General features: G+C 48.9%; 1 protein-coding gene and 16 non-coding genes across 17 annotated transcripts; 7 read left to right on the forward strand and 10 right to left on the reverse strand.

The window, feature by feature from the left end:
• The first annotated feature begins 3,228 nt into the window (after positions 1-3,228).
• Positions 3,229-4,854, forward strand: LOC119113462 (leucine-rich repeat-containing protein 15). Its single transcript, XM_037237773.1, has 2 exons — positions 3,229-4,392; positions 4,454-4,854. The coding sequence occupies exons 1-2, from the start codon at positions 3,249-3,251 to the stop codon at positions 4,852-4,854; spliced, it is 1,545 nt and encodes a 514-aa protein (XP_037093668.1). The 5' UTR covers positions 3,229-3,248.
• Positions 4,855-11,632: 6,778 nt separating this feature from the next.
• On the reverse strand, positions 11,633-11,706 carry TRNAT-AGU (transfer RNA threonine (anticodon AGU)). The gene has a single exon. It is a non-coding gene; the product is annotated as a tRNA-Thr (tRNA).
• A 3,835-nt stretch (positions 11,707-15,541) lies between these two features.
• TRNAT-AGU (transfer RNA threonine (anticodon AGU)) lies at positions 15,542-15,615 on the reverse strand. Its single transcript has one exon. It is a non-coding gene; the product is annotated as a tRNA-Thr (tRNA).
• A 5,188-nt stretch (positions 15,616-20,803) lies between these two features.
• On the reverse strand, positions 20,804-20,877 carry TRNAT-AGU (transfer RNA threonine (anticodon AGU)). The gene has a single exon. It is a non-coding gene; the product is annotated as a tRNA-Thr (tRNA).
• A 12,008-nt stretch (positions 20,878-32,885) lies between these two features.
• Positions 32,886-32,959, forward strand: TRNAT-AGU (transfer RNA threonine (anticodon AGU)). The gene has a single exon. It is a non-coding gene; the product is annotated as a tRNA-Thr (tRNA).
• Positions 32,960-33,170: 211 nt separating this feature from the next.
• Positions 33,171-33,244, reverse strand: TRNAT-AGU (transfer RNA threonine (anticodon AGU)). Its single transcript has one exon. It is a non-coding gene; the product is annotated as a tRNA-Thr (tRNA).
• A 2,318-nt stretch (positions 33,245-35,562) lies between these two features.
• Positions 35,563-35,636, forward strand: TRNAT-AGU (transfer RNA threonine (anticodon AGU)). Its single transcript has one exon. It is a non-coding gene; the product is annotated as a tRNA-Thr (tRNA).
• A 175-nt stretch (positions 35,637-35,811) lies between these two features.
• Positions 35,812-35,885, reverse strand: TRNAT-AGU (transfer RNA threonine (anticodon AGU)). Its single transcript has one exon. It is a non-coding gene; the product is annotated as a tRNA-Thr (tRNA).
• A 2,091-nt stretch (positions 35,886-37,976) lies between these two features.
• TRNAT-AGU (transfer RNA threonine (anticodon AGU)) lies at positions 37,977-38,050 on the reverse strand. Its single transcript has one exon. It is a non-coding gene; the product is annotated as a tRNA-Thr (tRNA).
• A 1,844-nt stretch (positions 38,051-39,894) lies between these two features.
• On the forward strand, positions 39,895-39,968 carry TRNAT-AGU (transfer RNA threonine (anticodon AGU)). The gene has a single exon. It is a non-coding gene; the product is annotated as a tRNA-Thr (tRNA).
• A 215-nt stretch (positions 39,969-40,183) lies between these two features.
• Positions 40,184-40,257, reverse strand: TRNAT-AGU (transfer RNA threonine (anticodon AGU)). The gene has a single exon. It is a non-coding gene; the product is annotated as a tRNA-Thr (tRNA).
• Positions 40,258-41,933: 1,676 nt separating this feature from the next.
• TRNAT-AGU (transfer RNA threonine (anticodon AGU)) lies at positions 41,934-42,007 on the forward strand. The gene has a single exon. It is a non-coding gene; the product is annotated as a tRNA-Thr (tRNA).
• A 215-nt stretch (positions 42,008-42,222) lies between these two features.
• TRNAT-AGU (transfer RNA threonine (anticodon AGU)) lies at positions 42,223-42,296 on the reverse strand. The gene has a single exon. It is a non-coding gene; the product is annotated as a tRNA-Thr (tRNA).
• Positions 42,297-44,328: 2,032 nt separating this feature from the next.
• Positions 44,329-44,402, reverse strand: TRNAT-AGU (transfer RNA threonine (anticodon AGU)). Its single transcript has one exon. It is a non-coding gene; the product is annotated as a tRNA-Thr (tRNA).
• A 2,730-nt stretch (positions 44,403-47,132) lies between these two features.
• Positions 47,133-47,206, forward strand: TRNAT-AGU (transfer RNA threonine (anticodon AGU)). Its single transcript has one exon. It is a non-coding gene; the product is annotated as a tRNA-Thr (tRNA).
• A 215-nt stretch (positions 47,207-47,421) lies between these two features.
• TRNAT-AGU (transfer RNA threonine (anticodon AGU)) lies at positions 47,422-47,495 on the reverse strand. The gene has a single exon. It is a non-coding gene; the product is annotated as a tRNA-Thr (tRNA).
• An 8,811-nt stretch (positions 47,496-56,306) lies between these two features.
• Positions 56,307-56,380, forward strand: TRNAT-AGU (transfer RNA threonine (anticodon AGU)). The gene has a single exon. It is a non-coding gene; the product is annotated as a tRNA-Thr (tRNA).
• The last annotated feature ends 14,523 nt before the right edge of the window (positions 56,381-70,903 follow it).

The following is a 70,903-nucleotide window of genomic DNA, read 5'->3' on the forward strand; positions in this document are numbered from 1 at the left end:
GGGGCGTGTCGTCCACGCTGGCCCGGCGCCCGTGATCTGGCGCTTCCAGCCGATAACGCTCGCTCGCCGGCGGCGGCGCGACCGTTACAAACGGAGCCGTCAGACGGCCGTGACGTCACGCCCCGTCGTCTGGCGCTGATGACGTCACAGCTGGCCGTAACGACGGACACCTGTTGGCCCTCCGTCGAGCCGGCAGGAAATTGCCACGGGAGGCGGCGTCAGCTGCTTGGACGACGCAGTCAGCTGTTTGAGGGCGTCGTCGGCTGGTTAGTGATGATCAGGTATGGTGAATGCGGTGCCTAGGATTTGGTAGTGCCGGTCCGGAAGATGATCAAGACGGCGAGTCTCATGTGCCGACATGATGATATAAAGGATCATGTCAATGATGACATAAATGAGACTCATGTGAGTCTCATTTAGATGAGATAAATGAGACTCATGTGGGTCTCATTTATGAAATTGAGGAAAGCTGCCGATAGCTTACAAGTTTCGGCTAACACAACACCTGAATGCCTGCACAACACCAGCTGTTTTAGATAAGCACCGCCATAGCCCTCAAATGCTTGCACTGCAATATGAGTGTAAACATTTGCCATCAGGAATCCCTCATCCTCTTTTGATGCACATTGCAATTATGCTGATCACTGGTCGTGGTCAGTGCAAGGCCTGGCCTAGGACACAAAACTGTACTGGTATGAGTGGAACATGAAAACAGTACTAAATCCACAACACCAAAACAGCACCAAACAGTGGCGTTACAACCATCACTGGGCGTCTCCCAGTCAAAGAAATGCTGATTAGAAGACAGAAGTATTGGCCTTATTCCTCGGAAAACCAGGAGAATGAAGATATAGGGAGAACTTCTGCTATTGTCTCGATAAAAGCATGTTGCTGAAATACCAACCTAACTACATCTCCATTCTCCTGGTTTTTTCGAGGAATAAGGCTAATGCCACTGTCTCATGTATGTGAACAATGTTCCTCGCTAATGCACTGAACAACTCACATAAACGTTGATTATTGTTGTGTCCTGACCAACTAAAACGGCAACAAAGTGGGCGGGACTGCGGTAGCGGTGGGCGTACGGTGACGTCACTGATGTCCGACAAAGCCAAGCCCCCCGATTTCTCGCCACAGCTGGAAAAACAGAGCGGACGTTGAGGTATGCGGCATTATTACCCAGACAAATGGTGGGTCCGAGTCTCAGCCTACCGCATCGCTCTTCCAAGCACCTTGCAGGTTCGATGGACCGAAATAGCCGGACCTAATCCAGGCTTGAGCACCATCATCTGCGAGGCTGGCGGGCGGCATACCGATCACTGGCTGCCTCTCGCACCATGAATGGGCAACTCTGCTACATCACAAGGCAGCGGGGAGGTCGGGTGCAGCAGCATTCTTAATGCGCAGCGTACCGAATTGTTCTGAAGGTGGACTGTAGTGACCTGATATCGGAACTGTATGATGAACTGGTGTTTCACCTATATAGCGAGCTGGCAGGGTAAGTCACGAGCTAGGTGACGCTGAGATGCAATCATAGGACGGACCCTATGGTATGACGTTGGTCACCTGGCACTTTTTAGTGGTCATTTTTGGAAAACCTACTCAAGGTAAATTCATACTAAGTTGAAAAACTTTAACTGATCCATTTTGTAGACGCATAAAAAGTATGACGATTTCTGTAAGAAACGGATCTTGAAATGCTGCGCCTATGTCACTTGACCTTGTCAACTGACGTTTTGTTTACGCCTAAGGCAGCTGGCCTTTCTTTGACAACTATTTTGGAAATGTCACCTACATAGAGCAGTGTTAATTTGAAACAAGCGACATTTGTAGAATTCATGTATATAGAATGAGCATAAATGCGATCTTCGTAAGAAATGAATCCGAACTTGTGGCAGCTACGCGAGTTAATTCTGACAGTTGAGGTTTTGTCTACATTTTGGCCACAGCCGCGTCCGGACATCTCCGGCATGGGCAAACAAAGATCAGCTGATCCAGACTTGTCTTGATCTAAGTTGCTGGCACCACCTTGCGACCTAGCTTGCTTTCTATTATAATGTTTCATTTAAGACGGGTTCACCAGTTTCGAGTGTGACGAGGTTGCGGATTAGCGAATAGGCACAGGAGAGAGTAGTCGTTATTGGGGTTTTGCGACGTGCTCAGCTGCTGAGGCTATATAGCGTTGCCTGCCTGTCACCTTGGCAGGAAGGGAGAGCTCTGTGGGGAATCGAACCCCATACCCTAGCAGGAAGGGCGAGCTCTGTGGGAAATCGAGCCCCATACCCTAGCATGAAGGGGAGCTCCGTGGGGAATCGAGCCCCATATCCTAGCAGGAAGGGCGAGCTCCGTGGGGAATCGAGCCCCATACTCTAGCAGGAAAGGCGAGTTCCGACGCGAAGCGAACCCCATACCTTTGGTTTCCCAAACGTACGAATGGCAACAGAGAGGAAAGACGTTTCTTACATGGAGCTGAACTAACGGTGCCTTTTCTGTCCTGGTGCTCATTAATATCATCGATGCCAAATATTAAGCTGTGGAGCAGGGTCAAGACGGTAAAATTGTGAAAAATTAGCACGGCACGAAAACAAACAATTAAGTGCTTTAAAAGACGTAATACACCAGCCGAGATAAACACACGCTTGCGTTAGACATCACACGTCGACACTCAAGACACGCCCATTTTTAATGCGACATTTTAAACCACGTACTCCTGTGGCTACCGTACCGAAACTCATTCTTATAATACAACATTCATTTGCTTTGAAGGAACGTGATGACATGAAACGTGCACTTGAGCCGCACTCGGCTAATTAGCCGAGTATGGCTTGCATAACCGTGTTCACGCTGCCGCTCGAATGCTTATTTACTTCGCTTTGGTCCAATGGCAAAAAACAAGAAAGCAGCAAGAGTGAAGTCGTCACACGAATCGGATTCGGGGCGCCGATGCGTTCATCTGGTTCACCACAAGATCCCAGCGTCCCTTGGAAAACCGTCTCCCATGCTTTGCGCGCCTCCGCGCCGTTGGGTCGCCGAGCTGATGAGCAGCTAATACCATGATCGGTGTCGTTGGTAGTGATGACTTGGTTTAAAACCTTGTCTGTGATGTAGGGGGGGGGGGGGGGGGATTGTGGTCTCTGGTGTGTGGTCGTGTGTGGTCTCTGATGAGGTGCTATGCTGATGCGACCTGATGGGTGACCTCCCAATGACCCCCTGCTCCGTTGCAGGTCTGACGGCGCGGCGGTGAGGTCATGACACCGCGGCCGCCGCCGGCCGTGACCTCCGTGACCCTGGTGACCCTGGTCGGCCTGGCGAGCCTGCTCGACCTCGGGTCAGCCCGTTGCCCGGGCCAGTGCCGCTGCGACCGCAAGATCTCCGACTGCAGCCACGCGCGCCTCGACACCGTGCCCATCATCCTCAATCCGCGCATTCACATCCTTCGACTTCAGGGCAACAACATCGGTAGCATCGAGGACACGCTCGGCTTCTACGCGCACCTGCTTGAGCTGGACCTGTCCAACAACAGCCTCGACTCGCTGCTGGAGCAGCAGTTTGTGCGACAGGGCGACCTGCAGCGACTGAACCTGAGGAAAAATCGCGTCACTGGCCTGATGCGCTCCACGTTCGAAGGACTTGACAGGCTCACAGAGCTGGACCTCAGCGACAACATGCTTACCACGCTGGAGGCAGGCGTCTTCAAGTGGATGGAACGTCTGAAGCACCTCAACCTAGCGAGGAACAGGATACGAATGATATCCCGCGACGCTTTTGAAAACGTTTACGAGCTGCTTACTCTGGAGCTTGGGGAGAATGACATCAGCCACGTGCCGTCAGATGCCTTCCGTCATCTGGGGACCCTCCGCGTTCTGCGCATTGGTCACAACAGTCTCCAAGAAGTGCCTTTCCATGCTTTCTTTATGCTCCAATCGTTGCGCAACTTGACGCTTGCCCATAACCGTATTTACCGGATACACCCCGAGGCGTTCGCGGATCTCCTCGAGCTGCGTCGTCTGGATATCGGCTTCAACGAGCTGGACAAGTTCCCAGCCACGTCCCTGGCTCTCCCAGGTCTGGAGGTGCTGCACGCCGGGGGAAATCGCTTCTCCTCGCTACACGTGCATCATATGGACAGTCTGCATCGGCTGCGCGTTCTCCGAGTCTGTCACAGCCAGGAGCTGTCCTCAGTGACGGGACATATCTTCAGCAACAACCTCCTCCTGGAGGAGGTCCACCTGTGCGAGAACCCGCAGCTGACGTGGTTTCCCCCGGCGGTGGTAAACACGCTGCCTAACCTCAAAGTGCTTAATCTCGGCGGCAACAGCCTGGGCACGCTGGAGAACATGACGTCGCTGCTCCAGCGCGTCGAGGCCTTCAACGTGAGCGGGCAATCCCCTAGTGTGCAACTGTTCGGCGCAGTGGCTGTGGGACCTTCCCGCCCACCTGCCAAACACCTCAGTGCTCTCCCCGATCCGCTGTGTGGACTCGGGCCGCCTTCTGACTGAGCTCAGCGAAGCCGACCTCGGCTGCGGCACGTGGCTCGCACCACTGCTCGTCGCCGTCGCCGCGTTCGTGCTCGTCTTCTGCGCCATATTTGTCGCCCTGCTGCTGCTGCGCAGGCGGCGGCGGCGCGATCGCCAGCTCACGTGCATCCGGGACGTGCGGAGCTACTCGAACCAGTGGGAGGACATGCTGAGCGACGCCGACGACGTCAAGGGCAGCCGCGTGTTCGGCGATGAGGTGAAGGCGAGCCGGATGTTCACGCAGGTGGATCCGGACTACGGCTCGCTGTCCAGGCTCGAGCACTTCACTTTCCAAAGTCCCGAGCACCAGAAGAAGATTCCCGTGACGGTCGTGTGAGGCTTTGTCGGGCATGGGAGGCGGGCCCCACTCTCATCTTGCTTCCTCCGCCTGGACAGTGACGAAGAGTCCTGCCGGTTTTCTATGGAGAGTTTAGACGCCTGGTGCTCGGGCAAGCGCTGTCTCGAGGCGGCGTGTCCCGCTTCGCTCCGTCCGAGCGCGCGCTTCGCCGTCTCCACGCCGCGAGGAGACCGTCCGCTTGTTCCTTTGAGCAATAGACATCGACTGCGCCGGCATCGTCACGGCGGCATGCGCTTTACATGCAACGACCCTGGCATAACGAACCGTGACCAGAATAGCGGCGCCCATTGCTGGAATAAATATCTCGGGCAGTTCGTGGAACACGTTGGGGGCTACCCTAGACATCAAAACGGTTATCACGTCATGTGCCATGAGTGGCATGGAGCGAAACACGTTTCGCCTCGGGCGGCTGACATCAAAACGGTGGTCTCGTGCAAAAGAAGCACATGTGCTCGGCATGAGTCGTGAAGAGACATGCCCTACTTCACAGGCTACTGGCAAGCGCTCTGATGTCCATGCTTTATCGTTTTCTGGTGGGCGTTGTGACCATTGGTGCACTAGGCATTTCGAAATGCGTAGCGGCATGTGAGATAGCATGTACAGAAGTCACGATAAGATTTTCACGGATCTGCGCAAAAATCATGGAAAGGTTATCAGAGGAAGCCAAACAAACAACGTAGGGCTTAAACAAAGTTCCAAGACCTGAAACTTCCTCCTGCGAACCTGGCTTAGCGTTATTATATCTCAAGGCGCCGGATAGGTTATGCATCCCTCTGGATAACTGGGACGAGGGATTTTATCAGCAAAAGTTATCAGACGAACCCAGATGTTGCGCCTTACGTCATGCATACCGCGACCTGGTTATTTTCTAGATCACTTTCTGGAGAGCTCTCTTCTTGAGAGACCTGCTTTCAGTAAAAACAACCAGATATCGCCAATGGTGCACCATGATTCCTGATGCTCCGATCTTCACAGGCGCACAAGCCTGATCGGCATTTTGACAGAAATGGCGAGCGCGCATCCACTAGCCTCGAACAATAAGCTTTTCCGAGCAAAAATAGCGTTTGGGCTCAGGTAAGTCTGTGCGTGCAATGGCGCGTAAGTGAGAGAAAACTATTTTCCTACACGAGGTTTCGCGACCGTTTGCTGGTCTGGGTGGCCATCTTTACAATGCTATTTATATACACGATATCTTTGGTAACTTACCATAGCAAAGAGATGGCACATGATAACACGATTAGGTTCATGATAATCCCATGTCTTACCTTTACCGAAAATATACAGCTGCTGCTGTTGCCGTCCTCGGTGCTGCCACACTCGCCCTGCCGGTGCAGTCCTTCCTTTAACGCGATACCTGGCGCCGCTACTGTCATGAGCCCAGGGAGCCTGCAGCCGGACCCGGGAGCCGGTGGGAAGGCCCGGCCCACTCGAGTTCATCACACATCGGCCAACTTGGCCACGCGTGATCAGAGCGGCCGGGAGCCCATTCGCCGCCCGGCTGACCTCTCGTTAGCCGCCGACCCAAATATAGCCGGCGGACAGGGGCGTGGGACCAGGAGGCAGCCGGCGAGCAGGGGCGAAGGACCAGGAGGTAGCCGTCCCCCCCCCCCAAATACAGCCGGCGAGCAGGGACGTAGGACCAGGAGGCAACTGGTAGGCGTTCGCTCCCCCCCCCCCCCCCCCCCCCCCACACCACCCAAATACAGCCGGCGAGCAGGGACGCAGGACCGGGAGACAGCCTCCCCTCAATACAGCCGGCGAGCAGGGGCGTAGGACCGGGATTCAGTCGCCCCCTCCCCTTCCGCCCGCTGCGCCGGGGCCGTTAACCCCGCTTAAGTATGGCAGCGGTTACAGCGGCGATGGTGCAGAGACGGCTGCCCAGGCCTGCTGCTTCTCTCGGACGGTGTCTCTGGCAGTGTCGCTGCCTCCGCCTACAGGCCTCCGCTATCCCGCCCCGGAGGCGGAGACGTGGAATGCTATAAAGGACGACGACGCATGTTTGAAAACTTGAACTCCCTGCTTCATAGGCAAGCGCTTCAACCAAATAAGTCATGATATTACGGTAGTAATGGCCTTATTCCTCGGAGAAAAAAAAACCAGCAAAATGCAGAAATAGATTGGTTGATATTTCGGCAACACGCCTTTATCGAAACAGTAGCAGAGGAGCTATTATTACCGCCTGCTATTGTTTCGATACCTACATGTGTCTTCTGCTTTTGTTTCGATAAAGGCATGTTGCTGAAATATCAACCAATCTACTTCTTCATTATCCTGGTTTGTCTCCGAGCAATAAGGCTGCTACTAATGCCTTATCTGTGTGAATAACGTTCCTCACGAATGCACTGAACAACTTAAATAAGTCAGGAAGCCGCCATATCACACTTGCCATGTGATTTCGCCGAACATGTGGCGGCGCTTTATCTACCGGAGCGACGCCGCAAACTCAGGTGACGCGGGCAGGAAGCAGCCTTGATTTAGTCCTCACCGGGAAGTTCGGCGCCAATTTCCGTGTCGCAACTTCAATGCTGAAATGTCACCCTGCAAGTCTTGCCGGTAAGTGGCTGTGGGCCCCCATAGCTCATCAAAATTCAAAAGCGTCGCCGACTGCCTGTCAGAGGGTCATGGCGGTGACGAAGCGTGGAACTATTAGCGAATCAGCGGAGATCTTTTAGGGGTTTGAAAGGTGGCTGTTACGTGTTATACCTCGTGTTAAAGCGACCGTGTCAGTTATTGATGTCTCTCAAAAAGTGCAAATATGCCGATACACTTGTGGCACAGATGTGACAATTTGTGGATCTGTAATCCGGGGGCTAATATAATTCGTGCAGTGTTTTACTGGGGACCGCTGGTAACCCTGAATGTCAATGAGGACAGACTCATCAACATGCGTCCATGCATCCAAACGAATCGTCTGAACTAGGCGTGGAACAAGCAGATGGACTTCATTTTCGAAATCGTCGCTTAAAGCTACAACGAGAAAAATAGCAACAATTGTATGGTGGATGATGTTTGCTTGTCTGTATAATGACATACACAGACACGCGACTCTTTTCGTTCCCAATGCTTTCCTGGACAAAACAGAACCCTGGATCCTGGTTCGCGTTGGCTCCTGTCACAAAATAAACCCTCTGTGCTGTGTTCTGCTGGATCTTTCAACAAACCAAATTCCTGGATCTTCGTCCTCACTGGTTCTATCGGAAAATCAAAACCATGGACCCTGGTTCCCACTGGCCCCTTCACAAATTCCAAGCACTGGACCCTGGTACCCTCTGGTTCTTCAGCAGACCGTGGGTCTGGTTAATGGTTCCTAGTTCCCATTGGTACTTTCGAAAACACTAGACCTTGCAAGCTAGTTGTCACTGATTTTTAAAAAATAAATACAGGAACCTGACTCAAGTTTCCCAGTCACAAAGCCATGTGAGTCGCACAGGAAAACCAAAATAGTTTTGCTTTCACGTGTATTAGATAAAATACATCACAGGCAACCTGAACAAAATGCATGTTATGATACCACCAATGCAATTAACAAAGCCCAGCTGCTAGCTATAGACCATTTGCCTGCAGGTTACATGTAAACGCCTGATAGTTGAAACTACTATACAGGATAACCCCCAAATCTGCTCTCACACCACGGAAAAGTCACCCACCACAGGCAACTAAAACAATCAGCATACCCTGAAACCACCACTGGAACGAACAAATCTTAACTGCTAGTTGAAGATTATTGCCTGCAGCTTAGCAGTGAATGCCTGACAGCTGAATCTACCACACGCAAATCAGGTAACTAACAATTGCTAACAATTAACTTTCACATTGCAATGAAAGTCACACACCACAGGCAAGTCAAACAGCATGTCCTAATACCACCATTATAACCAATACAGCTTTACAATAAATTGAAAACCATTGTCTACAACTTAGAAGTGAATTCCTGACAACTGAAACTACCACCTGAATAATCCACATATTTGTAGTAAAACAGTTAGGACGCGCCCGAGTGGCCGGTTGAATACCATTCTCTCGAGTGGGGGAGGGGGGCAATTTGACTCACTCCGGAGAGCTCAAAAACTAAGAGAGCTGAAGACACCAAATTCAGGGAGTGTGTTGGCCTGCACGCGAACTCACCTGCGTCAAAATTTGGGGTGTCTAAGTGATGCCTTTACCTGTTCTAAGCAAAAGATCACTGGAGCTCATTTAGGGTCAGCGACCTTGCTTGAACCTTCGCAGGTCATGGCAACCAAAATTATTCAAGACTGCTTTAAGTTTTGTAGTTGAATAAGCGTTAAGAATTTGCACTATGCGGTGTGTTCCTGAAGGCAAAATTTTGACCGGGATGAATTCATGACAGTGACCTATGCTGGCCTTTAGAAGCCCATTGCAAAAGTAGAATGCGGTGCTTGTTATCAACAAACTCAAAATGAGCACCAGAAACTATCCCATACAACAAGCTCTACGTAAAAAATCGGGTTAGTTTTGAGCTTGGTATGACTTTCATAGCTGACCCTTGGTCAATGAAATTTGTTCATGCAGTTGCTGTCTTGCCTAAGGAGCTATCTCAGAGCTGTATGCCCTCGTTTAACACTCCGTTGTTGCATCAGATCGAGCGATTTCCTAGAAATTGTCCTTGCTGAACCCATGGCCCGACTTTGACCTGTCGTAGGGTAGTGACCGCACAATCTACATCTATTTTGTTCGAATAGAAACGTGCCGCTATTTAATTGTATATAGCTACATAAAACTTGATGCGGCTACGCCGCGTTGTTCGGAGACCATTATGGAAAAACCTTCGGGGTCAGATCTATCCCCGCTCCCACCCGACCGCTTGTCAATGCTGTCCAACCAGCAGGGCTCCCTAAAATGCCACAAAAGTTGCAGCTGCCAGAGTGGCAGTACTTTTTTCTTTGAAAAAACTTCGTATCTTCCTCGACGGAGGTGTGGCAAATGAGAGGGCCAGAAGGGGCTGAGAATCCCGACGTTTGAAAAATTGATAATAGCTCTATATAATCTGTCCAATCCATGCTTAATGAGCATGGCTTGGACAGATTAGGACAGGCTCAAGATAGATTAGGACAGATTAAAACAGGCTCAAGAAGAGCATGAGCATTCCTTATGTCTTTCTTGAGCCTGTCATGCTTGCGAATTTCCGTGAACTGGCGTCCTTCTTTTTGATTTCGAAACAAGATGCGGTCAGAACCCACGGTCGGATAACATATGAGATGGCTGAGATACAGATCAGAAATCCAACACTGGCACAACCAGAGTGTTACGGCTAGTGTGGTCTGGTAAGATGATACCCGGTCTTCCATCCAATGTCTACGAACCTACGCAGCCTCGGAATACTGTAAAACAATGGTAAGCTCATTTCCATTACAGGTCATCATGCTTGATTTTTGCAGATGAATTCTGGTACTTACAGTTTCCATGAATATAGTTATCTATTTACTAGTTATCTTCAACAACCAGGTTGTTAGAAAATCGCCAGGTGATTAGGTTCCTCCAGCGGAGTCTGGTTTTTCACGGTTTGATGCTACCTAATTTCTCTTACCTTTGCGAAAACGAATACAAAGAAACGAATGGTGGAATAAATCAGTTTAAGCTGGGCGTAAGCTTCAAGGTTGTACCTCCGTTATTTGTTTGCGCCATGTCACGTGCTCTCTGGTCTTGTTGCCAATATGTTGTCATCATAGCTTACGGTCACCTCTATTTGGGTTTGCCGAGGGCTTATTGGGTTAGAAAGGAGCTTCTATGCCAGTGAGCTGCAAGAAAGGACTTGCTGACAGGCACGATGTAAGGCAAAGAAATAGTAAACTCAGTGAATCTAGGGTTATTTTGGCGAAGCAGCAATTTTCTATTTCTGCGGACATTTCGCAAACCAGGCTCGCATGACTACAGGCATGCAGAAAAAATGAGATAGTCAAATTCACATAACTGCATTCTCCATATTACAATATGCACAGTGAAGCAGATGTTTGTAACATTTCATTGTGGCAGGGTTGCATCAAATCACTGAAATTTGGGAAACCTTTTGAAATTGTGTATGTACATTTGTTTCAATTCATTTGTATTAAATGAAGGAACACCAGGGTGTAGGTTTACATTGCAGAGTCATTTCAGCCCTTCAAAATCTAAGAGAAAAATGTGGAGGTAAGTTTAGCTTTTTTCCCTGCTCAGCCTCCCAAACTATTTTGCAAGATTGTGCACAGAGAGCACCTTAATGCACTTCGAAAATCAAGGCTGACATTAGTTTAAGGTAATATTCTGGTTCTTGCTGCTTACATTTGCATCACTCCCGACTAGAGACAAATTCTTTCTAAATCTCAGCTTAATCCTGAGCTGTATATTAGTTCTTGCTTTCTTTATTTTCTTCATTTTAATTTTATATCATCTTTTAGCATAACATTAGGCTGGATCTTGGTTCTCGTGGGTTCTTTCGGGATAATTCCAGGGTGAATATTGGTTCTTGATGGTTCTCATGTCTTACTACCAGACAGAATCTTGGTTCTTGTTGCATCTTTCGGTTTATTGTCAGGTTGAATCTTTGACTCTTGCTGGACCTTTCTGCATAATATGAGGCTAGATCCTGGTTCCTGCGGGATCTTCCGACCTGATATGAGGCTGCAACTCCGTGCCTGCTGGACCTCTCGGCCTAATACCAGACTAGTTCCTGGCTTCTTTTTGGTTCCGGAACCAGAAGCCAGGAACCGGTTCTCGGAAGACATCTTGGAAACCTGGCGCATCTCTGCAGTGGTAATGAAAAAGGCACCACCGAGATTCGAACTCGGGATCTCCTGTTTACTAGACAGGCGCTTTAACCAACTAAGCCATGGCGCCGACGAGATAACTTTTGACACGTGACTGAGAAGAAAATCGTGTCTGTGACTCACAACCTGTTTTATACGTACAGCTGTTTTCCCTTATCTGTCGGCATGGCCACAAGTAGGTCCTGCCAGGCAGTATCCAGCACTTCAATCCGGCTTTCAATCCGGCGGCACTTCAATCCAGCACTTCAAAGCGGGTTATCAGTGTCATTTTATTCAGAACCTCGCTTGTGCTATGCTTGTCGTCGGGCTTAGTCAGTTATAATAAAAGCACCAAGACTACACAATTTCTGTAGTAGCAAGATGCTATTGAAAACTGATGTCAGTTTGCAACTACACAGGAAAAGGAATAGGGTGGGATATTAATTGCATCTGTGAGCAAAACGCGCCAGACATCGCACACTACTACCGCATCTCAGTACGCCAAATGACAGTCCTAAAATTACCCGCCTCAAGTGATTTTGCACCGACCATGAGGAAACAGATGTTGGACATCTCAAAGCGCCGGAATCCCTCTTCAGATCACTACACTGTACACGAGAAAAATCGTCACACAAGCCCACGAAGCTGCAGGCAGTCTTAATCCAACAATGCCACTAAAACTGAGCGTTTTCCTCCTTTCTACCTCACAGAAGACGAAGGCGCCACAATAGTCAAAATGTCAATACTATAACCATTTCTTGAATCTGGCGTACAAATTCAGGCTCGTCCATGGTGTCATGGACGAGCCTGAGTTTTTCGTGTGTCTTTCTTGTGTCCTTTAGTGTCTGCACCATTCAACAGTCCGCAATAAATACCGCATTAAATTTTATGCACCGAGCTGCTTATGAAGCAATGTATGAAAATACCCAAGAATGCCGTTCGTGCCACTTACGTGGCCTCATTTAGGTTAAGGAATGACACGAAAAAGTGAGAGATTGTTAAACGTAACACCATGTTACGACGAACACTAACACGTAGAAGAGCAGGACTGTGTGCTTATGGACGCAGCTGTTTATAAAGCCTGCCAACTGCAACTTCCCGACCTATATGAAGGTTTTGATTGGTGCCGTACATTCATCGAAAATTCATGACACAAACCTGTGTGGGGATATGAGAAGAGATGGGAGAATAAATCAGGACCCAAATCGTCATGAGACATGTATGCTGAAGAAACTACAATGGCTGTAAAAGTGAAAAGTAACATACGTAACAGCACTTGTTTTGTGATCGTGAATTCCACATTTCGTAAATGGGAAATACGCAGACAAAGATAAACACTACCTTACCACTCTACGGATATCCACAAAGGTTGTGCTTGTGATACGCCAGCATTTGCGGGCTAGATTAGCTCATGGACGATGCTAGGTGATGTAAGTAACACAGGTTCCCAGTCATTTCATTAAAGAGAGTGTTCTGCATTTCTATGATTTTGTTAGCTGAAATAGCCAAGTGAAAGATCATTGTGCGCAGTTCACAGCTCTATCCTTCTTATGACCTGAAACTTTTTAGTTTCTGAGCTACATGCCAGCAAAAATACGTAGACTTTTTCGGGCAGACTATTTCAAGGTCTTTCAGGCGTGCATAACTTCATAGAATCGTCGTCTAAATTGTGTCACTCCTTGGTCACGCAATATTCAAGACCGAAAAGAATATGATCGCCGAATTATACATGTCTGGCGGTCTTTAGCGCGATTTCCAGATTCAACGGCCTTCAATTGACTCTCAGTCAATATTGTGCAAACTTTGCAATATTATGCTCTCTGCTGCATTTTGCCAGAAGTCATAGGTTCTTCATAGTTATTGCAGAAATAAGACCTGTAACCGAATAATTCAGAATAACGCAGTACCAGGCATGCGAATACAAGTAAGTACTTTACACTAACCAATGAATATGCAAGAACACCATGAAGAAAGGGCCAAAACACCATCATTTAACGCAACAATATTTGATTCAGCACACATCTAGACCGGAGCGGGTCGCCTCTCGGAAGATTGAAGAGGTAGAAGTGAGTGCCGCCGTACAAAGTTTAATAACGTGATCAAGCGATGATGTTTTAGGCGCATGCTTACGAAAACAAGAAAGTTGTTGTCTAGAGCTGTTTTCCCACTTAAAAGCATACCAATGGTTATGGCAGAGCTTATTTCATCATATCCGATGCTTGCTTCGATATCTGTAAACGTGAAACCTTTCTTTTAGGACTTAAGCCCTGTAGGTTCTGAGCTAGACACCTGCGATTTCATGTGGACTTTTTCAACGCTAACCAGGAATGCATGCCGACAGGGAAACGTCACTCACATGCTACCACTTCATTGGCCACACGGCCATGAAGGCGAAGACAGATATAATCGTTCATTTTCTCGTGTCTGGCGTACGTGAGCACAATTGTTGTAACCAACGGAGTTTGTTTGGTTCGCAAGCAGTGTTATGCATTCACTGTAAGTTTCAAACATGAATCACGCTTTGTGCCATCTTAGGAAGTTAGTCGGTAGTATTACTCATAACGGCAATAACACTTGCAATGGAATAAGTTAAGTGCAGCGCCATGACCGAGGATGTGAATGTAACAAGACATTATGAAATCACAGAAGAATATGCAAGGACACCAGAAGAAAAGGCCATAGCACGCATGCACGACATTCGGTTTATGAAAATGTCATACTCATTACGACGACACCTCTCGGAAAGTTGAAGCAGTGCATGTGAGTCAGCCCGCCTGCTAGGGTGGCAATTTGACACGACCAGTTTTGCTGCCTCTCTGATGTCACATGAACGTTCCATGACGCGCGTAAGCGATGATGTATTGATGAACATATTTACTTTGAAAAGTGATCGTTTTGTGTAGAGCATGCATACCAATCTCAAAATTGATATAAATTGATATACTTAAAAGGAATGTTTTACATTTGACAACGTTGAAGCAAGCATCAGATATGATGGAACAAGCTTACTTGTAACTATCGGTGTGACATTTCAGTACAAAAGACTGCTCTAGACATTTTCTGCTCAGTAAATATGTTTTCAATGCGTCTTAATTTAATGACATAATCGTAACTTGCACGACATTGATTGGGAGCCAACTGACGGCCCTTATATCTGGAAACCGCGCTCATGAACGCCAGATATGTACGCCTCGACAATCATACCTTCCTAGGCCTTGATCGCCGCGTCGCTTATGGAATCCCAGGATTTGAATGACGCTATTATGACGCCATGAATGCCAAGGTATCTTTCCAATGTTTTCCCGGATACACCTTTCCCCACCTTCGCCGGCGTGTAGCTCAGAAACCAGACGGGCTCAGGTCTTAAGAAGGGGAGGATTGTAAACAGCACCAAAAGATGTTAAATATGTCTCCTTTAGTTTAAAACCGCAAATAAATATAAAAACACTCCCTTTAAAAGCACGCCAATGTACAAATCGTATTGTATAATGTATTATAATAAATAAAGTATATCTTGTTAAGTATTCCAATGAACAAAGTATACCCAGTGAGTTTATTTCATGATGTCTGATGCTTGCATCGATATCTGCACATATATGGAACACATAATTTCAGTGCTAGCCAATTTTTTAAAATTCCTACCCTGCATGATCCCACAAAGTTTGTCCAACTGCCCGAACAAAAGTCCTCGGTTTCTTGCCGGATTAAATGTGTTTGGGGGGAGAGGGGGGGGGGAGGGAGGGCAAGCCGTGCCAAGCAGTGGGGTATCTGGGCGGGACGCAAAAGACGGATCTCGTTGAAACTAGAACTGACGTAACACAATCATTGCATTTTGGAAATCAACATCCAAGACCACAGTGGGCATGCACATAATGCATGTGTGATGGATGCTTGTAGCGTGTTGGTGCTCAGACATTACTGAAAAGAGGCACCACCGAGATTCGAACTCGGGATCTCCTGTTTACTAGACAGGCGCTTTAACCAACTAAGCCATGGCGCCGACATATGATTCACGGGCACGTGACCGGGAAGAAAATCACTTTTTGAAGTGGTGACCCTGTTTTGACATTTTCACATAATCATTTGAGCTTGTCTGCCAGTATCTGCATTTTTTTTGCCACACACCTGCCTCCTGCCAGTCCGTTTGGGCCGGTAGAGACTGGCTGAATTAAATTGGTCTTTTTTGAAGAACGTTGTACCTCTTCTCCGGGGATTACCGTTAACAAGGCCAGTAGGGCCAGACGTGTTAATAAACTATACATCCATGATGGAAACCATACGTTCTAGAAGAACATGTATTGCATATTCGAAACAAATACCCAAAACTACAGCTAGGTGACCACGTCAGTGGTGTTGATTGCTCTTTTGTGTTACCGGAAAACGTTGAAGATAGACAACACCGAGATCCGAACTCGGGACCTTCTGCTTTCTTGACAGAGTCTTCAACTACGTTGACCATGGCGCCCGCGGAGATTTCCCTAGCACGTTATCAGGATGATGTAGCTAGCGGGGCTGTTTCGACAAACTTCAAGGTTTGCCGGCATCTGCTTTTTGGTTACATACATGGTCCCTACTGGCCAATTGTAAGGAGAGAAATTCAAATTTAGGCGTTTCGTTTTTGCGCCAATCCACTCATCATTTGTTCATTTAAAGTTCAGTGCGCAACATCCAGAGTATGACTAGAAATACACCAGATGTGCAATGCAGGCTAAATTTTTAGTTTAAACTACACATGTGGCGGCCGGTAACTGAAGGTAGCGAACTGAAACGAGGCGCAAGTGCCACACTAGAGAACGTGTCTTAAATGTGAATTAATCATAGATCATATACATGTGCTACAACCCCTGACTTCGAACGCAAAACACTTCGGCTATGGACCCAGCATGCTACCGATGAAGCTACTGAGACCATTGGTCATGTCTCGAAAGTCGAAAATTCGCGGCGTACTATGTATATCCGCTTTGACCCGATGTGCTGTAGGAGTTCAGCTTCTGGAGAAAAAATGGTCATTTCCTCGGCCTTCAAGACAACCTGAATAATCTTCCGCTTGATGCCGGGCACATCGAAATTGAAGAGATAGAATCCATCGAACTTCCAGGCCGCAGTGTGAATTTAGATAGAACCCCGGTCGGTCAGATCAACCGACGGGACAAAATGGTCGGCTATCGGAGTAGCCTTGTGCTGCATAGCGAAGCGACTGTGCGCTTATCTCTCACCTTGCTTGCCAATACACATTTAAGGAGCGGCCAGGTATAACAGCGCGACAAGCTAAGTAACCACAATCTCCACGGCCGAGGCTCCTGATCCAAACCGGACGGCGCATCATCGCGGCTTCACCCGATGAGAACTGCCCAGTCGATGCGCTGTTGGGCCTAGCGATCTACCAAATCTGGGCCCTAACCAGTGCTAGTTTTATGAAGCGAACAAAAAATAACATACCGTTGGTTTGCTTCGCCTTTGTCCGGCCAATACCGGATAAGGGTTGCTTAAGGCCGGAAACAAATCTGGTCTGCCGTCCCTGCCGTGTCGCGGCGCGACCTTGGCCGCGCGGTGGAATGCGACCTACCGCCCCGGGCGCTGACCACCGTCCCGTGGCGGGCCGTACGGGACGCGTGATAGGTGCTTGTATACTAGCCCAGTGTGAGCTGACTTATGAGTGGTTGTTCATCCGAACTGAATGTAATGACGTGCCTGCCTGGGATAGCAGGGGCGGTGCGCCTCTGGACTCGGTCCAATACAGATCGCCGCATCGCTACACGTCTCTGTCTGACCGAGCTGAGCTGAACCGCTGGACGAAGACATGACAATAGCTGGCAATTCATATTCAATGCTGCGCATCAAACGACAACAATATTTATATTTTGCTTAGAGGCTTAAGCCACGCAACTGCCGACTGTACAATGTGTTGTCCTTAAAGCAGAGGCAGGAGATGCACCCCAGCGGGTTCACTGTCTCCGCTGTCGGCTTCAGCATTCCGAGTTCCCCGTGGATGATGCTGGCACCGAACTCGAAGCCATGCATTCGCCTTGCCAGTGTGCTGCTTGAGGGCAGGGGACATTCTTGACATGCTGGACGAATGCATGGGCTTTCCAGCTGATGGAGCGTAGTGCGGCAGCCTCGGCGACAAGATCCAGTCCTTCCACCGACCCTTGATCAGTGATGCTGGCTGCTAAGTTGAGTCACTGAGCTCCTGCTGGCTAGAGATGCCCTAGGTCTGAACGTGCTGCAGGTTACGAGTTTTCCACAGGAGATGGAACACGCGCAGTGGATGAGCGATCCCCGGCGCCAGTAAAGACGGTTAGTGCCAGCTAGACGGTTAGTGTCAGTTAAACGGTTAGTGCCAGTTAGACAGTTAGTGCCAGTTAAACAGTTAGCGCCAGTTAGACGGCTAGTGCGAGTTAGACAGTTAGTGCCAGTTAGACAGTGAGTGCCAGTTAGACAGTGAGTGCCAGTTAGACACTTAGCACCAGTTAGACGGTTAGTGCCAGTTAGACGGTTAGTGCCAGTTAGACAGTTAGTGCCAGTGAGACGGCTGGTGCCGGGCCCGCATCTGCACCATTCGCCTCTTCAGTCGCCGAATGTCGGGTGGACGTGCTCGCGCCTCGGTGATAAAATGCCTGTTGGTGAGAGAAGCTCCCACGGTGGAAAACGTATGGCGTGAGCTGCCGATATTTAGTTACCCTGACGTGCTGCTCTTAGAAGCCCAAGCAGTGCGAAGCGTTTTCGGCACGCATATTTATTTAATATCCAGTTTGTGCACGATAGTCCTACCCAGGCCTCCTTCCCTTGAGTACTTTCCCGGCCCACATTATTTATCTTATGACTGTAGATAGTTCTTGACAGAAAATCAAACATTACTGGAAACATTTGAATTATTATATCGATAATGATGGGAACAAAGCACTTATGTATGCAATGCAGTGCATTGAGAAGATGATATGCACCGATATTGGTGGTGGTATAAATGAAGCTATCAGTAATACTGAGGGCCCGATTCAATGATTTGGGGACATTCCCAACGCGTAGTGTTAAAGTGGAACTTACGGAAATCTGAAACGTACGCGTCTGACTGAAAATCCATAATACCTAGTAAAATGACACAGATTGGGGATAGGTGTTCAAACATCGTTATGTGTAATTTTGAATTGGGCTACCATAGCACCAACCAGTCGTGTGGTGTTGAAATGCAAGCTGCTGAAATGCATTGCTTGTGGAGCGTGAAAAGGGGAATTCAATCCGAGTGAAACTTCCCGGAAATCTACGTGTCCTGCTGAATTGACAAGCACTGAGGCTGGGCTGAGCTTGAAGACATATCGTGATTAATCTAGCCTGCAGGGTGTTGTGCTAACAAAAACATTGGCACCATAGTTGGATCATGAATTGCCATGTCATTTTTTTGCCGTTGATTCCTCCCATGCATTAGCCGTAGCCGTGGCCGCAGTGTTGAATATTCTCAAAAAGTGGAGGCCAGTGCCACCTAGTCCCCCTCCCCATAACCCTACGTCATGATGGCAGTCCAGACTAGTCAAGTTTAAGTGGCCATCAAGTACTGTCATGATAATTATATGACCTTGAGTACAAGCTAACTTTTCCAGTGATTGCCACAGTTCGTAGAAGTAATCTATCTCATAGTATTTAACTTAGAGAAATGACAAAAATACATGTTTTCAAACGTTAATGACACGTTATTTCAAACATACAAACCGCCCGTCAACTATGAGCGGTAGCAGGGGCGCCTGCCTAGACTTCGGGAACATTTAACATTAACTCTTTGACAGTGCATGGAAAGGGGCGAAGAAAGAAAGAAAGAACTCGCCAGCCCGCCGCATTCCACCCCCACCCCATTCTACACAGATGTTCCGTCGCTACTGCTCCTTTCCGAGGCAAAGATTGCACTATATCTACAACACACTGCATGATGCAAAAAAAGAAAAAATACAAGATCCTTCAGCGCGAAAAATGATTGCCGATTTCAAGGAGGAATGGCAAAAAATAACATGTTCTGCGTGCTGAAATTTTTCACTGCACAGCAGATATAACCCAGTCCAAAGTTCGCTGCTTTTTGCGGGTCAGAAATTGGCGGGTTGGTGGGCTGAAAAGTTGCATCTCTAGTACGGACCTCATACCACTTTCAAAACTCAAAGCCATGTGCAGTGCACTGGACCATCCAGACTGGACAATTAGTGAATCATTTCTTATAAGAAGTCGGCGACCGGAACTAAAGAAACAGGGCTCATCATGGCCGATTATGCGAATGCGATAAGTGACTTTATGCGTGATGCGTGCAAGCTTGAAACCCGTTTCATGTATAAGTGATGCCTGATGCGTGATGCACGATGCCTGCCTAATTGAAAACGTTTGCACGTCTAAGCGGTGTGTGATGCGTGATGCTTGTGTGCTTGAAATCACTTGCATGTATGAGTGGTGCATGATGCGTGTTACATAGTTACATGAATTCGTTTGGGGTATACGTATTCTCCACGCATTTTAATCCTTAGTTGGGTAGATACTGTATCGTATCGATCGTTGCCCATTGCTCCTTATTAAACCCCGTGAATTTTGGTCACTTGTAGAAACCGTGGCTTGCTGTCAAAAAAAAGAAAAAAAGTGGTCGGCAGGCAATTTTGAATTATGAATTTCCCACTCATATCCGTTTGGATAATGACATTTACCAAAAATATCAATGCATATACCTCTCATATCTCTTGATTTCTCTGGGAACAATAAGGCTAAAAGTACTGTCTTATCTATAAGTTTTTAAAGATAATGAAAATGCCCTCGATGACGTCATTCAGGTTAATGGTGCGAAGACGCGTAGAGGCATTGGACCGACTAAGCCATGGCGCCGCTGGCCGTTCCTCAAAAACGTCACCGAGAAAAAAATCGCCTATGCAAATGGCAACTTGTTTTGACATTGTTGGATGTTCGCTAGTACCTGCCATTCTTCTCATCACATACATGGTCCCTACCAGCATCAGGCAAACATCGCAAGATTTCAATCGATAAGGCTTTCATCAGTAAGTCTTTCAATCCCGTCGCAGAAACCAGATTTCCTATAAGAAAATAAATTTAATTATCGGATCTATCGGATATAATCGGAATAAAAACCCAAACCACATCGAACACACCACAGGGCACACCAAGAAAGTGTCGATTGCTTATATGAGTACCCAGATAGAAGCGAAAAAAGGCACCACCGAGATTCGAACTCGGGATCTCCTGTTTACTAGACAGGCGCTTTAACCAACTAAGCCATGGCGCCGACGATCTCCATTTTAAACGCTGCTGAGAAGAAAACCGCTGATGCAATTGCCGCTCGAACTGGTTTTGGTATGTCGCCACCACCCGCTGGCCACAGGAATACGTGAAGACAGGCTACTAACGCCATGGGTGTCTGTACCGCAGAGCAGGAGTGCTATGCGGCACAGTATAACCACGTCAGCCGAGCTTCGCGGCCGTGTGTTCAAGCAGTTTGAGATGTGGTATGCAACCTTTTATGGTCATTGTATGTACTTGTTTATGTCCTTTTTACGTATCATGTGCGATGCAAGGGTGCCCCTTATGTATCTTACACGATGTTTGCAATACCATACTTGGCAAATAACCTTTGTGAGATATAAGAGCTTCGAGCACGTCAAAGGGAAGCGATGTACAAGAATGGGGCCAAAACCAAAATAATCCATCTAAACGTCGTCCAATGACTGAATTCTTCCCTATTCGAAGAGTATTTTGGTATTGGGAAACATTGATCACTTGAATGTTCAGGGTGCTGGAAGGCTGTGTTTACAAAGCCAGGTACAATATAGCAGCGACATATTTGGTGGCCTAGTGACGCACACGCTCAACTTCCACCAATGCCCTCCTTGCGAAATGGCTTACCCGGCCGCTGCGCTAGCCATGAATGTTCTATTCTACCGGCGTTATTCATACCCATAAACGCCGAAGTGCAATCAGACCACCCACCTTGAGGCACACTAAAAGCCTGCTTTTTATGTCGTCACTGCTCAGGCAGCCTTTTCGTTTTACCACGCTGGTTGCCATGACAACTTTGACTGAGATCGTAAAATCCCCACGCAAAGTCACGAAGGCTGCCAGGAATATGTCAGTAAATTACCTGCCATGCGCTTAAATCACCCAGTCCAGAAATAAGGTCTGGGGCTTCAAAGAAAGAAAATGTGTAGTGCTGTGCCGAACCGTTGTTTTCGTGATTTTGACGAAACACTAAAACAATTTATTATGCATGTTGCAAGTGACGCAGTGACACCGCCAAGTGTTGTTAACAGAAAATTGGTCATGAGATGTCACCATACCATGTTTTGAGACGCGTCCCAAGGATGTCACGCTGTTCTCACAAACAAACATATTTCCGTGGGTGTACGTACATCGTGCACATGCGGGACATGTACCTGGGCTTGCGATATCGTTTTCAAGCGCACATGTAGTTCACTTGGCTGGCGTCGATGCTGATTTGACACGTCTGAAGACGCTTACATAACTCACTCTTGTGATGCTCATTTCATACAACTTGTGCAACGGTCAATGCAAGCGTTTCGCCATCTGACTTCGCTGGTTGCTGGGTAACACTGAGCTGATAGAAGCGAGTCTAACCTTGTATTCAACGGGTGGTCAGAACTTCCGTCATTGCCTCCTGTCAGATTGCGAACAGCTGAGTGCGTGACATACGTCCTAATGACGGCCAGGCAGGATTGCACAACATATTTCGTAAGTTGTTCAGTGCATTAGCGAGGAACCTTATTCGCGTAGATAAGACAGTGTTGTTAGTCTCATTCCCCGGAGAAAAACCAAGAGAATGGAGACGCAGTTGGTTTAAACCCAACTGCACCTCCACTCTCCTGGTTTTTGTCCGAGGAATAAGGCTAATACTACTCTGTTATCTAAGCAAACAATTTCGTCTAAAACCGTGCACAACATAAGCCTTTAAAGCCGGATCGACCCTTTTTTGGCCGTAGGGCAGCTGGCTTTTGTACATCGATCAGGTCAAAGGCAATCCACGCGTTCTGGCGCATAGATGTCCTTTGGTTAACAGTCACATCCCTGGCCATTAGTCACGGAGGCGGACGAACGGGCGAAGTCCTGAGTCATTTGTCATCATGGCTGCCCTGATTTGCGTAGATTTTCCTTCAAAGAACTTAGGCAGTTTTCCCGACTGACCTGCACGTGGCGCGGCCCACCCCCAGCGCTCCACTCGACCGCAACCCGCCCTGGTGCCCGGTGTTTCCGCTGAACTGCGCGGCATCCCCCTCGGCGCCTGTTCACGGCGCTAATTGTGATTTACCGGCCTGCACGCACCGCGACACATTTACGACACGTCCGAATCATAACCGGACGGCCCGCGTACCCCACTTGGCGCTGAGTTACGACACGGCCCGCCGCGGACACAACACAGCTCCATCGGAGCCGCGCGCAGGCGACAAATAATCCGCGCCCAGGCGGCGGAGTGCTGCCATTGCCACGGGCTGCCATATGGCACGGCGCCAGGACGGTTTGAACTGTGCGACTTTAATGGCGGCGCATGAGAAACGGCCCTGTTTGCCGGCTGCTTGTGGATTTGCGTGAAAAATGGCCAGAATAAATTCAGCGAATGCAAAATCCTGCCCTTTAGAAAGTCATGAGTCGGTCTAGAACTGCTCAGTTAAACCTGGCTAAGTAGATGTTTGGCCTGTCGTGGACTCAGCGAAACGGAAATGCAGAAATGTTGGTGGGAGCGTAAAGGTACGAATGTCGGAAATAAGTTCGTGGCCTAGCCTGTTGGTAGAGCAAAAGGCTGCTCCTGGGACAGGAAGATAACACAAATCAGTAATCTATCGACGAGCACGATTTGACGTTTTAACTGTTACGGTTGATCCACTTTAACTGCGCGCTATCTGACGTCCTGACGCAATAACGCGCGTACCATTTTGGGGTCACGCTCATTCCAGCGAGCTTCATCTGGCGTCTTGTATCATTCGCTGATCGTGCTTGTGCTGCCCGCACGGGGCCGGCGTGATTAAATTATCGATTGGTGGCCGTCGCTGCCGGGCTGCCTTGGATCACGTCCGGACGGACCGCGCCTGCCGATCGGCCGCCATCGACCCGATGGCCGGGCCGGTTTGATTTGCGGCCGCGTTTGACGTTGAGTGGATAAACCGTAGCGCTGAAGCCGTCTCAACAGACATGCAAGGGCTGAAGCGTTGATCTGAAGGGCGGTGGGGCTCTTGAACGGGACGGCGCCGGCTAAAGCGTGGCTGCACACACTGAGGTGGCTTATCCGCCGTTACAGTTGTCCAATATGAAAGTGTCTCCGTTACGTTTATTCTATCTATCCATATCTATCTATGTATCTCCGTATCTATCTCCGTATCTATCTATCTCCGTATCTATCTCCGCATCTATCTATCTTCGTATCTATCGCCGTCTATCATCGCCTGTTTACTATGTGTGACGCACGTACCCAAGTAACATTAGGGGTATGTTTGTGACTAAGTTTACTGTTATGCACACTAAATAATGCCTTATGTGGTGCTAGAGCTTTGTGAAGCTTTTGTCTTATGCCGTCATAGGAGCAACGCCTTCATGAAATAACTTTTTACATTTCAACATTTGTGACAGATAAATGACGATCGACAGATGAACATTTAGGGAATGAACCTCATTATCTCCAGTTTAAAATGATCATGCAACCAAAACGATACCAATGGCTTCCAAATGTCACGCACCAGTTATTGCAAAATCGCCCAAGAATGGTGCGTGGCTTGGAGCAAAATATTCAAACGGATACAACGCGCCTGCTATACGACGCGTGCACGCCATGCCACGTGCACGCATGTCAAGCGTGCACGTGCCATACTGAACATGTCTTGCCCATATTTCGAAGCTGATGGATCATAGATGGTGTGTTTCCACATCTTTGACCTCTGCTCTGGTCGCAATTTACGCAACCGACAATTGCTCGCGCCGCAGCCAGGGCTGACGCCGAGTGGAAGCGCTGTAATAGTAACGATTGACATGTCCACTACGGCGAGTGAAAATTGCACGAAAAACGTGAGCCAGAGTATGCCCGCAAACAGGAATGCGGGGATATAGGGATGCGGGATATAGGGCCGCGGATGATGGGAAGGGATATGGAATGGGGAATGGAATGGGGAGGGGAATGGGATGTAAATGATACAACTCGGAGCGCGGTGCTCAAAGGATTGACGCCGCACTTCACGGGCTGCATCAAGGCCGAGGGCAGGCAGGGATCGATGCACGAGTCGAGCAGGTGAGACAAAAAGAACTCCCAACAGATACGCAAAATACCCGATGTTGGTGCGGATCTTCACTGTTCTACGAACTTGGCTGCACTGTTCTTAGCCACTAAACAAAAATCTAATTGATGAATACCTTTGTTACTTCCCTTTTCTCAGAACGTCTAGGATAAAGCTTTATAATGCATTTAAAGCCGCACGATTGGAAAGGACAAATCCATAAGATAAACCTGCACCATCTGATTATTATCACCAGCGAAGCGTCCAGTTATGACGGAAGCGAGATCCAGTCGTTTTTTGTAGCCTTTCGGTGCACGTGATCGGCCAGCACTACTGGGCTGGAATCGCTACGATTCTTTAAGCATGGAGACGCGACCATGTGTATGCGTAAACACCTGAAAAGCATTTACAGAACTGAAATATATCGTAGCGCAAGGAATCGTTTGAACCGCAGTAAAAACAGTCGAATTTTCGTGACACTAGTCGTTCTCAGCTGCGGGGTCCAGTGTTTTTCCTCCTCTGTTTGTCTTGGCCCTAATATATGTATGTATCAACGGGGTCCATGTCGTAGAGATGATCTCAGTATTTTCACTCTTGAGACCACCCTGAGCTGGATAATGCAACAGCGACACTCCCAACGATAATATGGCACCGACGCTTCAAACGCCGCTTTTCAGCCCTCATCTTCGCCCATTCGTGACTGCGGCCAGTGACAGCACAGCCAGGACCTTTCGCGGCAAAAGATTTTCGCGGCATTTCCCACGTCTTCTGAATAACCTGCTGTTGCGGACTGTTTGTGGACACAGCAGCCGTCGCGCGATGCGGACTGTGGGGGTGGCACACGGATGTGAATGCGGACAACCCGATGTGGACTGTGTGGACATCTGCATTTGTGGCACACGCTAGCCGCTGTGTTCCGCGTTCGGCGACTTCGGCGATTTCGCCGCGTGTCGGTGGACGCCGCTCCCACGTCAGCACCCATCTCGCCGATTTCGACGATGCGCGGGCCGCAGACCCATGACCAAATTTGCAATGCAAATCGCGCCGAAAACGCGCCGGCGCGGGCGGCGCGTGGCGCGCTGGTCGCGACAAATGTGCCGCACCGGACGATATGAATACATTTGCATGTGAATGGTACAGCGTACGCGCCTCCGCGGTGGGGAAATGTTCTCCTGAATTGAACTATTCAGGGCGAAGGCGATTGTTATTAGAATGGATGTGAGGGCGATTGAGCCTCGAGGGATAGCGCTAGAAATACAAACGTGCGTGGTGAGACCGTGTGTTTAACCTTTTATCTGGATTGATGTTAGTGACCTGGCGGCTTTCAGGGCAGTGGGAGTCAAGTGGGAGCTGATCAAACTTCTTGGGCGCCGTGGGGGAGGGGGGGCGGGAGTATGTGTCCCTCTCTACCGTCGGATAGGGGGGGGGGGGGGTACATTCCCCGCTACCCTAGCAAGCTTCTTGCGGAAAGCTATATTTTTCACACAGATTCTTATCAAATGGCACATATTCCCAATTTTTACCATCATGAAGTTATCAGAAATCGGAAAGATTGCATCGCTACAAAGCCAGTACAATGCTACTGGGACTCTAAAGGACCCCTCGGCGATATTTCCCCTATGCTGGGAGAGCACGTTAAATGCCACCCGTGCCTGAGGCTCAAAACCAGATTAAGCAAAAGGGAAACGTGAAAAATAACGTTAAATTGTAGTGGACGTTGTGCTTTGCAATATCCTTGAAACCTGAGGTATGGTTGTTATTTTCATACGCTTTTATTGATCATTTCTCACGTCAAAGACCATCTAACGCTTCCAACACTTCTATCGTGATGTTTTTGCAGAAGTTTAATCAATCAAATGCATACAACCCGGCAGCTTTGTGCATGCTTTCTGTTCATTGCGCATCTTAAAATATTTCGCATACAGGTACTTTGCATGATAGTGCCAGGATTTAATATTTCATATACCTGTTTCCCACGGTACTCTATAGAGCAGGAATAGCAATTCGCACGACAGCTTTAATTAATTTCGCTTTTGAAAATATATCTTAATCCAATATCCTTATATCTATGAACAATCGTCTTCGCAACAGCTTTGGTGTGATCAAGTTGCAACTAAGAATTAATACAAGGTCCCGATGGTCAAGGTGTCGATTCCTGAAACTTCTTTCAGTAGTAAAATATAATGGTTGAACTTATTTGAGTCAATAGCTAAATACATAGAAATGAGAGCATTTTCTGAAGTTGTTTCATTTGATCATGTCATGTCATGTCAATGTCAATAAACTAAACTGCGACAAGTATGGCTCGAAAAAGAGCATAGCCCCATAAACCATGAGTTTTGCAATATATAGTGGGCGATTTCGCAGGAATTATGTGCAAGCTTTCATGATGTCAGAGGAAGTTTGACATGGCTTCCGTGGGGCAGATTTCGGTTACGTGCCTAAGAAAATGGTACTGCAGATTTGGCGGGCATTGCGTCGTTTCACTTTCACGGCTCGCTGGAAAATCGGTAAGGGTCTCAAATGTCCCATACCGGACATGGGCATGGTTTTTTAACGCGTACTACACATGAAACCTACAACTTAAAGGGAATGTTCCACCCTTACATGGGGTTTTGAACTGAAACAGCCATCTTGAGGACCTTTTGATACAGTTCACGGTCATGCCCTTTTTAAGGTCCAAAACCCTCTGGTTCCTGACTTACACGCCCCCAAGTGTGGCAAAAGGTTTATTGAGGGATTATTTCAAAGCCACCTCCACAATGATGATGTCACAGAAACGTCATACAATCGCCATGATATTACAGGCTTTTTTTGCTTATGGTAAAAAGCAGCATGGCCGCTGACCCAGTCGCAAAAGCGATGATGTGGCACATATGATATGGAAGATGATTAGCTGTTAGTAAGATTTCGCTGCTGAATGTGTGCCGCGAATGTTGGGACGTGACCATTTTCGGGTTGTGCGGCACTCCTCGTCGACGGGATATTTTCCTTATATCTAGGCCATGGGTCAAAGTTATAAAAGAGAACACCACTGTCTGCAAAAAGTACACCGAAAAAAGAATGACGCTCTCCCGAATGTTTTAAAAAAGAAGATGCGACGATAATTCTGTCTTTTTTTCTCCTGCTGGCGTTTTTTCTTCATTTACTCGTATATTTCTTACGGACAGCTCGGTTGCTGCCGTGTGCACCGGAGCAAAGAATCTCACACGGTTTTCTGGGTTAGCAAGGCATTATGTAACTTGGGAAACATTAAAGAAAATTTAGACATATATTTCTCTAAATAATTCACACATATGGTACGACAAATTTAAATTTTGAACAAAAAATTGTGTTTTACAAGAAAAACCTCCTGAGCTGCATCACCATGAACCCCCGCTGGGACTTTGTTTCGAAGGGAGGTCACGGTGAAGTTCGGTATTGTGACTGAAGATCTGTGTGGAAATTGTGAGAAAACCTACAATTTGATAGTCCCGCGAGCTGTACAAATGTGAGATCACACTTATTTGACAAAAGAGCGTGAATCAGGGGCTTGAAATGGGCGTGATCACCGGTAGTGCGTGCCAATGGCTTCTATTGATGTTAATGCGATAAAAGTAGTGAAGCTCGTAAACTAAAAGAAACGCTAGCACCTATGTTGCAGGGGTATGCAAAGACAAGTTGCTACTTGATTATAATCTTGCCAACATTTTGAGCCTATTGAAGAATTACAGCATGTAATTAATCCATCGCATGCCATTATATTAGCAATTCATTTCGTCTGTGGATGCTGGTCTGCGCAGTCATTGATATACACGTTTGGTATAAGCCCACTTGATACAGCTTTGCGGAATTGTCTTTCCCTTAAGAATTCTGAATTTTGTATGCAGGCAAACATTGCTTGCGAGTCATGAATGTCATAGTCTTATAAGATGATATGATAAGATGATAGATGTGAGGGGGTTTAGGGGGCTACTGCATCAAATAACACATCCTTGTGAGGTGATAAGATGATTTGCAACTTGTGAGATGCTGGGTGCTGAGAAAGGTGGAGAAGTATTGCTGTTGGTTTCTTAGATAGTGCTCGAAAATATTTCTATCATGAGCTTTGAGCTTGTGCACTAGCAGCTTTACGGCTTCGATGCATCTTGCATTTGCTCAAATTCGTTGCTCCGCGTGCACGTAGACAGTCGGCCACGTGACCACCGACTGGGTTCGCAAATCTCATAGTGCGCGCGTGACTGCTTGCCGGGCTCACGTGACCTCCTGCCGGGTTCGCACCTGCCCCAGCACGTGGGTCACGTGACTACCTGCCAGCTCACTGTGACTACCTGTTCCAGGCCGTTGTTGCAAAAGCTAGGCTCGGATTTTTCTTTTCCTGTGTGTTTGTACTCTATCACTTCACGTTTGATTCTTTGCCCTTTGTATGTATGCTTGTTGTGGTCTGCCATCTGCTGATAAACTCCTTCGCTTCATGCCGGCAGCATCGCCTGTCTGTTCCCAGCTAACGTAAATCTCTCCAGCCATTTACACCTGTCGGCTTGTCCAGGCCACAGTTATTATACACATCACATCAGAGCGATGTCGGCACGTGAGCCGCCCGTTACGCTCAGCACGTCCGACCGTGAACTCGATCCCGCAATGCCGTCTTAGCCGCTCCGGAATGTTCCCGGGCCCGCACGCGCGAGTGCAGAGGTCACCAAGCAACACCCTCGGGATGTGTAAACTGATGCATGCTGCGTATGTTGCAAACGTGACCCGGCCACGGCCGCGGCTCGTACTCGTTAGCGCACTCGTACTCGTACTCGTACTCGTACGCGAGCGAACCACGGCTATCTGTGAGTATACCAGTGACTAACTGTGTTATAAGATACAAGTCGATCCTCCTCTCTTTAATGAGCTTTGAGAAGATGAACACGAATACTCGGATAGACGTGTTACATGGGTCACGTGACTGCTTTCCAGGCTCGCACCTGACCCGGCACGTGGGTCACGTGACTGCCTGCCGAGTTCGCACCTGTTCCAGCGCCGTGCACCCCGCGCCTCCCCCCCCCCTCTCTCACGAAGCCATGAATGCGGAGGCGATCAACCGACGGTCCCCGGTCCGTTGTGCGCTTATTGGATCAGGATTTGCACGGACCGATGCACCGACGGTAGCTCGGGGGGGGGGGGGGAAGTGAGAGGGTCGCCGCGGAGTGAGAGGGTCACCGAGGAGGGGAGGGTCGCAGGAGAGGAGAAGGCCACCGGGGAGGAGAGGGTCACCGGGGAGGAGAGGGTCACCGGGGAGGAGAGGGTCGCATGAGAGGAGAGGGCCACCGGGGAGGAGAGGGTCACCACCGAGGAGAGAGTCACCGCGGAGGAGAGGGTTGCCGTGGAGGAGAGGGTCACCTTGGAGGAGAGGGTCACCAGGGAGGGAGGGTCACCGGGGAGGAGAGGGTCACCGTGGAGGAGAGGGTCACCGGAGAGGAGAGAGTCACTGGGGAGGAGAGGGTCACCGGGGAGGAGAGGGTCGCAGGAGAGGAGAGGGCCACCGGGGAGGAGAGGGTCACCGGGGAGGAGAGGGTCGCAGGAGAGGAGAAGGCCACCGGAGAGGAGAGGGTCACCGGGGAGGAGAGGGTCGCAGGAGAGGAGAGGGCCACCGGGGAGGAGAGGGTTACCGTGGAGGAGAGGGTCACCGTGGGTTACCGTGGAGGAGAGGGTCACCACCGAGGAGAGAGTCACCGCGGAGGAGAGGGTTACCGTGGAGGAGAGGGTCACTGTGGAGGAGAGGGTCACCACCGAGGAGAGAGTCACCGCGGAGGAGAGGGTTACCGTGGAGGAGAGGGTCACCGGGGAGGAGAGAGTCACCGGGGAGGAGAGGGTCACCGTGGAGGAGAGGGTCACCGTGGAGGGGAGGGTCACCGTGGAGGAGAGGGTCGCCGTGGAGGAGAGGGTCACTGGGGAGGAGAGGGTCACCGTGGAGGGGAGGGTCACCGGGGAGGAGAAGGTCAGCGCGGAGGAGAGGGTTACAGTGGAGGAGAGGGTCACCGGGGAGGAGATGGTCACCACAGAGGAGAGCATGGCCGTGGAGGAGAGGGCCGCCACGGACGAGAGGGTCGTTGGGGAGTACGATGGTCGCCGTGGAAAAAAGGTCGCCATGGAAGAGAGGACCCCTGCGGAGTGAGAGGGCTGCCGCGGAGGAGGGGGCCGCCGTGGAGTGAGAGGGTCACCATAGAGGAGAGGGTCGCCGCGGAGGAGAGTGTCGCCTTCTTTCGAGGAAAGCAAACATGCGGAAGTGCTGAATAATGGCTGTCACAGAGACACTATATGTGTGACATACGTCACTCCGCATATACGTCATGCCGCGTTAATGATACAAAATAACGCAAGCTATTCAGATATACAAGGCTGATGTAAATATCTGGTTTTATGTCGTCTGCTTGGGAACACGTTTCGAAAGTTTCGGCACTGTCATTTTCCAACGGCGCAACACGCGCCACTCGTGATAAGATAACCGGAACGAACACAATCCAGATTTACGACGTCGCTCAAACTTTGTAAGAAAATGCAAACAATATCTGCCTCCGACAATGCATGCATAAGTCTTCTTCACATGGGAACAAGCTAGGCGCCATCGACGTTTCTCATGGCGTTCCCAAGCATCGTTCATCCAGTGCTTTCCTGCCTTGTCTTGAGTAGCCCGGCCGGCCCTCCGCGTGCAGATGGACCCCTGATTGCTGACGCCGCGCGTTTCACGCCCGCTGGACACGCGCGTACGGATGGCCCCTATTTGCCGGGGGCCGATTATTCGATATTCAATCTCGCGGCGCGCCCATAATCAGCCCGTCATCCGTCTTGCGGGTGTTCTGCGGCACGCTCTGCCGCACACAATGGACCCGCATCCGGCGCCTGTGGCGGACAGTCCCGTCGAGCGTGGGTGGCCCGGGCGCGCTCGGCCGCAGGGGCGCACCCAGCGGCAGTGAGGGGGCGCGCGCAGGTGCGACCGGTAACGACGATAGTGAACCATGCATGTGTAAGGGACTTATATGGCCAATTTTTCCTGCAAAACTCTTGTTTGTTCGGTCATTTGGAACGTATGCAACCCGCAGGTAAAACCAGCTACCGAAGCGAGCTAGTTATATAACGCAAAAAATAAATACACGATGCACAAATTTAGCTTTGTGTCTAAGACAGCGAAGGCATTTGCCCCACCATGTAAGCCGGACGAAGCAACAACAAACGAAATGGTTTTCGAAATTAACGCCAAATACCGCCACTAAATCACCACAAGACGGGTCGGTGATGGCAGATCGATCACCTGTGTTGTCGGATGACATTTTTTTACAGATTTGACCCGAACCCTGTGAATGGATGGACCTCAGGGATCAGAGCTTACGCTAAGCAGTGCGTGCTGTGTGAGTCCTGAACCCTACCATCCGATCGCGCAATTCCATGTCAACGGCAGAATTTGGTGGTAAAAGCTTAACGTGCCACAATGCTCGGCACGGTCCGTCCTGCCCTCTGACGTCAAGTGACCTTCATCGCGACCGCTGCCACCGGCCGCAGGCCATACCTGTCAAGGGCAGATAGCGAGCGTCCTAAAGCGACTCGAGCCCACCCCGCCACGGGTGGGTGGATCGGAAGACAGGCACTCTAACCAACTGAGCCACTGGGACGGACATGCATTTAAATTTACTTTCATTGAAACAACTGGCAACATTGAACATTGAAAAAAGCGTCGCCGAGATTCGAACTCGCGGTCTTATGTTTACTTGGCATGCATTTTGACCAACTTAGCCATGGCCCCGGCCATCACCGCCAAACACGCGACTGCGAAAAAGTCCCGTGCGTAACTGGCAGCCTATTAGCGCTGCCTTGTGAGGCACCAGATACGTGCTCTTTATGCGGTTCGGCCTTCAGGGACACCACCTGTGTGCTTATTGGGTGGTACATTCTTAGACGCCGGATTGATGACTTGGGGGAGCCGCCATCTGATATCACAGATCTTTTATCTGTGTTGATAAGTGATTTTTTCTCTCGATCACGTATCTGTGTAATAACAACCGGCGCCATGGCTTAGTTGGTTAAAGCGCCTGTCTAGTAAACAGGAGATCCCGAGTTCGAATCTCGGTGGTGCCTGTTTTCAATGCTATATGGCAGCACAGATAATGATTCTGTTACCATCGACGGGATGAAGTGAGATGAACCATATCACCCTGATAACCGTATGGAATGGCAGGAAGCGTTTTAAAATCTGCGTTTTCGAAATCAACAGCCACAACTGCATCTCGAACACCACAGCACTCGTCAGTAGTGACAGGTTATTATTTGCTATCGTATTGCATCAAAAAGGCACCACCGAGATTCGAACTCGGGATCTCCTGTTTACTAGACAGGCGCTTTAACCAACTAAGCTATGGCGCCGGCTGTCGCCTATTAAACACGTTATCACGAAAAATTCCTCATGTAACTGGCAGCCTATGGGTGCTGCCTTCTGAGCCGCCAAATATGTGAATAGATAACGGTGGTCATGCACACACGTTACACACAATACCACATATACACCACATTGAAATATGTTCTTTTCAATCCAGCGAAAAGACCATCATCATCCGGTTAAGGACATCAGTAGCGAGTGCTCAAAATTGTACAAATTGGTGTTGTAGTTTTTGGAACCGGGTGAGATGCGACACGGCAGTATGACTCCAAATAACGGCACGGCACTTAGCCAAAGATCATGCATAATCGCTGGAGGCATAAAGCGAAGCCTTATGATTACACGGTTCGCTGCGCTGGGCGTGAGCACGGCGGTATTTACACGAGAAAGCCCAGCATCCTGTGGCTTTCGACACGGACGTCTATGTGATAAGCACAAGTTAGAATGGTCCCCAGAAGTACTCTAAATTGCGAAGTGGTCTGAAGCTACTTAAGAGTAGGCCGTCTTTTGCATACTAGTAGTGCAACAATGACTTTTTTGTACTAGTAGTGCAACGATGAAAACTTTTGTTTTCAACTTCGGAGCTTTGTAATATGGTGACTATGTGTTTCCATTTGGGAAAGATAGGGAAAGATAGGAAAGATAGAAAGATGGTAGTAAGATAGGGAACCGCTGTGGGAAATAACGGTGTTTTGAAAGGAGTGTTCCATAAAACACTTCACGGATTGATTGAATCCGCAGGTCAGATTGGACCGGATCAGAAATTCATACCAACACTTGGATTGGGACCGGACCGGATTTTCAAATTTGCTAGCTATTGCGATTGATCGGACTGAAAACCAATCAACTGAAAATCATTACTCTATAATTCCTAAACGTTCAATAAACACAACAACTCAGAAAAGTCGATTTAGACCAAAAAATGCCGTACTTTCCAATCCTAACAATGCACAAACAGGCTACATAGAAAATAATTCAGCCACATATTCCTCATGTACGTTTTTTGACCAACAGATCACGTTGGTAAATTGGTATGAATGAGTGGTACTTAGATATGCTGTTATGGAGGAAAAAACCACACACCTTTCAAAGTAACTTAAATATTTACTGATCTAATTTCACGAGCTTATCATAGCATGGCAAACATACCTTCTGACATTGTCAGCAAACCCATTTGACCCCATTGGCAAGCTCTGCATTTAAGAGTTCAAAAAGGAGTGCATGGTGCATGCTTTCTTGGTAAAAAGCACACCACGAAGTTTTTAAGTACAAGCTCCTGTCCGCCAAAAAATAGAAAGATTAGCCCCATATTAACTCCAGCTGACATAAGCCGGTTTAACGTAACTCTTTGCCTGGCCTTCAGCCAGAAGTAAGTTTCCTCACCCCCAGCTATGACTCCTGGTCGCTGGGACAGGATAAAAAAGCTTTATAACAGCACTACACTTCTTCCCTGCAGTCACAACCATTGTCGTCATGATCCCCACCGTGTGCACCTCTACTGGTACGAATAAATGACGTTTGCGAGTGGCCCAGCGGCAAGGGCTTGTTACCGAGGAGGACACTGGTGAAAGTCTGAACCAGAGCGCCACATGGGTCATGTGTACTGGCATTCCCAAAGTCAATGTGTGCCTCAAAAAGAGCCTCTGTGATTAGAGTCATAGGGTGGAAATCAAAGGCGAAGTAAAGCGTTTCGCTGTATTCGGGTGATTATAGCTCCAGGCTCGCATATCTTCTTGCCAATCATTTAAGCCTTCATAGCATTTAACATACCAACGTTTGGACACATTTCTGTGTTTCAAACATCGCATAACTCAAATGTTGGAAAAAGCAAGGCGAATGAAAGGTATTGCCTTCAAAGTGGTGAGCAGGGTGTCAAATGATATGTATGCCAAGGGATCGGTTACATGAAATCGAAATTCTGAACTATTCAGAGCGATTTCAAGAAAACTGATATTACTGATCAAATCGCACGCTTCTAGTGTAACCATGAGTGACAAGCACAAAGAAGAGGAGATGCTCCCCTTAAGATCTTTTTGCCAACAGTTCCATCGGGTTGTTATGGGCGAGGGCCTGACCATGTTCTCAGAAGGCACCCTCCGCAGTTTGCATATGTGGCGCATGAACAGGTAGCGCCCCCAGAGCATGTATATTTTGCCTCAGAAGGCACCACCCATAGATCACATATCTTGTGTCTCAAAAGACAGCACCCACGGACCACACATCTTGTGTCTCAGAAAGCAGCACCCACAGGTTGCCAGTTAAGAAAGTAATTTTTGTCGGTCACGTGTTTCGACAACGATTAGCCGGCGCCATGGCTTAGTTGGTTAAAGTGCCTGTCTAGTAAACAGGAGATCCCGAGTTCGAATCTCGGTGGTGCCTGTTTATGGTGTCTTACGATAACACTATAATGAATCTGTCGCCATCGATGACATGAGGAGAGGTGAATGATGTCGACGTCAGCGTTTACGGAATCAGCGACACAACTATTTTAAACACCACGAAACGCGCTGATGGTCACAGATTGAGCATGTGTTATCAGATTGCATTCACGAAAAGGCACCACCGAGATTCGAACTCGGGATCTCCTGTTTACTAGACAGGCGCTTTAACCAACTAAGCCATGGCGCCATCAATGATCTTCACAACACTTGACCACGAAAAAAATCCGCGGTGTAACCGGCGGCTTGTGGGCGCTGTGTTCTGAGACACTAGACATGCAAATGAGAAAAAACAGGTTACACATACACATTACATGAAATAAAAAATTTGCCCAACTCTCAAAAAACAACGCGCATGAAATGAACGCTCCACGAGTACCGGCAAACATGAACAATCTGGAGTGGAATGAATGATTTGACTGGAAAAAGGTTGGTTGAGGCAGAGTGCAAGGAAAAACAATTGTAGGCGAAGGGAAGGCAGGTGAAAAATATGCTCTATCAATGCTGACCGTTGGCAAGGGCTCATGGGAAAAGGCCGGTGTGCCGAGAGCGCCGGTTAAGTATGGTCTGACCAAACTGTGATATCAGGCAAACACAGCCAGTCCTCTGATGTCGAACATTGCATTAACACATTTCGTCGGACTAAGTAAAAGGTATCTTGACAAGTTTCTTCAGCTAAGCGAGAAATCATCACCTGGTGAAAGACAACAGGAGCGAGTCCTCAAGCTTGACCACATCACAGATTTGTTAAATGCTGTTATGGAAAACTAGAACTCCCATTCCTTCCAAGGTAACTCAAACTTCTAATGTTCTAATACCCTTACTTATCAAAGCACAGCAGCCACTCTTCCCGATATTGTCAGAAATTCTATTTAACACCATTGGCAGACACTGCATTTCAGAGTTTAAAAACGGGTTAGGTGTATGCTTGTTTAGCAAAAAGCACACCACGGAGTTTTCAAATGCGAGCTCCTGTCCGCAAAAATTAGAACTATTAATTCCATATTAATTCAAGCTGACATAAGCCGGTTTAACGTACTTTTTTGTCTTGCCTATAGCCAGAAGTAAGTTCGTACAGACCCAGCTATGACTTCAGGTCTCTGGAACAAACCAAAAAAGTTTTGTGACGGCAATATGCTTCCTCCCTGCAGTCGCGACCGTTGTTGTCATGGCAACCAGTGCGTACACCTCTACTGGTGCGAGTAAACGATGTTTGCGATTGCCCCCTGCTGACAAGGGGCCTGTTACCGAGCAGCACACTGGTGGAAGTCTGAACCAGTGCGTCACGTGGATCATGCGATACTTCCATTCCCAAAGTCAATGTGCGCCTCAATACAGCCACTGTAACTAGACCTATAGGATGGAAATCAAAGGCATAGTAAAACGCTTGGTTGGATTCGTGGAATTATAGCGTCATATTCGTATATACATTTTTGCCAAGCCTTCGAACTTTCATTGCTTTTAATAAACTGACATTTGGACACCTTAGGACGAATCAAACATCACATAACATGCATGTTTTAAAAAGCAAAGCAAATGCAACGTGTTAATGGTAAGCAGGGAGTCAAAGAAGATTTCTTTCAAGGGATCGGCTATTGAAATCGAAATTCTGAACTTTTCAGAGGGCTTTCAAGAAAACTGATGTTGCTGATCAAGTCGCATGCGTCTGTTGTAACTATAAGTGACAAGTACAAAAAAGATGGGTGCTGCTTTTGAGGCTTTTTAACAAAAATGTCATCGGATGATGTGGGCGTCGGCCCGACGATGCTCTCGGAAACCATCTTCCACAGTTCACATATCTGGTGAATGGACAGGCAGCACCCCTAGAGTACATACTTTTTGTCCCAGCAAGCAGCACCCACAGATCACATATTGTGTGTCTTATAAGGTAGCACCCACAGCGCACACATATGGTGTCTTAAAAGACAGCACCCAGAGGTTACCAATTAGGAAAAGTGAATTTTCGGTCACGTGTTGAGGAACCGGGATTAGGCGCCGTGACTTGGTTGGTTAAAGCACCTGTGCAGTAAACAGAGGATCCCGTGTACGAATCTCGGTGGTGATTCTTTCTTAAAGCTTTTCGATAGCACGACAATAAATCTGTCGCCATCGACGAGATGAGGTGGGATGAATCATATAATCGTGGAAACCGGATGGAATAGCAGTAGATGTTTTGAAATAAGCGTTTCCGAAGTCAACAACTTCAACTACATTTTGGATAGCACAACATGCGATGATGGTGATGGATTGACTACCTTTGTTATCGTATTGCATTAAACAGAGGCACCACCGAGATTCGAACTCGGGATCTCCTGTTTACTAGACAGGCGCTTTAACCAACTAAGCCATGGCGCCGGCCCTCGCCCTCCAAACACGTGAGCACGGAAAAAAATCATGTAATGGCACCCCGTAGGCGCTGCCTTCCGAACTACCGAAAGTGAATGGGTAAATCTGGTTATACATACGCATTACACAATCACACATGTCCCCACATCCAGGCACATGGCTCATTAAAGAAGCGCATTACGAGTACCTGAAACCTAAACAATTTGAAGTTGAACGAAAATTTGACTGGGAAAAGGTTGATTGAGGCTAGCTGCAGGATAAAATGATCGTAAGGGAGGGACACGTGAAGAATCCAATTTTGACAGAGCTGACTGAGACAGTTGTAGTGTGACTAAACTCAGTCGTAAGACGGTCAGTCCTCTGATGTCACGCATTTTGTGACATTGTGTCGGACGGAACGAAAGGCATCTTGAAAGATATTGTTTTCAATCAAGCCAGAACACCACCATCACTCGGTAAAAGGCATCGAAAGCAAGTGCTCAAATTTAAACATATTACAAATCGGTGTTGTATTTCTTGGAACCGGTTGAGATGCGACAAGGCGGCATCACTCCAAATAACGGCCGACACTCAAACAATGGTCGTACATAATCGTTGAAGACACGAACTAAAGCCTCATCATTGAACCACGCTTGATGTGAGCACGGCGGTATTTTTACGCTTCGGACGAGAAAGCTCAGCGTCCTGCTGCTTTCGGGACTCACGTCTATTTGTTACGCAAAGGTGAGAATGGTTTCCAAGGGGCGCGAAATCGCGAACTGGTCGGCAGCTATTTAAAAGTAGGCCACCTTGTGCTTGGCAGTAGAATGACGGTGGTGGGCGGACAGCAAATACGAAGATGTTGCGCCTAGCTGGGTGCATTGTCAGTATCCAATCTTTCGATCATTGATAGAGTCAATCTTAGTCCTCTTGACTTGCGAAAAAAGCTGCATTTTTATATTTTCTTTGATATATTTCTGCTTCATAACAGTACACAATGCAGTCACTTATGACATGATTATAAGTGATTACAATACAATATCGGTCAGAAAGCAGGCGGATTTCAATATGAGATTACTATGTCGGTCAGAAAGCAGGCGAGCAGCCAGGTCCTGGGGTTCCGCCTTGTGAAACACTAAATGTGTGATCTGTGGGTACTGTCTTCTGAGACACGAGACACGTCATATTTGGGTGCTGCCTTCTGAGACACCAAGTATGTGCTCGGTGGATGCAGCGGTCTGAGACACAGCATATGTGATCTGTGGACTCTACCTTCTGAGACGCCAGATATGTGATCTGTTGGTACTGCCTTTTGAGACACCAGATCTGTGCTCAATAAATGCGGTCTTCTGGGGCACCAGGTCTGTGATCTGTGGGTGTTGCCATCTGAAATACAGGATTTATGATCTGCGAGTGCTGCGTTCTGGGACAACAGCTACGTCATCTGTGCGTGCTGCCTTCTGAGACATCAGATATGTGGTCTTCATACGGTGCAGCCTTCTGAGGCGCCGCCTATGTGCTCTGTGGCGGCTGCATTCTCGAACACCGGATTTGTGATCGAAGGGCTCTGCCTTCTGAGAAACTAGACGTGTGCTCTGTTGGTGCTGCCTCTGCGGGTGCCAATGAGAGTCAGTCTCACTGGGTTGTCATGTGCGTGTTGAGTCAGATCAGATCAGTCAGAGTGAGGCAGATCAAATAGCGGCCAACAACCGACGACTCAGAAGACAGCATTCACAGAACACGATCGGTGTCTCAGAAGGCAGCACCCATAGCTCACATATCTAGTGTTTCAGAGGGTAGCACCCACGGGATCAGGTTTTTGCTCCAGTTCGATAAGGAAGTTTTTGATGGCCACGTATTTAACATGGCTTACCGGCGCCATGGCTTAGTTGGTTAAAGCGCCTGTCTAGTAAACAGGAGATCCCGAATTCGAATCTCGGTGGTGCCTGTTTTCGACAGACAGCGATAGCAAAGATAATCAATTTGACACTATCAACGCGTCTCAAGCTGTATGATATGTGGTTGTTGTTACTGAGTGCGGAAACGGTGATTTCGAAATGTGCAGTGCTATTTTATCCTGTTTCCATGATTATACTGTACGCATCACTAAGCCCGTCGATTTTCACCGATTCATTATTAGTGTTATCGTATAACATTTAAACGAGGCACCACCGAGATTCGAACTCGGGATCTCCTGTTTACTAGACAGGCGCTTTAACCAACTAAGCCATGGCGCCGGCTGTCGTCCTCTAAACACGTGAACACGAAAAAAAGTCATCTAGTAGCAGCCCGTGGACGCTGCCTTCTGAACTACCGAATAAGTGAATGGATAAAACTGGTTATACATACGCATTACACAATCACACATGTACCCACATCCAGGCACATGGCTCATTAAAGAAGCGCTTCACGAGTACCTGAAACGTAAACAATTTGAAGTTGAACGAAAATTTGACTGGGGAAGGGTTGATGGAGCCTGCAGGAGAAAATGATCGCAGAGGTGGGACACGTGCAAAATCCAATTTTGACAGAGCTGACTGTGGCAGTTGTGGTGTGACCAAACTCAATCGTAAGGCAGATCCAGTCAGTCCTCCGATGTCACGCATTCTGTAACATTTTGTCGGACGGAACGAAAGGCATCTTGAAAGACGTTGCTTTCAATCAAGCCAGAACACCACCATTACTCGGTGAAAGGCATCGACAGCAAGTTTGCGCTTTGGACGAGAAAGTCCAGCGTCCTGTTGCTTTCGAGACTCACGTCTATTTGTTACGCAAAGGTGAGAATGGTATCCAGGAGGCGCGAAATCGCGAATTGGTCGGCAGCTGTTTAAAAGAAGGCCGCCTTGTGCTGGGCAGTAGCATGACGGTGGTGGACGGACAGCAAATACGATGATGTTGCACCTAGCTGGGTTCATTGTCAGTCCCCAGACTTTCGATCATTGATAGAGTCAATCTTAGTCCTCTTGACTTGCGAAAAAAGCTGCATTTTTATCTTTTCTTTGATATATTTCTGCTTCATAACAGTACACAATGCAGTCACTTATGACATGGTTATAAGTGATTACAATACAATATCGGTCAGAAAGCAGGCGGATTTCAATATGAGATTACTATGTCGGTCAGAAAGCAGGCGAGCAGCCAGGTCCTGGGATTCCGCCTTGTGAAACACTATATGTGTGATCTGTGGGTACTGTCTTCTGAGACACGAGACACGTCATATTTGGGTGCTGCCTTCTGAGACACCAAGTATGTGCTCGGTGGATGCAGCGGTCTGAGACACAGCATATGTGATCTGTGGGCTCTACCTTCTGCGACGCCAGATATGTGATCTGTTGGTACTGCCTTTTGAGACACCAGATCTGTGCTCAATAAATGCGGTCTTCTGGGGCACGAGATCTGTGATCTGTGGGTGCTGCCACCTGAAATACAAGATTTATGATCTGCGGGTGCTGCGTTCTGAGACAACAGCTACGTCATCTGTGCGTGCTGCCTTCTGAGACATCAGATATGTGGTCTTCATACGGTGCAGCCTTCTGAGGCGCCGCCTATGTGCTCTATGGCGGCTGCATTCTCGGACACCGGATTTGTGATCTAAGGGCTCTCTCTGCCTTCTGAGAAACTAGACGTGTGCTCTGTTGGTGCTGTCTCTGTGGGTGCCAATGAGAGTCAGTCTTACTGGGCTGTCATGTGCGTGTTGAGCCAGATCAGATCAGTCAGAGTGAGGCAGATCAAATAGCAGCTAACAACCGACGACTCAGAAGACAGCATTCACAGAACACGATTGGTGTCTCAGAAGGCAGCACCCATAGCTCACATATCTAGTGTTTCAGAGGGTAGTACCCACGATATCAGGTTTTTTGTTCCAGTTCGATCAGGAATTTTTTTGATGGCCACGTATGTGACATGGGTAGCCGGCGCCATGGCTTAGTTGGTTAAAGCGCCTGTCTAGTAAACAGGAGATCCCGAGTTCGAATCTCGGTGGTGCCTGTTTTCGACAGACAGCGATAGCAAAGATAATCGATTTGACACTATCAACGCGTCTCAAGCTGTATGATATGTGGTTGTTGCTACTGAGTGCGGAAACGGTGATTTCGAAATGTGGAGTGCTATTTTATCCTGTTTCCATGATTATACTGTACGCATCACTAAGCCCGTCGATTTTCACCGATTCATTATTAGTGTTATCGTATAACATTTAAACGAGGCACCACCGAGATTCGAACTCGGGATCTCCTGTTTACTAGACAGGCGCTTTAACCAACTAAGCCATGGCGCCGGCTGTCGTCCTCTAAACACGTGAACACGAAAAAAGTGATCTAGTAGCAGCCCGTGGACGCTGCCTTCTGAACTACCGAATAAGTGAATGGATAAAACTGGTTATACATACGCATTACACAATCACACATGTACCCACATCCAGGCACATGGCTCATTAAAGAAGCGCTTCACGAGTACCTGAAACGTAAACAATTTGAAGTTGAACGAAAATTTGACTGGGGAAGGGTTGGTGGAGCCTGCAGGAGAAAACGATCGCAGGGGTGGGACACGTGCAAAATCCAATTTTGACAGAGCTGACTGTGGCAGTTGTGGTGTGACCAAACTCAAACGTAAGGCAGATCCAGTCAGTCCTCCGATGTCACGCATTCTGTAACATTTTGTCGGACGGAACGAAAGGCATCTTGAAAGACGTTGCTTTCAATCAAGCCAGAACACCACCATTACTCGGTGAAAGGCATCGACAGTAAGTTTGCGCTTTGGACGAGAAAGTCCAGCGTCCTGTTGCTTTCGAGACTCACGTCTATGTGTTACGCAAAGGTGAGAATGGTATCCAGAAGACGCGAAATCGCGAATTGGTCGGCAGCTGTTTAAAAGTAGACCACCTTGTGCTTGGCAGTAGCATGACGGTGGTGGACCGACAGCAAATACGATGATGTTGCACCTAGCTGGGTTCATTGTCAGTCCCCAGACTTTCGATCATTGACAGAGTCAATCTTAGTCCTCTTGACTTGCGAAAAAAGCTGCATTTTTATCTTTTCTTTGATATATTTCTGCTTCATAACAGAACACAATGCAGTCACTTATGACATGATTATAAGTGATTACAATACAATATCGGTCAGAAAGCAGGCGGATTTCAATATGAGATTACTATGTCGGTCAGAAAGCAGGCGAGCAGCCAGGTCCTGGGATTCCGCCTTGTGAAACACTAAATGTGTGATCTGTGGGTACTGTCTTCTGAGACACGAGATACGTCATATTTGGGTGCTGCCTTCTGAGACACGAGACACGTCATATTTGGGTGCTGCCTTCTGAGACACGAGACACGTCATATTTGGGTGCTGCCTTCTGAGACACAAAGTATGTGCTCGGTGGATGCAGCGGTCTGGGACACAACATATGTGATCTGTGGACTCTACCTTCTGCGACGCCAGATATGTGATCTGTTGGTACTGCCTTTTGAGACACCAGATCTGTGCTTAATAAATGCGGTCTTCTGGGACACGAGATCTGTGATCTGTGGGTGTTGCCATCTAAAATACAGGATTTATGATCTGCGGGTGCTGCGTTCTGAGATAACAGCTACGTGATCTGTGCGTGCTGCCTTCTGAGACATCAGATATGTGGTCTTCATACGGTGCAGCCTTCTGAGGCGCCGCCCATGTGCTCTGTGGCGGCTGCATTCTCGGACACCGGATTTGTGATCTAAGGGCTCTGCCTTCTGAGACACTAGATATGTGCCCTGTTGGTGCTGCCTCTGTGGGTGCCAATGAGAGTCAGTCTCACTGGGTTGCCATGTGCGTGTTGAGTCAGATCAGGTCAGTCAGAGTGAGGCAGATCAAATAGCAGCCAACAACCGACGACTCAGAAGACAGCATTCACAGAACACGATTGGTGTCTCAGAAGGCAGCACCCATAGCTCACAGATCTAGTGTTTCAGAGGGCAGCACCCACGGGATCAGGTTTTTGCTCCAGTTCGAAAAGGAATTTTTTGATGGCCACGTATTTAACATGGCTTGCCGGCGCCATGGCTTAGTTGGTTAAAGCGCCTGTCTAGTAAACAGGAGATCTCGAGTTCGGATCTCGGTGGTGCCTGTTTTCGACAGACAGCGATAGCAAAGATAATCAATTTGACACTATCAACGCGTCTCAAGCTGTATGATATGTGGTTGTTGTTACTGAGTGCGGAAACGGTGATTTCGAAATGTGCAGTGCTATTTTATCCTGTTTCCATGATTATACTGTACGCGTCACTAAGCCCGTCGATTTTCACCGATTCATTATTAGTGTTATCGTATAACATTTAAACGAGGCACCACCGAGATTCGAACTCGGGATCTCCTGTTTACTAGACAGGCGCTTTAACCAACTAAGCCATGGCGCCGGCTGTCGTCCTCTAAACACGTAAACACGAAAAAAGTCATCTAGTAGCAGCCCGTGGACGCTGCCTTCTGAACTACCGAATAAGTGAATGGATAAAACTGGTTATACATACACATTACACAATCACACATGTACCCACATCCAGGCACATGGCTCATAAAAGAAGCGCTTCACGAGTACCTGAAACGTAAACAATTTGAAGTTGAACGAAAATTTGACTGGGGAAGGGTTGATGGAGCCTGCAGGAGAAAATGATCGCAGAGGTGGGACACGTGCAAAATCCAATTTTGACAGAGCTGACTGTGGCAGGTGTGGTGTGACTAAACTCAATCGCAAGACAGATCCAGTCAGTCCTCCGATGTCACGCATTCTGTAACATTTTGTCGGACGGAACGAAAGGCATCTTGAAAGACGTTGCTTTCAATCAAGCCAGAACACCACCATTACTCGGTGAAAGGCATCGAAAGCAAGTTTGCGCTTTGGACGAGAAAGTCCAGCGTCCTGTTGCTTTCGAGACTCACGTCTATTTGTTACGCAAAGGTGAGAATGGTATCCAGGAGACGCGAAATCGCGAATTGGTCGGCAGCTGTTTAAAAATAGACCACCTTGTGCTTGGCAGTAGCATGACGGTGGTGGACCGACAGCAAATACGATGATGTTGCACCTAGCTGGGTTCATTGTCAGTCCCCAGACTTTCGATCATTGATAGAGTCAATCTTAGTCCTCTTGACTTGCGAAAAAAGCTACATTTTTATCTTTTCTTTGATGTATTTCTGCTTCATAACAGTACACAATGCAGTCACTTATGACATGATTATAAGTGATTACAATACAATATCGGTCAGAAAGCAGGCGGATTTCAATATGAGATTACTTTGTCGGTCAGAAAGCAGGCGAGCAGCCAGGCCCTGGGGTTTTGGCTTGTGAAGCACTTAATGCATGATCTGTGGGTACTGTCTTCTGAGACACGAGACACGTCATATTTGGGTGCTGTCTTCTGAGACACGAGACACGTCATATTTGGGTGCTGTCTTCTGAGACACGAGACACGTCATATTTGGGTGCTGCCTTCTGAGACACGAGACACGTCATATTTGGGTGCTGTCTTCTGAGACACGAGACACGTCATATTTGGGTGCTGCCTTCTGAGACACGAGACACGTCATATTTGGGTGCTGTCTTCTGAGACACGAGACACGTCATATTTGGGTGCTGCCTTCTGAGACACGAGATACGTCATATTTGGGTGCTGTCTTCTGAGACACGAGACACGTCATATTTGGGTGCTGTCTTCTGAGACACGAGACACGTCATATTTGGGTGCTGTCTTCTGAGACACGAGACACGTCATATTTGGGTGCTGCCTTCTGAGACACGAGACACGTCATATTTGGGTGCTGCCTTCTGAGACACGAGATACGTCATATTTGGGTGCTGTCTTCTGAGACACGAGACACGTCATATTTGGGTGCTGCCTTCTGAGACACGAGACACGTCATATTTGGGTGCTGCCTTCTGAGACACAAGACACGTCATATTTGGGTGCTGTCTTCTGAGACACGAGACACGTCATAGTTGGGTGCTGTCTTCTGAGACACGAGACACGTCATATTTGGGTGCTGCCTTCTGAGACACGAGATACGTCATATTTGGGTGCTGCCTTCTGAGACACGAGACACGTCATATTTGGGTGCTGTCTTCTGAGACACGAGACACGTCATATTTGGGTGCTGTCTTCTGAGACACGAGATACGTCATATTTGGGTACTGCCTTCTGAGACAAGAGATACGTCATATTTGGGTGCTGCCTTCTGAGACACGAGACACGTCATATTTGGGTGCTGTCTTCTGAGACACGAGATACGTCATATTTGGGTGCTGCCTTCTGAGACACGAGACACGTCATATTTGGGTGCTGTCTTCTGAGACACGAGATACGTCATATTTGGGTGCTGCCTTCTGAGACACGAGATACGTCATATTTGGGTGTTGCCTTCTGAGACACGAGATACGTCACATTTGGGTGCTGCCTTCTGAGACACGAGACACGTCATATTTGGGTGCTGCCTTCTGAGACACCAAGTATGTGCTCGGCGGATGCAGCGGTCTGAGACACAGCATATGTGATCTGTGGACTCTACCTTCTGAGACGCCAGATATGTGATCTGTTGGTACTTCTTTTGAGACACCAGATCTGTGCTCAATAAATGCGGTCTTCTGGGGCACGAGATCTGTGATCTGTGGGTGTTGCCATCTGAAATACAAGATTTGCGATCTGCGAGTGCTGCGTTCTGAGACAACAGCTACGTGATCTGTGCGTGCTGCCTTCTGAGACATCAGATATGTGGTCTTTATACGGTGCAGCCTTCTGAGGCGCCGCCTATGTGCTCTGTGGCGGCTGCATTCTCGGACACCGGATTTGTGATCTAAGGGTTCTGCCTTCTGAGAAACTAGACGTGTGCTCTGTTGGTGCTGCCTCTGCGGGTGCTTACGATGAGAGTGAATCTTACTGGGCTGTCATGTGCGTGTTGAGTCAGATCAGATCAGTCAGAGTGAGGCAGATCAAATAGCAGCCAACAACCGACGACTCAGAAGCCAGCACTCACAGAACACGATTGGTGTCTCAGAAGGCAGCGCCCATAGCTCACAGATCTAGTGTTTCAGGCAGCACCCACGGGATACCAGTTCGACCAGGAATTTTTTGATGGCCACGTATTTTACACGGGTAGCCGGCGCCATGGCTTAGTTGGTTAAAGCGCCTGTCTAGTAAACAGGAGATCCCGAGTTCGAATCTCGGCGGTGCCTGTTTTAAATAGACAGCGATGACAGAGATAATCAATTTATCGCTATCAACGCGTCTCATGCTGTTTGTGATGTGGTTGTGGTTACTGAATTCGAAAACGGTTACTTCGAAATGTTTAATGCTATTTTATCCGGTTTCCACGATTATAATGTACGCCTCACTCAGCCCGTCGATTTTGACAGATTCATTATAAGTGTTATCGTATAACATTTAAACGAGGCACCACCGAGATTCGAACTCGGGATCTCCTGTTTACTAGACAGGCGCTTTAACCAACTAAGCCATGGCGCCGGATGCGAAATCATAAACACCTGACCTAGGAAAAAATTGTTTATATCAGTGCCAATCTGTGTGCGCTGCGTTCTATAGACAACAGACATATGCTCTCGGAGTGCCGCCTGTTCATGTACCAGATATGTCATCTGTGGAGGTGCCTTTTAAGACCATCGCCAAACCGTCGCCAATAGCAACCGATGTAGCTGTCAACAACAAAAAAAAACTTAAAGGGAATATCCCACCCTTTTTGTGCTTGTCAGCTATAGTCAGATCAGACGCGTACGGTATGATCAGAAATATCGCTTTTCCTGGAATGCTTCTGAACAGTTAAGAATTTGTATTTTAAGAGACCGATGGTGCGGGAAAATATCATTTAACTCCCTGCTCACCACTCTGAAAGCAACACGTTCAATTTCCCATGCTCTTTCCGGCGTGTGTTTTTGGCAATGTCTGTAGCACAACAATGTGTCAAAATGTTAGCGCATGAGATGCTTTGAAAACTATAATATTATATGATGACACAAATAATCAATTTGTCAAAATCGACAGAGTGAGGTGAGATGATTCACCCTATCATGGAAACCGAATGTATTAGCGGGCAATGTGCTGCGTTTTCGAAATCAACAACCACAACTACATCTAGAACACCACAAGACGCGTCAAGTAAAGAGGCAGAACTTGTGTGGGCCAGCTGGGAATCCTAAGTTTGTTAATGGCGAGGTTAGGTGCAGTTTTGCCGAATTATATAGCTCAAGTATTGATATTGCGGATTGAACAATCGCTCGTCTTGTCATCCCGTCTGTTGCGTTGATATGCACGCAATGTTTCGGTCAGGTAATAACGTGTTAATAAATCCTGGAAAGGACGGGATGATATTCTATTTTCATCCATGCACGAGGAGAAGCCCAAATGTCCTCCTCGGAGTTGCAGGAACTCCAGCAGGAGCTTCTGAATATGAGTCCAGCGTGCTGTAATTTAGGAAATCGGGAAGAACATACATGTATACCGGATTAAATTGCAGCAATTCGAGGGATATAATTCAGGTTATGACATGCACATGGCTGCCAGAGCTGAGAGCTGAACACCATCCAGTCCTTCTCAGGACTCAGTGATATCTAATGACGGTCAGAGAATTAGGTGAAGCAATCCACATTCGTAAAGGCTTCTGAGCTGAAATAGCCATCTTGAAGATATTTCGGTGCAGTTTGCAGCCGTGTCCTTCTTCAGCCATTCTAGTTTCTGAGCTACACGCCCGCGAAGTTGTGGAGTATTTCGTGCAGACTTTTTGAAGTTCATCCAGCCATCCATGACGTCATAATAACGTCATTCAAGCCCTGCCATTCCATTGGCCACGCGGCGATCAAGGCCAAGAAAAGTAGCATTGTCGAGTCATTACAATGCAAGTGGCGTTTGCGAGCGCCATTTCAGATCCAACGGCCATCAACTGGCGCTAAATGAGTTTTGTGCGAAGTACGATGACGCAATCAAACAAAGACGTATTGAGGAGCATATTTGCTAAGCAAAGAAATTGTGGTGTTTAGAGGAGCTTTTTCACTACGTCGGATAGCACCTTTTCAAGTCAAAATCAATATCGAAGCAGAAATTCGACAGGAAATGCTGTCAAACACCCACAACAATGAGATGTAGGTGTCATGTACAAACTCAGCTTCCATCGCAACCTATTTCATAAGTGGTGGCGAAGAACGCCGCAAAACTAAGTTTGGTGCACAACGAAGCACAAAAAGCAGAAAAGCATGAAAAATCGTGCTAGCGTACCCTGTAATATGTCATTGGCTTTCCTGAAAGACAATGCCGATGTTGGGACTGCTGCGATCGCTCACACCAGGGTGACCGCTGGCCACGGCGTCACGTGACTGCTGGTCACGGCAGCGAAGAAGGCGGCACGCACAAACAGCACGACAACCTGCGGCGGAAGGGGGTCACCACAGACTGCTGGCAGCGTGTCGAGCTTCAGACTCGGAGACTGGGGTCGTATCCCACGTGTGGCGTGTTTCACCCACCGCAACAGCCGCGGGGAGCCTTCGACGCCAGTGGCATGCAGCAGTTGGAGGCGCCGACACATAGTCCATGCCGGGCTCAAGTTAACCCCGACCCCCCCCCCCCCCAACCATCCCCGGTCGATTTAAAAATCTCGTAGGCTGAGTTGGCGTTTTAAGTGGCATCAAATCACTTTTGGCACATTTTAGTTTAACAATGATGTCAATGTCGGACTTAAGGCGCAAAACAAAGAGGTAAAACAGACTAATGTCGAATATTTGGTGGATGTGGGCAGCCCGATATCCAGAAGATGATTCAAGGGCCTAAGTATAACGCACATGAACTGGTTTTCGTGTCATCAGCAGATGATTTCGTGTCCCAGAATATGATTCAAGGGCCTGAGTATAACGCACATAAACTGGTTTTCGTGACACCAGCGGATGATTTCGTGTCCCAGAAGATGATTCAAGGACCTAAGTATAACGTACATAAACTGGTTTTCGTGTCACCAGCCGATGCAAGGAGGAATAAGGGAGTATTCACGCCTTGCGTGCTGGTTGCGCGACAGAAATTTTCACGGTTTGAATTGAACTTAGGTTTTTGGAGGGGCACTCCGCTCCGAAATGTCACCTTTAACAGCTCGAAATACGCCGGTAAAAACATGGCATATTCATTGGAAACGAACACAGGGTTGGAGATAAGCTCTGAAAATTGCTTCCTTGATTGACAAAATAGGGCGTCAAAACTACTCTTCTGATGTTATAAGGAAACATCAGGGGTGGTACGACAGTTACAAAAATATTCATATAGGATAGAGTCAACTATGAAAGCCTATTTTAATTGTTTCCAGCTCTAGTTATGAAGTGCATTCTATCGCGCATTCCTCCTTGCATGAGTCCAATGATAGCACCTTGTATTAAAAAGCAGCGCAGTATATAGTGTGTTGCAAAGAACACCAAGTAAATTTGAGAATTTGTTTCCTCCGAGAACATTTTACTCTAAATAAATGCTCGCGCATAAGGAGAATGTCTTGGGATATTCCTCAAACCTCATACACGCACATATTTATAAGGTGTGATAACCATTAATATTAATTACATGATTAGTGGACCGGTCCAAACATATGAAACCTGCCGTCAATCCTCTCGGAAGAGCAGACAAAAACGGAAGCGGCCGCCTTGGCGTGAGGTGATCCATCAGCCCGACACGCACGTCAGCTGACCCTCGATCTGCGGCTGCCGGATCACAGCGGGCGATCGGCTGCCCACGTCAGCTGCGCCAGGATCGTCCATTACCGGGCGGTGCGCATCGATTGTCGCAGCGCGGCAATTACCGGTGTCACTGGCACCGGAAGTGGCGGAAATCGGCGTGATCAGGACCCGTCTCCGTGTCCCCACACCGCAACCTCCCCCCCCCCCCCCCCTCCCTCCCCTCCCTATCCGATCAGGACTCTCCGTGCCTCCTACTCCCGGAGCCCACCCCCCCCCCCTCCCCTCTCGGATAACTATCTAATCGTCTTGGATGATGGTACACCGCAGCCTACCGTTAGGAGACGCATCACTGCACAGTTTGCCGGCAATACAGGTGGCAGCGTCATGTGTGATTGAGAAGCGAACGGCGCAAGGCCTTTGTAGTAATGCACCCCCACCTCAGCTGGGACAAGCCGCATTGTTGCACTGGATGGGCGGATGTCTTTGACGGATGTACTTATTCGCATGTTTTGTACGTCGGGCAGCCGACTAAAATACATAGGGTCTAAATTGCAACCCAATTGCAACAATGGATACGTTTCTGCATTGCTGCGTTTTGCGTTCGTTTTCATTCAGGTGGTTCCGGCCTGTTGCATGGTGCAATGAGCAACTCAACACAACGCCATCAGTGGTACCGCTATACCGCTCTAGCACCCGCAGGCCCAAACATCGCGTCTGCCCCGAAACACCCCCACATCGGCTGTCCTTGCGCTGTTCGCTGAGCGCCCTCCCCGAGAGCTAATCGCACGCGTCGTCCCGCACCTCCGGCTAATTGGCGTGGGACGAGGCGGCGCGGCGACGGCCGCTTCCGGGCGAGGGGCCTCGTTTTTGTCGGCCGCCGAGGAGCGAGGGAGGACGCCAGGTGCAGGGCGGTGCTGGCGAGGCCAGGGCCGCCCAGGAGGCGCCGGAGGTCGGGTGGCGTGACATCGAGGAGCTCGTGGCCGACTGGATGGGACGCCTGAGAAGGCGGAGCGTCACTCCACTTGTTCGAAACGCGGCAGACGAGATGCTACAGGTGACGTTCGGAGGCACCGCTTGTAGTGGCGACGGTGAACAGCTGTCTCGAGGTCAAGATATGTGGGATTGAAGCCTGTTCTCAGCAAAAGACCCACATCAGTTGTTTCATTTTGCTCTGCCTGGCGTGCCTCATGTTGGCGTGTTTTGATCGTGGTTAGAAGGGCACCTGCCCTATACACGAGCTTGCACATTATTATTTATGTGTGTAGGTAATTTAATTTTAGGAGGGTGAAATACCCGTGAAACCTGCAAAACCCACCTACCTACCCACTTATCCGTGAAATAAAAGATCGTATGCCTCTTCATTTCGTAGATGGTTGAGTCCTATCCACCTGAAAAATGCATTTGTTTGCGGCTGGCCGCCTCTTTCCACGCAGGACATTTACGCACAGTTTGCTCAAGTGTGGGCTGTATAGGGTATAACGAGCAAAAGCGCTGGTGGCGACACGGAGCTGCCGCGCGGCGTTCTTGTCACTTATAATGCAGTAAACCGAAACCGTCACCACACTGGCCCCAGTTTAACCACTTTGTATTCACTGCTTATGCGGAGCCGTAAGTCTTAAATCCGACATGAGGCATGGCTTCCAGTCCCCAGAAACAGGAACGTATTCGTGTCACGGTTACCCGATGTGCTCATACGAAACATGGCTGTTTGTTCCAGTGTCTAGCGAATTTCTGCAAAGTGGGCCCATGATAGCCAATGCGTAAATTTCATGTTCCGGGATGGAAAATTGTAGCCTCGTCCTGCACGGATAAAACCATTTATTTTTTCCCACCTAAGAATATTTTGGTCCCTATAACAACATTCACTGTACCATTTATTTCTGGAAGAAATGATTCCTGATGTTGTGCCGGTCAAGCCTTGATCTGAATGTCCATTCATCTTGATTTTCAAGCACGACCTAATTCATCGCAATAGCATCAAGGTTCTCGCTTGCGACCCCAATGGAGCCTGCAGGAAGCCCGAGCACGGGTCACGTGATACGGTGCTCGGAGTAATTATCCCGGCCGGGCCCCCAGCCTCCAAGCCGGCGTCTTGAGCTATCCGGTGACTGATTAAGGCGGTAGCCGGTTTACCTCAAGTGACTTATATTAAGCACAGGATAGCAGCGTGATACGTGGAGTACAGCACACGAAGCAATTACCAGATACGGTGCTGCAGACGGGTTTCTTGGAAGCCAGAGAGTGACGGCGCTGTTTTCGTGCGGGATCAATGCCTTTTCAATTAGCGCTGTCACTTAAACCATAAAATATAATGATTTTGTACGCATAATGCAAAAAAGCCTGCATTGTATTAATTGTGAATGGTGTGATTGCGTTGCTAGTCAGGAGCAGCCCTCCACCCGTCCAATGTCAGCGAGAAGCCGAAGTGCAGCGGGCATGTCTTCAGCCTTTGACTTCTTGACCAAGACGTATACCAAACTCGAGGACTGCTGCACCTACCGCTTGTCTTGATACAAATCACCGCCGAAAAACAGAATTTCGTATTCATGTTGTTAAGATCGCTAGCGTGGAGGAATGACGCCAAACAAAGCGCGCAAGCAGTCATGTTGTAGCAGACCACGTGCAGTGTTTCCAAGGCACCACCATTGCCTATAAGTTAGATTCCAACGACGCAGCCTGACCCATAACAACGGGCAATAAATGGCTTTAGACGTCACGTCCGCCTCCGGGCTATCGGAATGTGATCGGCCTGGCTGAACCAAGACACCGGCAATCAGGGCTCAAGCGTCCGGGACCTAGACTAAGCCCACGCCACACGAATCTCCTGAGTATGCCTTAAGTTTTGACTCTGAAGATCTTCTAGTTGTTCCGTGCCGCTGATCTGGTGTTTAGAAATGCGGCCCCATCCCAGAGGCTGGTGCCAGGTGTCGTAGGTGAACACTACTTGGGATCGTTTCGTACGAGAGATGGTTTTTTTGCCGGCGACGAGGGAGACCGTGATGCTCCGGAAAACCTTGGATGACCCAGTTAAGGTCAAGGTCAGGCTCAACAGTTTTCTTAATTCAGGTACTGATGCAACTGCTGCCCATTGTTGACTAGAAATATGCTTAATACATTACTAATATGATGTCATGAATGATACCGTCAATAAATCCATTGTAATGCAATGTGGAAATTTGAATGACGCTATTATGGCGTCAAAGGTGTCTGGGTGACCTTGAAATAGACTCTCCGAAATAGTCTGCTCATCTTCGCGGACGCGTAGCTCAGAAACTGGACGGCTTTTGGTCCTAAGAAGGGAAGGATTGTGAACTGCATCGAATTGTCTTCAAGATTGCCATGTCAGTTCAAAACCCGACGCAAGTGTGAGACACTTCCTTTCATAATCTGCCCGTTTTAAATCGGCCATACCGAAATCTGAACTATCATCCCCACAATACCGTTACTTCGATCCATCACTGCCACCTTATTAACTCACCTGTACAACATGTGTGCACTTGGTATGGAGCATGTGATCGTTATAATAAAACATCATATGATATCGTCATATATCATCATATAAACATCATGCAGAAATAGCTAGCCGATCAAGCTACAAAGTATGAACTAACGGGTTATGACGACCGCGATTTGTTCTCACATGCCCCCCCCCCCCCCCATGAATTATGACTTGGGCAGCGGGCGGCAATATGGGGTCCTCAGTTTGTCAGTCTCTGCAAAACTGGTGGTTAGAAGAAGTCATGGGGTTTCATTACTTTAGGTGGAGAGGTATGACAATGGTATAAGGGTAGGTGTCGGTAGCGCGGCGATTTAACTGCGCGCCTGGGAAACTAAAGGTACGGGGATCGATTCCCCGCCGTGCCCGCCTTCTTGCCAGGGTGAGAGACAGGTGACACCATATAGCCCCATCTCCCGAGAACGTTGCAAATCTACAGCTCCCGGACAACAACAGATAGGAAAACCAGAAGTCGGCCGAATAATATCCATAATCAATGATATCCATGATAATTAGATACATATATCCACAATAATAATAATATTCATAAAAATAACAAGTGATTTAATGATATCCACGATAACAAAGAGAACTGGACCCGCGCCATAAATATGATTAACATGTTGAGAAAAATAACGGCAACGGCTACAGTGATCAGTCATCAGTGTTTGTGGTCCGCTGCACAACTTGTATCAATTTGCTGTGGTCAGATTTAGATCATTTTCCTGACCTCGAACAGCCAGTGATTTAAATTTCAGCAGAAGTCTGTCACGCTTGCTGACTTTCATGTTATGTTCTTTCCGTTGAGATTTCTGCAACGAACTTCCTCAAAAACACAAGCACTCTGCCCTTTGATATGCTAAGTAAATTACTCGCCCGAACTGACTGATGGCTATTTCCATATCAAACAAAATTAGGTTCGGAGTACGGAAAAAGCATTGCTCATTTACATTAAAAATAGGCGGAAATGTCTGCAGTTCCTGTCAGGCCGGCGAGTTCCGGCTGCCGCCCCAGAATAAGCTGACATCGGAGAGAGTAGCGGAGGGACTCAGGAGCCTCGCGCTGGCCTGAAAACTGGTAACCCCGCGGGGGTCGTAGATAAGTTACTTTGTACACAATGAAACAAGTGTTCCGACGTCCATCCGTAACAAGTAATCATTCTACGAGCTTCGCGCAGTGACGGGTCTGATGATGGATGCTGGGTGGCGCCTTTGATTGCCCGTAGAGGTCTTTGGATGAGGTTTCCTTTGCGTGATGCACTCGCCTCCCATGGGGTGGTGTTTATTAAGGTCGTAGCTTTTCGATCCGTCATCTCGTCACATCTGACTCACAAGAGCTCGCGAGCTTTTGACCGGGTTGTGGCCAGACGAGGCGGACCTTTGTGCGTCCAAATTCAGGGAAGCAATATGATGCCTTTTTGCTGATATTTCGGCTTTGAGCACTTCCAGGAAATAGCGCGCTGTCAAACACAATGCAGTTATAAAAAGCGCTCGAATTTTTCCAGAATAAGCCTCAGAAACCCTATGCCATGCATGTTAACAGGCATTAATGTCGAGTCAACATGGCAGCACAGCGAGCTCTTCTGACTTAAATCCCTAGTTGGCCTGGGCTGACAGGAGGCTGACATTTTGTACAACCTGGAGGTACAGGAGGCTGACATTTTGTACAGCCTGGAGGTACAGAACGCCGACATTTTGCACAGCCTGGAGGTACAGGAGGCTGACATTTTGTACAGTCTGGAGGTACAGGAGGCTGACATTTTGTACAGCCTGGAGGTACAGGAGGCTGACATTTTGTACAGCCTGGAGGTACAGGAGGCTGACATTTTGTACAGCCTGGAGGTGCAGGAGGCTGACATTTGGGAAAAAGTTCCGGCTCTAGACTGGCCGTATCGACCTTTACTGTCAACGGCAACCCCCAAAGTGGAAGTGCTAGAGTTGCTAGTAACCGACTGACACGGTTCCTGCCAGCCGGTTTGGACCGTTTCCAACGGTCCAACTAACAGGCAGAAGCTACTTGTGGAAAAAACTGACAAAAAATGGCAAACAGGTAAATATGTAGAGCTGGATATGGGTCACATGGCGATTTTCTTCTCGGTCGCGTGTCTAACAGCATATTATCGGCGCCATGGCTTAGTTGGTTAAAGCGCCTGTCTAGTAAACAGGAGATCCCGAGTTCGAATCTCGGTGGTGCCTGCATTTAAGTCTATTTCATAAAGCAGATAGGTAAAACGCATCCATCTCAGAGCTATTCTGATAAGCTCAATTTAGCTTTGTGCGCTAATTTCGAAAGCAAACATTTGCTTGTACCACACTCGGCGTTCGTCGTAAGCTGCGTGACTAATATGTGTTAATATAACGTAAATGCATATTGAGACAAAATACGGACAGATTAAAATAGCACAGCACGGAGGAAAGTGAGCTAAAGATGCATACAAATAGCATACAGATGAATAACGATAATATCAAGATATATTAGTATATCAATATGGGCAAAGATGCGATGGATGTGATAAGATACATGATCTATGCATGCATGGATGAATGTTGATGCGTCTATATCTGCTGACCTTCAGGGCAAATGGCGATCTCCGGTAAAGCACTAAACGGATTGGATCAATCCGCGGATTGTGGATGAATCCTCTGGAAGGATTCATCCGCAATCCATGCTATTCAGGAGAACTGGAATCAGAAAATTGGATTTAAAAAATTTGGGCAGCTGATCCGGCAGCTCACCACCCGCGTGATATCAGTGGACAATTGCGCGCGTTGTTTGTAGTTTTGACGCAGCAGGTTATGTAGCGGGAAATAACGGTCGCAGTTGAGGTCGTTTCAAAATTTGGTGTGTCCGAGAAAGGTCGCACACACACGAATTACCATATACGAAGTGAGGGGGTCGTTTTATTTATTCAGAGAGCGCGCTAGGTGGCCGTCATCCTGAGCTTGTGAACTAGGTACTGCTGACGCTGTCGAGTGGTATGTGAAGACATGTTTCACTTAACCTGGAGTCTGAAATTATTAGACAATGCGCTGATGCATTTTGTGTTATTGAGACCAGAAGCGACTCTGGCGCCTGCATTGTAGTGGTGCCTGTGAATCATTGGGCAAGATACTGGTGATATTATTAATAATTTAATGAAACTTGTTTGTTTTGATGTTCATGCAACATCGCAATCCCAACAGACAACAAGCTGTTTTAAGTATCTTAGCTTCCACTGGCTTACAGCAACCTTTTGCACATGATGTCCAATGAAAATAAGCAACTAAGGAAAATTTAAGGTGTTGAAATGAACCAAACTTGCTACTGAAATTTAAAAAGTCCGCTCAGTGGAAGCAAAATGGGACGTGTGGACTTGAGAAAATATTCTGCTAAGCGGGACCGAACCGGACAGGGTTGAACAATCTGGGAAAAGCAGGTAGACTGGCGGTTGGATTTGATATGGACTAGCTGGGCTGGACTGGACCGCTTTCTGAAAATGAAATCCGTCAAGTACCCTGGTGGCAGGTTCGCTGTATTTTCCCCAGCTGGCTGCTGGACACTGTCATCACGTTGCTGTGCACGGAAGGAATCAACCTGCACTGCCCGCACTGAGCGCCCTATCGAGGCGAGGCCCTATCTTGTCAGGGTTTCAATGCGCTCACACAGCTCCCGATCCTTTTCGAAGCGCCACTACGCATCGGCAACGGCCACAGCTCCTACTGGTTCAATAATGTCGAGCAACAACAGCACACCTGTCTCATTAATATTCCCGCCGAGTGTAAGGACTTAGGAATCCGGGCAGCCAACCGGCCGTCCGGCTCGTCGTCCGAATTTATAATGACCAACAGCAGACAGCGACGGCTTTATTTGAAGCGGGAGCCCACAAAGGCACTAATTAATAGCTTCTGAATCATGCACGGCGGAAACGTCCGAGCCTCAAGTTGCATTGGAGGGCGAAGCTCAAAGAGACAGGGCGAAGCGAGTCATCGTCACGAAAAGATCATAACCTGAGTCGGCGGGGCTATCGTGTTACCTGATCACCGGAATAGACAAGAAGCATGGACCGCGCGTTCCAGGACCGCAGATGGTGGGCGAGTGGACACGAGGAGAAGCAAACCTTCGTATGATATTGTTGGCGTTCACATGCGCATCACTGTGGTCCTATGTCGCCATTTCATCAATCCACTGTTAAACAGTGAGACTTCATCTTATACCGCATCACGAAACAATTTATGGATGAATTGAACGGCAAGTTCGATCACCATGACTGACGCTTAGTCCTCAAGTGAACAGGATAGACGAAAGACACTTTTCGCGTTGTGTGCTACTGGACAGCACTCTGTTGTATCACAGTGAGCAGAGGGCTTTTGCCAGCCTTAACCTCATAGGCTCGGAAACAGCCCTTTTCACGGAAGCATGCGACCTCATTCCTGCTGGATATTCTGGAGCGTCATGCAACGCTCGCACGGCCGCTCCCAACTGTAACTACGACGCCGTCCACGTCCCTCCCCTCTCCACTACACCTCCGTGCCAGGCACCACAGGGGAGGGGGGAGGGGTGATGAGGTGATGACGATGGAGCCTGTTGGCCGACCCCAACTCTGCGGCCCGGTGGCCGGCAGCCGGGGTCGCACAAAACTGAGGCGTTGATGACGACTAATTATGCTCAGGTCCGGACGCTGCAGGCCAGAGCCAGTCAACTCAGGCCTGGCGAGACTCAAGCTCATGAAAGTAGATGAAACGGTCTGTTCGACTGGACTGGTGGAAGCAAAAGCTGTGCAAAGGCTCTCATGAGTGAGTATGCCGAGGGTCCGCCTTCTTCCCAGTCGTAGACGCCGGCTGTGGAATGTCGCGGCAACAAAACTTTGACAACAAAACAACACCCATGTGCATCGGTCCCTTGCGTTCATGAATAGCCTACCGACATTCCGACCTACCTACCTGAGGTCCCACCGACCTACCGACCCCTACGGGTGGCTCACACCCCCTGACGTCCGCACGGAGTTGACGCACCGGCCGCCATCCACCTGAGGCACACCACTTCGCTGTTACACAAAAGTAAGTCGCTTTTACATCGTCCGCCAGCTTACCACACTTTTCGCTGCGTTTCATCTGACTGGTCACAGTTATTAGGTTTTCCGCTGGAACGTCCAATCGCTGCCGTCAGCAGCATCGCCGCACCTTACTGAACCCGCACAGTTTCCGTGGAAGTTCTGAGACGGGAATCGAACCCGCAGCCCCTCGATCTGGAGTTCATCTGTCCGACGCGCCGTGCGGCCCGCGCCCATCCTTCAGCGTCGGGGCGAGGAGCAGCACCCCTGCCACCCCCTTGTCACTCGGACGCCGCTGCACAAACAGCCGTCCGTCGTCAGCCAGCGGATCCTCTCGGCCGCCCGTGCCGCGCGTAAACGGTAATCAATGCTGGCTGGCGCCATTACACAAACAGGCCGGCCGGGCGGCGGTAAAACCGGGCATCATCCATCACAGGCCTGATCCGCTGCCAAACGGCATCTCACACGGGTGGAGCGGGGGGGAGGGGGGGGGGGCAGGTGGTGCGGAGGCGGTGCGGTCCGGCTGCTGCGGTCTACCACGGCCAGACGGCTGCTGAGCTGCTGCTCGTTCCCCGTCAGGACGAGACGGTCCGTAGGCATTCTTCCAGGCTGTAGCGATCAATTCATAAAAAGCGAAAATTATTTGAGGTAAACCCATGAAGGCCGGACCGACGGCCTGAATGGGCCGAAATTATTCAAGCTTGCAAGCTATTGGGGGACAAGACAGCAGCGACACGCTGATTGGCGGCACATCGCAGAGCTCCCTCAAACATCCCCACCCGTTCGGTGTCCAAAATATCGCATCTGCAGCCTGGCCGCTCCAGTAGTACGTGCTTGTCCGGTAGTGCAGCCCGATCAGTGACGCATCCTTGCCGCATCGCGATGCCACAAGATGTGTTCGCCTCCGGCGGATTCGGCTGCGATAGCGACATCTACCGTATCAGCCACTCTATCCAGCACCTCGATATAGCCCGATGGCATTCCCCTGTCGGCCCACTTGTCGGCAACCGGCACCACCCTCTGGCGCGCGGCGTCGCGGCCTGTCAGCGGAACAGCCTGGACAGCGTCGCCTGCCATGTAGGCCGCCCCGCCGCGCATCTGCCGGCTCCGTGATCGATGGCGGCTGGACGACGGACCACCCGGGACCGGCCGTCACAGGTGACAGATGACGGTGACGCGCCACGTGACACCGTCATCAGACACGCCGCCTCTGATGACGACGCCGCCGGGCGGCGGTTGAGCACCGCAGCCAGATGAGTGGGCGCGGGGAGGGGGAGGGGGCACGGGTCTCCAGCCGGCTCGGCCAGCCGGCTCGGCCAGCCGGCGGCGCTGAATGGTACGCGCGGCTTTTGTAAAGCCAGAATACAAACCAGAAAAATTGGATCAGCAACGGGGTAATGTGTGGGTGTACCATTGTCTACACACCCATAACGTGTGGCCTTGGTCATATTTGTGAGTGTCCATTTGCACTCGTCACCTCCAACTAAAACTCCTTAAAAGGTAACAACTTACTTTCCGTTAGAGCTCCAGCTAAGTACGGGGATGATTCGCTGTTTTTGTTGACAATGCAAAACGAGCTACGCATCTTCAAGTGTGTGTTGCATACCACACACCACAATGGCACAGGAATTCAAACGAGGTCACGTACTTAAAACAACTGACGTGCCTTCTACGGCTGTGGACGTGGGCGCACGAATGTACGTCTACGCCCATAGCATATCAATGACGTTTGAGCACTAGGCATATCGTGCGCATCACAGCACATCGTCACATGATACCGAATCACCACCACGTCAGAAACGAACCACGCCAATCCTATCGAAGCTCGATGCGGCTGTCAGCTCCGGTGCGATCAGCCGCTCCCCCTGCGACCGCCGCCGCGTCGTGCCGTGCCACCCGAGCCGCGCTGGTCGGCACTGTCAGGTGGCAGGCGGCCGCCCGGGCCGACCCCGACACAAACAGGCTCAGATTGATGGCGTGTGACCGCGGCCCGGCGACCCCCCTCCCCCCCCCCTCCCCGGCGGCGGCGGCGGTGGCGGCGGCTTCGCCACGTAATCAATGCAGGGGCGGCGGTGTGTGCGGCGCAGGGGGACGCCGCTGACAGTGTGGAGTCGGCTGTCTAGTCGGGGACGCAGGAGAGGGGTGTGTGTTCGTGGGTCCGGCCGTCGAGGCGGGGACGAGAGAGGGACCGTGTTCGTGGGTCCGTCTGTCGAGGCGGGGACGGGAGAGGGATGTGCTTGTGGGTCCGGTTGTCGAGGCGGGGACGGAAGAGAGGTGTACTTGTGGGTCCGTCTGTCGAAGCGGGGGGCGGGAGATGGGTGTGCTTGTGGGCCCGGCTGTCGAGACGGGGACGGGAGATAGAGGTGTGCTTGTGGGTCCGACTGTCGAGGCGAGGACGGTAGAGAGGGGTGTGCGTTTGGGTTTGGCTGTCGAGGCGAGGACGGGAGAGACGGGAGAGAGGGTCCGTGCTTATGGGTCCGAGTGAATATTCGCGTCCGTGGCGGATAACGGGCATTGTTGCCGACGAGGCGATAAGGCACACGGTCAGGGCCAAGTGCGCATTTCCTACCACGAAGGGCGAATCAATAGACCCGAGACATATGGAACATTGCGAGGAATACGGGCAGAGTCGCGAAACTGCGAAAATAACTTATTCACAGCATTCACAGCTCAGGAACATGCTAAATGCCGCAGAGTGGTAAACGAGACTGTGAGAATGAGACTGTTGACTGATAAAAAGGCCATTCGGAAGGATCACGTCATCATCAGAGTGCAATAAAAGATGGATGAGAGAATATGTCAGATCGTCAAATGATCGCATGGCAACATTGGCCCAGACGACAGGGGCCAGTTCACGTGGCTCTTCGTTATGAGGCGTTCCCATCACAAAATCTGCCGTCTGTCCAGGAGCTCTCATAGCGGTCCGTGTGTTTTTTGCGTGTAAAAAATCATGGTGACACATTTTGCATGGTACAGTGTTCGAGAAACCGATGTTGATGTATTCCCAGGAAAAGCGATTGCTGTCATTGTCGTTTTATGTCATTTCTTTTCCATGAATGTATCTATTGACTCCTTTATCCAGCCATGCAGAGGCTGGAATTAGCAATATGTGGCCTCTTCTACGCATTTACAGCACCGATACCCTATCATGGCGATTATAATTTTTTCTAACCAGAAAACGGGAGAGACAAACGTTGAGAGCTGATATTTGCTCCCAGTTGTCATTTTTTCCTGTTCCAGCAGCTACTATTTGATAAAAGTTAGTTATTCAAAGTCCTTTGAACGGGTCGACCATTTTTACAAATACTTTTCCACGATTTTTGGCTTTGCATCCTACCGCAGCTCCTCCCCTTCCGTTGCGCTGACGCGTTCACCGCGCGGCGCGACGGAAACAGCTGCCCCTGCGGATGTACTCTGTGCCGCCGCGCTCGAGTGCAACGCGGCGCAGCATGTGCGTCAAACCCAGGCTTCGAGCGTACGCGCAAGCACGGATCACACACAAATCAGAAAGTCCGCAGCAATGCATAACGGGCCGCTAACCAAAAAAACGAAAGTTCGCTCAGAAAAAAATACATGAAAAACCTTGACGTCTACCGGGGTGAAGCATGTCACCATGAGCCCAGGGTTTCCAGATCTATAGAATCTTATCAGAGGCAAGGCTGTGATATCATCAGCGACAAGGTCGTATGCTTCAAACGCACTGCGGTTAACTTCTAACACGTGCTCGCAGCACTTGCATTACTGGCATGACTAAGCATGAGCAACATTTCGCTTTGTGTGCTGTTGCGAGGCGTGAATGATGTCACTTGGGTGACATTGACATCAATGACATTAACAGGGCATTTTTGGGTGCAACATTATTGATATCCTTGTCATCCTTGTTCGTAGATCCCAACTGCTGCGGCGACGGTGGTCCTGAGTGGAAGCACCGACAGCGATAAAGGGAAACGTGGATCATTCCAAAGCTGTCATGCAGTATTCATTCCGTGCTGTGGCATGATGTATCTACTTACGGGCGGCAAACAACATGTGAGAGTCTGCATTTACTTTTGAATGTGGGTTGCAGTATTGAGGCTATTGCGACGCATTTGAATGATATCGGCTAGGTAGAGAGAAAATGTTGATTTTAGTGGCAGTGTCACATACCAAATGTCTCCACTTTCCTTGTACTCTATGTTATTGTGCTCGTTTACAGCATACTGAACTGACGAAAATTCCTACGATTTGAAATGTCCAGCATTTCTCTTCGTCAGTGCAAAGTCATCAGTTAATGTTGGCAAGTTTGAAAGCCTGGTCTGTTGTTTCTGAGACCAGGCACTAGAGCGAAAACACTGGTACGTTTTGGTGAGTAACCATGTTAATCCGACGCTCTTCCTTCCCATTTGTTGTCAGAAACTGTCATCACAGTGTTTAAGATATTATTTAGTGCTATAGAACCTTCAAAGGCCAGGTGCGGTGCTCTAAGCAACATTCCTGGTCTAAGGTAAGCAGAGCTGCGCATCAGGTGGCACTGATGTGCATGCACATTTTGTCTATAGGTCTAAAATTTATAAAGATGCAAGCTAGAGATTGCATAAGAGCTGATGATTTCGGGTTAGTTCACGGTCAGGATGTGGGCTTTTACGGACTTTTGCTCGCTGGGTCCTTACCTGCTCTGGGCGGGCCGGGCTGCGGCCTGACATTTTGGAAGAGTTCGTGTCTTTAGTTACTAAAGAAGTAATGCTAATATATCTTACAGGCATAGCTTAGCCGCGCCTGCGCCGGCATCTCAAAAGGCAACAAACATTCCGACTTTCATGACATCCATGATGACTGTGTCACGCAAGTTGTGAACTTCTGCCCCCCCCCCCCCCCAGAGAAGTTCACAGATCGTCCCGTGGAGTCCCCCACCCCCGCTCACCTCACCCAATGTTCCTCATTGAGGATACGCCGACCATCACCAGGATTTGCCAAGATCCTGACAGAGATTCGGTGTGTCTGTCAATTATGATGATAGATCGACTGCCTGGCACCGTTGCTGAGGCTCCAAATCTGTTCCATGTGCTAATGAGAATGGCCGGCAGGCGCCAGGAGGTGGGGAGGGGTAGGGAGGTGAGAACGACGCAAATGGTCGTCGAGCCTCGTTCCCATCGACGCTGTTCGGCCGTTATCAAATTATCATCGTAGGCTGAGGGAATGCATCTTCTTCTTCGTCTTCTTTATTTAAGAAAAAGCCGGCGCCCTGTAGTAAGCAGCAGTCGCAATTTGGCTTGCCAGAGCATGACGTACAGATTCGCCGATGGGTCAAAAAGAATTCATTCCTGAATGTCCAAGGATACTGCAGCACGCACAGTTATGGCCTTTGGACCTCGACCCTCAAGGTGACGGCATTGTAAATGAAAAATATGCGGAGTTGTAGCAATGCAAGCAAGTGCACGTAAAACACGAGCCTGTTCGTCTTGCAGTGATCTTCCGGCTACCCGCTGATGTCATTCGGATTCTTTTTATTTATGCGATAAAAGACTGAGATGAGCGTGGTATGCCTGACCTGCCTGGCATGTAGTACCACTGCAGTCGGTACTGGTGAGATGTGGAGGTCGGTGCCAACTGAGGGGCCTTGTCCAGTAACCGTTGCCAAGTGCCCGGTAAATACATGATTGGACGTGTTCCTGACCAGCACTCCGATCGAACGGATGGTATTCGAAATGTAGTTTAGTTACCCTGATACAGCACCAGTCACACTTAAGCGATGTCATCGAGCCTATCAACGCAATCATCAGGGTACCTTGAAATATTTGGTAGAATAAGAATTGTCCGGTGATGCAATGCTAAAAAACTTTTTAAACAAAGTTTTAAAAAGGCCACTAAGGTTGAAGCGAAAGCGCAAGCAAGGAGCCTTGCCTTGCGGTGAGCGTCTACAAATGAGTTATTCTTTTGTCTGTTTAATCAGCCAAAGTTTATTGCGAGACCAATGGGAGTTTCAAACTTTGCCATTGTACCAGTGAGTTATTGAGGCTGCTGTGTGTTATCGTACTGTAACAGGTAGGCAGCTTCAAAGCTCAAGCCTTCACCAAAAACCATAACACATTCTTAGCAAAATAGCAACTGTCTCGCAACAAACGTCCAAATCTTGAAACATTGAGTTGTCCAACATCAGCGAACGCGTTTCCGGAAAATTTCAAGCATCATTTTTGGTCAACGGAAGGAATGTAAGAGGTTCTGTACTCCGCATGCGTGTAAAGTAGTCCAGCAATCCATTCCATATCGTTAGGGCCGCCGCTCGCTCCCCGTCACTTGTAAACCTCTCTCTGCTGTCCCGTTTATCTTCCTGGGGACAGATGCCATCGTTCACATTGCGCAACCACGCGGTCCCACCCGCGCACGCATCTCCGCAAGCGAGGTGCCCGATGTCCGGCGAGCACGTGCGAGTGCATCTCAGCTGCTGCCGACAGTGCCATCGTCGAGTAATCGCGTGCTTGGTGACGTCAGGGCTAGGTTGTGAAGGGAAAGGGTGGGGGGGGGGGGGGGGGCGTCACCAGATTGGCTAAATATCGCACTACCGGCGTTGTGCAGGCCAAGAACTCCCCAAGAGCTCCCTACAAAAATGAACATGAGGACCGCGGCGAAGCGAAATATTCGGGACTCAAAAAGCTCTCCTCCTCCCTTCCCTTTATCCTCCCGCTCCGAAGTGGTCAGACGCTTACCGCCAGGGTTTGAGTGATGATCTGAGGATTCCAAACCGGTATCTTGGAGAGGAAGGGTGCAAAACCGAAGATTTGGGCGCCCATACTCCGTAAAGCAACATGATTGGCCCTGTCGCCAGGAGGGAGGGGGCAAAGGCACTGGCGATGGTCATCCGGAGCTCAGACCCTGGGAGACCATGGACGCACTGGTGAGATGACAACTCCGACATGTGCACAACGGTACCTACCGATAAGCTAGCCCATCCCCACTAGCCTATGCTCGTCGACCTGACCTTTTTTAGTTCAGAACCGAGTGTGTCCTCGGTTCTGAGCTAGTGAGTGTGTCCTCGGTTCTGAGAGAAGGGAGTGTGTACGTGGTGTCCTCGTTAACTGGGCTGGGCCATTCTGCGGGAAGAGAGCGCACGCCATAGCGTCCACGCCCTGTACCTCAGCGGCGAAGACGACCACGATACAGTCCGCTTCATCCCAGGGGATACAGCAACCTCTGAGCGGTCTGACCAGCAGTCATCTTAACAGTCTGATGAGCAATCCTCTGAGCGGTCTGGCGAGCATCTCTGAACAGTCAGACGAATAGTCTGACAAGTCGTCATATGAGCAGTCTGACGAACAGTCCTCTGAGCAGTCTGACGGGCGGCCCTCTGAGCAGACCTCTGAGCAGACCTCTGAGCCGTGTTCTGAGCCGTGCTCTGAGCCGTGTTCTGAACAGCCCCACGTGCAGCTCGAGCCGCACCAGTCACCGCGTACCGCCAGCAGGACCTCAGCCGGCTCTTGTGCGGCGAGGCGTACGCTGATTTACGCCCGGCGCGAGGCCACGGCCGCCGCAGACAACGACGCCAGCAGAAGAGCTTCGGGGGCACTGTCAAGCTTTGGCTTTGCGTAAATCCCGTGTTTGCGCTCATAAACAACCGCGATCTGGCAGTGGGCTGATGCGGTCGGCTGGGGAACCGGCTTGAAATTGAGAGTAACGGGCCAATGGCAGAAGATATTGACGGGAAATAGGTTTAGTTGGACGCTAAGGACGGCGGATAAACAATATCCCAAGTCGAGCTTGAATGGGAGGTTGATGTACTGAAGTGTGCAAAAATACGATAATTGTTTTCGAGATAACCGGTGTCGTGAATAGTGACCATAAACAGTTTTAAATCGTGGATGTTTTGCTCGGTTTAGAAACGCTCAAGCCTATTTACATTTTAAGTACGGTGTGCGTGCTATCGAGATGATTAGAAATCACTCTAAGCTATTAATTTGTTATCTTCAATTTCTTCCGAAGGGTTTTCATGGGTGGTTTTGGGCATCGAGTGCTATGTATGGCTTGTCGCGTGTATCTTGAACCTACCACCTAAGTCGTGCCATCTAGTTCAACGGATGATGTCGTCTTCGCCGTTTCGCCAGACTGGAACACGGAGGGCTTTACGTGCCGCGCAATGCTGCGGCGCGGCCGCCCCGGGCCTGGGTTGACCCTCGTTGATCAGTTGCCAGGTGACCTTTACATTTCGGCTGGGCCAAGCAATGCGCTCGCCCTGGAGCTCGCACATGGTGCCGCTGGATTACGAATTTTTACGAATAAAAAAAAATTCAGTATAATTCTCCCACACCGAGGAGGCGGCATTGACAACTTGATAACTGACAACCTGACGTCATGGACAACCGGTTAACGACAGCATCGCTTCCTGGAAAACAATATACCCACGCCAATTGCTCAACTCATTTGACCTGTTTCATCGTAGCCTTGTCCCACCCTCCTGAAAAAGCACAAAGACGACACCTATCTTGCCGGAAGCAAGACACTGCCTGGCAACCGGCCGGGGAACTGAGAAGCGCGAAAGAAATGATCAAACCAAAATGCGACGTCAGATCTATCCGCTGATTTCAACCAATCTTCTCCCCGCCCCACACCCGACGCCAATTTAAAACACCATCGCAGTCCGTTTCAAAAAGAGAAGTTACGATTTGCTTTGTTGTAAATTGAAATGTGCGTAATTTGGGCCGGAAACCACTGTTGAGTTCACCCACTTCTCCTAGTCATCAGAAAAAGGGAGATATATTTGCAACGTTTGCCTACATGTGCTTGTTCTGCACGATCTACCACAGGATAGGTCTTGTGTCTCGTTGCCCGCACTCCAGGCGACGTGGTTTTAAAAACGGCGTACGTCTTAGCTTTCCTTTACTAAACTGACATCTGATCACAACGCGCAATCATTCGTAGCTGACCAAGACGCGGCACCGTGACGCGTATATCGGACAGCCCTGCTGGCGCCCTAACTGAGCCCTGCCTACCGCCGTGCGAGGATCGGACGCCGCTGGCCGCTGCCGCAGCTGCCGCCGCTCGCGCCGCGCACGCCGCCCCCGTCGGCGCCGTCGGCGGCGCGACGCCAGTGTGCCGTCGGTGTCGGCGGCGGACGGGGGCGGCGCGCTGGCGATCTCGGAGCGACACCTGGCGCTCTCGGAGCGACGCCTGACGCTCTCGGAGCGATGCCGGACCGCTGAGGACGCGGTCGGACGCCGCCGAGTCATCCAGGTGAGACGGCCCGCTGACATTTCTGTGAGGTCTGCAATGTGAAGTAAAGACACAGTGGCCGTTTTCATGACGGATTACAGTGTAAAACCTTTTTCAAGACTTTTCAGCACTTATTTTCTAACACCGCACCTTTTCTTAGCGATTTTCGGCAATAGTTTCGCAGATATTTTAAAAACATGTTTGTAAAGACGTATTATTTGATGAAATTGCGGTCAGCTGGCTACAAGCAAGATCATGTTTTTATAGACCGGTACAATGCCAGACCTCTTGACACCAAACGTTTTTAGAACCCAAAACAAAACAAAACTGAGAACATTCCTCTATATCCTACAAAATTATATCCTCCTATACCCTCACGAAGCTCCCTGCTCATAGGCATGCAGTATTTACAGAGCTTACTTATAGTACTTAAAGAGATTGCTCACCGTACTTACCGAGCTTGCATTCTACAAACCTTAGCATGACCCAAGATGAATGATCCTTGAATAAAATAATCCTCACAGCCCACCTTGGTCCACACAGCACCAATGTACACAATCATGGGCAGCCGGCACCCAACGTCTTCGACCGATGCACATTGCTGATTGACAAACATGAAATTGTCTTATAACTTGGGTGAGCTAAAGGCTTGGGATGGATAAATGTCTGTGAAGGGTCTTGCTTAATATAAGCAAACTTATTCCTAGTTGGACACATATGCCTTACTTACAGCGTGTTTATGGAATTCCACGAAAACAATATTTTCCTAGTCAGAGTATTAAGTAAGTACTATACATCCAAAGACACGTTTTGAAAACTTTTCGGTGACTCATCGCATCATAAAAGCGTCTGACGTGAAGACGCGTCATTTTCTGGGAGGTTGTGTTGGGCATGTATTCCGAGAAATTGAAGTGCATGTTTTTTATCACTGAAGTCCCCGAGAGCTAGACATGTATTCGCACGCAGCGAAACGGAAACAGCATGCCTAATTTCTCCAAGGTTACCAGGCAATGTGCCTTAATTCAGTAAAAATGAATGGTGTAATTTTTTTCAAATCGGATTATCTATTTATGTCTTTGGACCGAGTGGAAAAGATCTTATGACGGTCAAATTTATTTCTGCCCTTATGCAGTACCACTTGTGAACCTTGTTTTGATGCAGGGCCAACGTTCTTATACCGGATTATAAGATAAATCACTTAGCCATGATTTTTATCATGATGGCATTAAAATCTACGATTGCAATTGGAAACGTGTATTAATTTTCGAATACTCGGCGTTGTGGGCGCTCTCGGGCTGGAAACCCAACAACGCTTAGGCGAACATGAGCGGTACTTCTCACCGGTGCTTGCAATATCAAACTTGTTGAAAACTCTTCAGCCTCATTTGTGTATGGACTTCTCAGCTCAGTGTTTCGGCAATCATCAGAGAGAGCCCACTATCGAGCAGAAGGCTCATGTGATGGCAACGGCTTAACGAGTGTCGTCGTGATCCGGTAGTTTCTAATTTATATTACCTTACGTATACTGTGATGTTTTTATTCTGTCGTCGCAGTATTTACATGAGTGAGCCGTTGTTAAGTAGCAGTTAGTTGCATGTTACGCTGCCGATATTCAAGCGGTAGCGCCTTCACCAATTTTATTCCTGGTTCCTTTATAAGTTCTATAATAAAGTGAAATGCTTCATCACGGACGAAAACAACTTGTCATTTTGGAAGGAACGCACGTTGTATTTTCCTATTGCATATATTGTTTACAACACACGTAAATGTTATTATAAGCCAAGATGAATCCGATTGTACAATCTTTGGCTAAGCGCTTGCTGTGAAATTACGTATATCACAGGTCTCTAAACAGTGGTTTAAAGCACGGCAAGCTACGAATCCCTGGTCGCATTCGCGCCGAGATCAATAAAGAGCGCGGCGCTGCCGCACCGCGAGCGCGGGCCATTCCGATGCTAAGTTGCGACAGTGCTGATCTCGCCAAATGAACAGGTGCAGCACCTGACGAATATATAGGCGCCGTGCTGAATTGATGGCGGTGTTTGTGTGCCGGCGCGCGGGCCGGTGGCAGCCCTGCGTTTGGTGGCGCCGCGTCGCTGCAGCGAGCCGGCGATTTGCTCGGCGGCGACATCGGGTCCGGACGTAATGACTTACGCTGCAGCCGGGTTAGGTTTAAAGCGGGTCAGCTTCACCAGTGGAATGACGGGATCGGAGAAGAAGTTTTGCGCACTTGCCAGCGTGTTGCTGTCTTACGATAGGAGGGGGGGGGGGGGGCGACGGGGAAGAATGCACAAGTCCATTGATAGTTGCCATTCTTACGTCAGGTAGTGGAAGTGAGCAAGCTTCGAACACAAAACTAGCTTGCATTGTTGCGGAAGCTCTCGTTTGAAAACATTTGCCTTTTTGTGGCAAGTGAGATGGAAAAATCAGGCATCGAAAAGCGCTCATGGATGCCACAAACACAAAACATCCTATCTGCTTCGTGCCCCCCCCCCCCTTCCCCCCCCCG

Source organism: Pollicipes pollicipes, unplaced genomic scaffold (assembly GCF_011947565.3).
Source record: "Pollicipes pollicipes isolate AB1234 unplaced genomic scaffold, Ppol_2.1 Scaffold_7262;HRSCAF=8765_pilon_pilon_pilon, whole genome shotgun sequence".
NCBI classification, from domain to species: domain Eukaryota; kingdom Metazoa; phylum Arthropoda; class Thecostraca; order Pollicipedomorpha; family Pollicipedidae; genus Pollicipes; species Pollicipes pollicipes.

What these genes read in the sequence shown, in the direction of transcription:
- LOC119113462 (XM_037237773.1), top strand. Translation starts at nt 3,249, where the DNA reads ATGACACCGCGGCCGCCGCCGGCCGTGACCTCCGTGACCCTGGTGACC. An exon ending in CGTGAGCGGGCAATCCCCTA is followed by an intron (nt 4,393 to 4,453) that starts GTGTGCAACTGT and finishes CAAACACCTCAG; the next exon opens with TGCTCTCCCCGATCCGCTGT.